The 60,948-nt window shown below is 46.1% G+C and overlaps 3 protein-coding genes across 7 annotated transcripts; 2 read left to right on the top strand and 1 right to left on the bottom strand.

Annotated features, from left to right (window-relative positions):
• Window positions 1–17,387: 17,387 nt before the first annotated feature.
• On the bottom strand, window positions 17,388–31,559 carry MFAP3 (microfibril associated protein 3). The gene is made up of 3 exons (XM_065555126.1): window positions 31,419–31,559; window positions 23,215–23,695; window positions 17,388–21,209 (listed from the first exon to the last, which is right to left on the bottom strand). The coding sequence occupies exons 2-3, from the start codon at window positions 23,504–23,506 to the stop codon at window positions 20,464–20,466; spliced, it is 1,038 nt and encodes a 345-aa protein (XP_065411198.1). The 5' UTR covers window positions 23,507–23,695; window positions 31,419–31,559; the 3' UTR covers window positions 17,388–20,463.
• On the top strand, window positions 31,476–48,311 carry FAM114A2 (family with sequence similarity 114 member A2). 2 transcript variants are annotated; one of them, XM_065555122.1, is made up of 15 exons: window positions 31,476–31,723; window positions 33,515–33,633; window positions 33,780–34,003; window positions 35,112–35,211; window positions 35,988–36,083; window positions 36,435–36,547; window positions 37,454–37,588; window positions 37,788–37,946; window positions 39,494–39,617; window positions 40,781–40,860; window positions 42,520–42,648; window positions 42,868–43,007; window positions 43,744–43,816; window positions 44,691–44,744; window positions 46,460–48,311. In XM_065555122.1, the coding sequence occupies exons 3-15, from the start codon at window positions 33,794–33,796 to the stop codon at window positions 46,559–46,561; spliced, it is 1,515 nt and encodes a 504-aa protein (XP_065411194.1). In that variant the 5' UTR covers window positions 31,476–31,723; window positions 33,515–33,633; window positions 33,780–33,793; the 3' UTR covers window positions 46,562–48,311. The 2 variants fall into 2 exon arrangements, with proteins under 2 accessions (XP_065411194.1, XP_065411193.1); XM_065555121.1 differs by lacking the exon at window positions 33,515–33,633 and having other exon boundaries at window positions 31,573–31,723.
• A 959-nt stretch (window positions 48,312–49,270) lies between these two features.
• LOC112059818 (protein FAM133-like) lies at window positions 49,271–59,713 on the top strand. Of its 4 annotated transcripts, none has more exons than XM_042850986.2 (6): window positions 49,271–49,693; window positions 50,681–50,767; window positions 56,075–56,135; window positions 57,619–57,743; window positions 58,437–58,496; window positions 59,524–59,713. In XM_042850986.2, exons 3-6 carry the CDS (start codon window positions 56,117–56,119, stop codon window positions 59,566–59,568), a joined length of 249 nt encoding a protein of 82 aa, XP_042706920.2. In that variant the 5' UTR covers window positions 49,271–49,693; window positions 50,681–50,767; window positions 56,075–56,116; the 3' UTR covers window positions 59,569–59,713. The 4 variants fall into 4 exon arrangements, with proteins under 4 accessions (XP_042706920.2, XP_042706919.2, XP_042706917.2 ...); XM_042850985.2 differs by lacking the exon at window positions 50,681–50,767 and adding an exon at window positions 51,638–51,756 and having other exon boundaries at window positions 49,275–49,693; XM_042850983.2 differs by lacking the exon at window positions 50,681–50,767 and having other exon boundaries at window positions 49,286–49,693.
• The last annotated feature ends 1,235 nt before the right edge of the window (window positions 59,714–60,948 follow it).

Below are 60,948 nucleotides of genomic sequence, written 5' to 3'. Positions count from 1 at the left end.
ATCTGTTCTGTGTGGGTGGGGAGGAGGGGGGGTTAGTAGAAGACATGTTATCCTTGCAGGATCTTTCTACCCGCTGGGCTTCATTTCACAAGTCAGCCCTATCATTACAAAAATAAAAATTGCCTGCTCTTTCATCTGTGCGGCGCCAGAGTTTACTGGCCGTGATTTTGGGAGGCATCCGTTACTGCTCCTGAGAATGTCTGGTCTTCGGCCACTCTTGCAGATTGATCTTTCACACTCTCGATACAGGAGATCTATAAAAGCATATCTGAGCGTGGTGAAGCCTGGAGGTGTCAGCCATTCCTGGCTGCAGATGAAAACTGTGCTTTGCAGAGAGTTGCTTTTCTGAAGCCTGGACTTAGCCCAGCCAGCTATCGGGCAAGTCAACCCTTGGAAGTACACATTATCTCCACTTTCAAGTGCAAGGACTCTACATGCTGGCTATCGATTCTGTTGTCCTGTGTGGTTTTACAGATGGCATAGGTGGTGGGAGTTTTGGAGGAGCAATTTTCAATTAACTGGAATATGCACTGCACGTGCTTGGAACGAGGAAGGCTGCAGATTGATAGCGGAGCACGGAGAGAGCCCTGATGAGGCAATTTCAGCAGGGAGATAAAGATTCATGTTGATATGCTGTGTTGGAACTTGAATGTCTAAAGCTATAACCACAAAGAACAAAAGCAAACAAATTGATTTGAAACTTCTCCAAATGCCATCAGCTGTAGCTGGCTCATACAGAAAGTATCTTTGATCCCTGACTCATGTTTCGCAAGTGGGAAGGCATAAGAAATCAAATGTTCAGCCTTTATTTGCCTGTGTCAAAATGTCTTCCTAAGCTTGACAAATATGTGTTTGTTTACACTGTATCCTTCCCCCAAGCACAGCCCATGAAGGGTTCTGAAAAGTAGATTAGCTCCCTTATTTCATTGCTGGGCAAGTGCTTAAAACCAGATGAATCACAAGGCAAACTTTTAAAACAAGGCATTGTTAATGCCCAGGGCAGTCAAAGAATTAAACAGATTGGCAGTGGCGCACTCATCATTGCTGGGAAAGGCTGCGTTAAGCATGAGCTCCTTTTGGTTGGCTTAGTTTAGCTGCTACACTTAGCACACAACATTTTCAGGCCACTCTACCAGATTACCCTCCAAAGAGCTCTGCTGCAGTGCCTACCTCCAATTGAGAGCTGTGCAAGCTCTAACTCGGATCGGGGAAGAGCAAGTTTGATGGTGGGTAAGAATGCACAGAGCTGGATGGGGTGGTGTGTCTAGGGGCCAGTGGTTTCATCATTAAGCTATGAGGAGCCTGAAGGGCCAGAGATAAAAGTTCACTATGGGGTGATTGGAAATGTGTATAACATGGGATGCAGCTTGACTAAGGGATTCTGATAGTATAATAGGGTGACCAGATGTCCTGATTTTATAGGGACAGTCCCGATTTTGGGGTCTTTTTCTTATATAGGCTCCTATTACCCCTCCCCACCCTCGTCCCGATTTTTCACACTTGCTCTCTGGTCACCCTGAGAGCAGCAGCTCAGGTTGTTTGCAATTTCTCAGGACTCAGAGATGGAATAGAGTCAGATCTAGAAAACAAACAAACAAACCCACGTCTACATTTTAAAGACAAGCTCGAATTCCAAAAGTAGTTGGAAGTTGAGCATAACGCTGCTCATTGCAGCCAATTAGCAATGCTACAAACACAGCAGGAGCTCCTCGTATTTTGACAGTGATAAAAAGGCGTTGAAACGAAACAGTCTGAATTGAACACTGCAAGCTGTCACTCAGACACACACACCATCCATGTGACGTGGGCGCCTTTGCATTGTGACAGATCACTGGAATGCAGAACAGAGTTTGAATAAGAGCTGGGCAAATGCAAAAATCCAGCATCCCTTCAAATAGGCATCATTCCCCCATGAGCAGCTGTGGTTGTCTTTATCAGCCCGAGGTCAATTCCTTTTTGTAAAGGTCCTTTGTTCCTACTGGAACCCGGTCTGGCAATTTTGTGAGCAGCGTTCTGTCATTTTTTTTAACCTTTGGGCCAATCTTTGTCTCCCTGGAGAGGACGGGCCTGGTGGAACTTAGAGACTAAAGAATGTGTCTGTGAAATTAGGGACCAAGGGCTGAGTTTAAGGCTGAGTTCAAGTTCAGAGACGATGGTGCTGACATCTTGCATGCTGTTTGTGACGGTTGGATCATAGAAATCCCCTTGGGAGCTGCCACTTGACGTACCAAGACTACTCCTGCTTCTGTTTTCCCTGCCAGCTCAGGACTCCAGCACCCTGTCTTGCTGAGCCAGACACTCCCGTCTGCTCCAACACAGACCCAGGGTCTGAATAACTTGCCCCAAAGCTGCAAGTTTACCTGAAAACAGCTCCCAGAAGTGTGCTTGTCTTTAGCACTCAGATGCCCAAATCCCAATGGGGTCCAAACCCAAATAAATCCGTTTTACATTCATAAATTGTTCGCCCTCTATAACACTGATAGAGAGATATGCACAGTTGTTTGCTCCCCCAGGTATTGATACATACTCTGAGTTAATTACTAAGTAGAAAGTGATTTTATTAAATACAGAAAGTAGGATTTAAGTGGTTCCAAGTAGTAACAGACAGAACAAAGTAAGTCACCAAACAAAATAAAATAAAATGCGCAAATCTATGTCTAATCAAACTGAATACAGATAATCTCACCCTCTGAGATGCTTCAGTAAGCTTTTTCTCAGACTGGACACCTTTCCAGGCCTGGGCACAATTCTTTCCCCTGGTACAGCTCTTGTTGCAGCTCAGGTGGTAGCTAGGGGATTCTTCATGATGGCTCCTCCCTCCCTCTGTTCCCTTCCACTCCTTTATATATCTTTTGCATAAGGCGGGAACCCTTTTGTCCCTCTGGATTTCCACCCCCCCTCACTGGAAAAGCACCCAGGTTAAAGATGGATTCCAGGTCAGGTGACATGATCACATGTCACTGCAAGACTTCATTACCCACTTGCCAGCACACACACATACAGGAAGACTAACAGTTAAAACACAGCCATCTGCAGACAATGGTCCTGGTTAATGGGAGTCATCAAGATTCCAAACCACTATTAATGGCCCACACTTTGCATAATTACAATAGGCCCTCAGAGTTATATTTCATATTGCTACTTTCAGATACAAGAGTGGTACATTTATACAAATCGGATGATCACACTCAGTAGATTATAAGCTTTGTAATGATACCTTACAAGAGACCTTTTGCATGAAGCATATTCCAGTTACATTATATTCACTTCTTATTATGCTTTTATAAAACCATATAGACTGCACAATGTCACACTGTTCTCATCTGCTTTTGGCCTCTGTTGGTGGAATGTGCTTGGAGGATTTGGGCTGGACCTAGACTAGAACTGGAAGACAGAACCAAAACCATCGGGGGGAGGGGAGAGGGGCAGGTTAAAATTCGGGGATTTGAATGTGAAAGCCCCTGAAATGCAAAGGGATTCTGAGCTGAGGTTCTGGTTTTGGCCCATCATTGCTGGCATACTCTGCAGCACAAAGCAGCCATTCAACAGCAAGTTAAATTGGGTATAAGATGGTTTGCTTTCCCAGAGGGCAGCAGAATGGTGAATCTGGCCCCAAGTTTCACTTAAAGGCCCTATTCACTTCCAGGTCCAGCTTTTTGCTTCCCATGCTGGTAAGTTGAAGGAGAACCATACTGTTGCTCAGCATCAACAACTCCAGCCAGTGAACAACCAGTCCTAAAGGCAGGCCTGTCTGGCTGCCCTGAGTGGGAGGGCCAAGGTGTGGAATGGTGTAAAGTGGGGTCAAACTGGGAGAGAGCCTTAGAAGACAGCGGAACAAAAGGTACTCCCATTGCCCGCCCTCCAGCCCAGGAGAAAGAATTCCACATTTTCAGCAGAGTTTCCATTTGATAATTTCCCACAGGACACCAACAAATGGACCATTAGAGCCTTGGGATATTCCACCAGAGTCCTCCTCTAGGGAAAGCGGAGGCTCTCCAGCGAAATGGATGTTGTTGTCTCTCCCTTGCTGAGTTGCAAATAAGGACAGACTTGGTGGCTGGCCTGTATTGCTCTCACGCTGGCCTGAGTGATGAAATGGGTCGGGAAACAGTGCTTTCGGGCCAGACGAGTCTCTGAAGATTCCTTCCGAAAGCCAGTTGAATATGCCTTTGATGTGCTGGTGGTGACAGGTACCAGGCTAACCCAGCCAGTAATGGAAACCTGCTCTGTACACCCAGCTCACACCCAGCAGCCCCGGGAGCTGCCATGTGCCAGTATGGAGTGACGGTTTCTAATGGGGAGGTGGCGTGCCGATCCCCATGCATGTGGGTTCTCTGACCTTCCGACAAAGGAGCCTCTCGCCCTGGTGCATTTTCTTATGTGGATTCTGGCCACTACCAACTGCACTGGGGCCACTGACTCAGACCCTGCGTGGCCATCACGTGGCCACAACTTTCAGGGCCAAATGCTCCTCTGGGCCAGGATTGGGGCATGGACTTGGCCCAGCCAGGTGTGTACCCGCGATGGGAGAGTCTTCTGAATGTGCTTGCCTCCCCACGCGGTACCTGTGCCCACACCGATGCTGGCCGTGGTGCCTGCCCTGGCTCCTCCAAAGACCCCTGCTAGGGGAGGGGGTGTGTGTGCGTGTGGGAGCGGGACACTGGACTTGGCTGAAGGGCGAAGGAGGGGGAAGAGAATCTCTCTGGCCAGGCTCCAGGGTGGGGGAAATGCAGATGGGTGGGAGCTGGGAATCGTGGTCGGAGCGAGGAGCAGAAGAGGTGTGTGTGTGGGGAGGCAGAGAGAATACAGACTACAGATCAGAAGGCCATTTGCAGCAGGGCGAGCGGCGAGGCTGGTCACGAGCAGGTTGAACTGACAGAGGGGAGCAGAGCCTTACAGAGCTAGGCTGGGCTGATGGGGAGGGGAAGAGGAGGACCAGGAGGGCTGCCGGACATTGACATGAGGAGGTGCTCCAGCTTTCACATGCGAAAGAGTGCATCGTGTCACGTCCCCGTGCTTTTCCCTAGCCGCAGCCCCCACGTCCCCCGCATGCTCAGCCGCGTGGGAAGCAACTGGACAGTGGTGGTTAATCTGCAGAGGGGGAGCAGAACGCTGTTCTGAGCAAGGCAGGCCCCTTCTTTATAGATACCTGTGCAGGTCTGTGTGTAGTCATGGCTAATGGCTTCAAGACCACAAGTGGAAGATTACAAAAGGAAGACGCTAGCAGAAGAGTGCCTCAGATCATTTCAGTCCCTTGGATCCCATCTCTGAGCCATGCTCTGTGATCAACTTAACGAGGAGAAGCATGCAGACAAAGCCCCTCGGTGCCGCACAAAGAGCGCTCAGACCCGACAAAAGCAGCAAGGGGGAGAAAGCAATAAGCGAGTGAAGCTCCTCAGTGATTCCCTGCCTGCGTCCTCTTCACAAGAGTTGTTCTTTTGGAGGTGGAACACGGCGGGGTGGGGTGGGGGGAGGAACCAACCCCCTGGTGACTTGACTTAGCACATTGTAATGAGCCGGGTCTGAGGAGGAGGTGTACAGTGGGAGGCTGTGCTCAGCAAATTGTTTGGTTTAATTGTTCAAATATTATTATGCATTGTTTATTCTTTAGGCCATGGCCACACTGCCTCTGCTATTGTGGCACCTCACTGGAAAGGGTTTTTCCATTGAGATGGTTTCTCCTCCTCTCTGAGAGGTGGAAGCTCGGTCAACGGAAGGTAGCCGAGTCTACCCCAGGGGTTAGGTTGGCCTACTACAGAGTGCAACATTTTTCATAGCCCTGAGCAATGTAGCCACGTAGGTTGATCTAATTTTTAGGTGTGGACCAGGGCCAGGCCTTAGTTTGTGTCAGCTGCAAAAAAGAAAAGAGCAGTGCTGGAATTCAGCTGGTAAGTCAGGCTAAGTGAAACAACCCTGGCAGTTCAAGAAGCAGCCCCGGAGCCTCTCAGGCAGGGAGGTAAGGACCAAATGAAGGAAGACTTGGGTAGTTGCATCCCAACATTAAATAGAAGGGCAAGAAGTGCAGCTCCTTAACGCTCCCATGGCATTGTAAGGCAGATGTCCAGAGAGTATATTTTGGAGGTACCAGTAGGGAACACATATGTTGCAGGTATGTGTCTGGAGAGCATGTGTGTGCATGCGTGAGCGAGAGGCAGCTGGACTAGATGACGTCCTGAGGTCTCTTCCAGTCCTAATCTTCTATGATGGGTTTGTGTGTGCATTGCTCTCCTCGACAGGTTGCGCTTGTGATGCCTTCTGTTCCCTAAGCCACGTATATGGGGTTAGCTGGCAGCTGTGGTATCTCCGGTTGTAGCCACAAAGGAACAAATAAAAAGCGAACTACAGTCTCTGGTATCTGAGTTAGATAAATAATCACAAGGAAGTGTTTTTCCCTTGTAATTAAGTTACTCTAATCACCAAACTCCTCCGTCAAAGCCACATCTGTTAACCTACAGAAAAAGAAGGGCAAATAGAATCCTCTCTCATCTGCTACCCTCCCCTTGCAGGAACCTGTAGTGTGATTAATAGGCTCTTTGTAATGAGGCTGGCACAGAGATATCTGTGGTTTGGAAAGGGCAGGTTTCGAGCAGGCTGGGGTCGTGGTAGGAACCAGATGGGGTGCGGATGACTGCCATTACATTAACTGTGGCTCCAATTTCAGTAAAATGGCTTAAACACCCCCAGCAGAAAGCCGCCGCAGAGTTGATTTCATGCTCTGGGGCCATCAGTCCCTGTCCACTCAGCAATGAAGCCGGTTCAATCTGAGCGGTACAGTTCATTGCCTTATAGTGGGAGTCAGGAGGAGCTGGAGCTGTTTGGAAAGATCCTTTTGGGGATGGGGAGGGACGTGTGCAATGTGGAGGAAGAAAATAACAGATTGACTGCCGAGCAGCTGTCTGGGTAGGGTCACCTGCATGAGTCACCGGACAGCGCCCCTAGGCGCGACGCAGAGGCAGCGCCAGGGGTACAAGTGGCAGAAGAAGGGTGAACCCAAGTGAAATCGGTGGCGTGCTGGGACAGGGAGAAAGCAGGCTTCACTAGATGAAGGCACTGACCCTGTCCTTTCTCGGTGCATGAGCAAGGATTGCAGCAATTTACTCAGCTTTCACTCAGTCAAACGCCCACTGAGCTCAAGGAACATTTTGCCTGAGAGAAGTGACTGAGTCACATCCTCAGGACCCGGCCGCTATTGCAGAGACAGGCTGCGTGGCCACGTTCGGAGACAGGGTTTCCCTTCGGGCCCACCTGTAATTAATGGAAGAGGCAAACCCAACTGGATCACTCAATGGGTTAGCGCCGCGGGTTCGCGGGTGGCTAGATCTGTGCGTTCCCGCGGTATGTCTTCCTGCAGGGAAGCCGGTATGCCTAGGAGTGTCCACATGCTCGGTCTAGGGCACAGTGCTGATCTCTCTGCTTAGCCTTGTCTACACAAGAACATTGCACCGCTGAAACGTACACTTGTGCGATTGAACTGGTGGAAGTTGCAAGGAGGCAGTGGGTTCACACTAGCCCTCCTGCCTTGGGTCCACACGTCCATTCCCAGCACTGCCTGCAAACCTTTCAGCAGCACCGCGCTGTGAGTACTTAGTATCCCGCGTTCTGCGGAAGCAGATGTACTGCTGGCAGTGCGGTAATGAATCCCTTCAGACACTGCCAAGTGCTGTGATAATATACACGGGTTGGGATCCGATTTTATCCCGGGAACTGTGATGCCCTGCCAGGTGGGAGGAACAGCCGGTGCTGCCTCTCCCATTTCACCACCAGGAGCAGCTGAGGTAGCTCCTGGGAATGCAAGCGCAGAACCTCAGCCAGCTCGGGTATCCAGGAGATGCTTCTCCACCAGCTGCCCAAGTGAGGCCCCAGCAAGGTAAGAACGTTCTTGTTGCAGAGAGAAAGGCTGGTTAAGGCACCGGGCTGGGACTCGGGAGATCTGAGCTCAATTCTCAGCTCTACCACAAACTCCCTATGTGATCTTGGCAACTCATGTTATCGCTCTGTGCCTTAGCTCCCCAGCTGTCAGAGGGGGATAACGAGCCCTCGTCTGCCTCACTTATTTAGATTGTAAAATCTTCCGGGCAGGGACTGTGTCTTCCCACCGTTTGTACAGCGCTTAGCACATTGGGGCCCTGCTAGGAGCTGGGGGCTCTAGGCAGCACAGCAAGAGGGGCGTGACTTCCTGTGCACTAGTGTAAGATTTGCACAGGGACATGGTGTGTTACAAGAGCAGCGGGGGCTTGCAACGCCAACTGCTATTGTGGAGATGAGTCTCCACTGATCCCAGCTTTTCTCCGAGCCAGGGACGCTGGGAAGAGAGGTTTGAATCCTCCCTTGAACCCTCCCCAGTTTGGGGCCTGGAGCAGGAACAATCCCTCCCCTGCATTTTCACTGCTCCAGATTGGGACCTTCCTCCTCTAATTGCTGAGCAAAAAGCATCCCTGGCTGTGCTCTGAAAAGGCTCCTTTGAATGAAAGCAATTCCCCCCTTAGGAATGAGCCCACTCCAGTCAAACGCCCTCCAGGCCCCAGGGATGTTGTGGGGTTTGCTCTTCCTCTCAGCACGCTCCCAGAACAGCGCAGAAGACCTCATCCCTCCCCAAGGCATATACACGGATCAAATAACATTGGCCCAGCAGACACCCAAATCCTGTGTCTCCCCTCCCAAAAACCTGGCTGCTACGGCCCTCCTTCCTTCTGCCTTTTATACAGCTCAGCTGGGCCTGGCAGTTTGATGAGCCCCAGCTGTAGCCACAGCACAGCCATTAACCCCTCCCTGCTCAGCTCCAAGCCCAACAGGGAACCCAGCCCAATTGCTTAGGTGCTTTGCAGGGCTCAGAGGAGCAGTGGGGCCCGTTTTAGAGACAGCTCGCATCCTAATGGGAACTGGGGCTCATCTCGGTGTCGTATTCTTTTCTGTATTTGATGTAAGATCTCATGTAAGATTGGGTGCAGCTGGTTCCTCGTGCCAGGCAAGTTTTGTTTTAGAAAGAGCATGTGCTGCGATCTCCCAGAGGAGCACTTTGGACTTCTCGGCTGGTAACCCTTGCCCATAGAGATTATGATTGCCAGCAGCTCCTTCTCCCTGCCTGGAAACGCTCAGCCTCCAGGAACTCCTCATGCTGAATTGCAATTCCCTTTGTGTCCATTCCATGTTCAACCCAAGAGCTGCCTCTAGCGTCGGCCGGACCTAACGACAGGTTCAAATCTCAGCGCTTGCACTGGGGTGGAGGAAGCTGCTTCCCATGTGCGTTTGTCGGGCCGTGTAACACCACTACAGAAACAGGCTGCAGCTGATCACATCTTTACTACACCTACCTACAGCAGCAGCATCCACTTATGACAGTTACAGAGGCAAATTGGCTTCCATCGGTCCATACAGTTACGTAGGCTGCTATGCTGTATGCACAGGCAGGGAGCTCCCTCTCTCTTCTCCCTCTCACAGGTCTTGGCTGACTGTGGTCCTTGAGGGTAGGGGGATCAGACAGCAAATGTGAAAAATCAGGACAGGGGGTGGGGGGTAATAGGTACCTATATAAGAAAAAGACCCCAAAATCGGGACTGTCTCTATGAAATCGGGACATCCGGTCGCCCTACTTGAGGGAAGCTCAGTGTCTTTTGTAGTTTTACTCACGGTCATGCCTGTGTTAATCGCAGCTTAAGACTGGCTAAAACTCGAACTCCAAACACCTCTGAACCTCTGTGAAGTTTGGAACCAGGTTTTAGCATTTAAACTGTGGCTTGGGCTCATCGTCAGTGACAACACGCTGCTTGTGGTCAGCAGCCCTGTATGATCAGACTAGAAACAGACCCCTGGGCGGCTCCTGGTTTTACCAGTTCAAGGGCATTTGGATTTGAAGCAAAACAATGGCACGCCAATGCGGTAAATCAGGTGAAATCGGCTGGGGCTCACAGGCAATGAGTTGGCTACTCCAGTTGCACTTTGCCTCTCTCTGAGGCTGCACTGTAAGTGCCTGTCTGCTTATATCAGTGTAGGAGATTAAAGACAAGACTACAATGATCCCATGGAGCAGAGTTTCTAAAGGGCCCTCTGAAAGCGGGGAAAGCAACGGTCCACCTCTGATCTGGAGCACAAAATAATCCCTGATGCAGCCACAGAAACCTGCATGCAGTTAGGACCCAAGCGTCACTGAAAATGTGGTGGCATCGTATTCCCTCCTCTTGAGCACAAGGCCCGGTTTGGGGCCCTACTGCTGCAAACAGCTATGCACGTGCTTAACTTTAAGCGAGTGAGTAGATCCATTGACTGCAATGATGTGCTTGAAGTGAAGCAGCTCCACACCTGTCTGAAGGATCGGGCCTAGGTCGTCTCACTTTTAAAGAGACAGAGAGCACAGACTGAAAAGCTTCAGAAAAGGGCAAAAGCCGTGGACGTCTATGACGAGACACCTCGACGACCCAGCTTCGAAATGAGATCTCATTGAAGCGGAGTGGACACATTTACCGCGTCTCTGAGTACAAGCCCACAATGAACTGAAAAGGCAGCGAAAGAACTCGATTTATAGCTTACCTGCCATTTGAGATTACAGCCAGATTGTGGGGGCCTTTTTTCTCGTAAGGAATTGATCTTTTTATGCCCGCTAACGACATTTGCAGTGCCGCACTTTAAGAAGTGATAAGGGTAATCAAGCTGTCATGCTTTAATATAGGCGAGGAGCCTGCAGGAGTCAGCCAGGGATTCCTCTTTGCCTTGTGCTGTATGTTATTAATATTTATTCTCTCTATCACAGCAGCACCTAAGCCCCCCAGTCAAGAAGCAGGGCCTCATAGTGCTCGGTTAGGGTGACCAGATGGCTCGATTTCATAGGAACAGTCCCGATTTTTGGGTCTTTTTCTTATATAGGCTCCTATTACCCCTCACCCCGTCCCGATTTTTCACCCTTGCTGTCTGGTCACCCTGTGCTCGGTGCTGTACAGAGAAGGAACAAAGGAGACAATCCGTGCCCCAGGCAGCTGACACCCAGGTGTACAACTGGCTGGGTGCATCCCACTGACTGGTTTTATTTGCCTGCCTTCCTCGCGAGCATCAGCTTTCGGCTGCTGCAGGAGACAGGGTCCTGGGCAAGGCGGAGCCAGCGTGGCAAACCCTGGGCTGTATCCCACTAAGGCATGTCGCATTTTTAGTCCTGCAGAGACTACAAAATATGAATAGAGATTAAAAAACAAGCCAATCAACCCAAGGGGAGGGACTGTAGCTGGCACTGGGGGGCTTACGGGGAGATTTCTTAATGGGGCGAGCGGGGTGTAAAATCTATCCCTGCCCCTCCTGCCAAGAGCAGAGCCATCAGAGCACTGAGCGGCAGCCTGTACAATCCATCTCAGGCCACGGGGCTGCGGCTCAGCCTTTCTCTGGCTGCCCACGTCCGAGCTGGAATGGGGGGTGCTTGTCTGAACCCTACCAGCGAGGGATCCGGTTCCCTGGGTCCCCGAGCTATGGAGTTTGTGCCTCCGGCCTCCCTCTGGACGCTAACCTGCTGGAGGCAGCGCAGAGTTGCTCTCCTGGCTGCACACAGCCTGCAGGCTGCTTTGCCCTGCCGTGCTCCTTGCCACTGGTGCCGATACTCCCCATGGCAAGGTGAGCGTCGCCCGGGGTGAGTGACTGTATAGAGCAGACTGTGAAATGCAGCCACTGCGAACCTGTTCTTAACGGAGTTAGACAAGCGTTTAGAGGGACTAATGACAGGCTGCAAATGCTGGACAGCTGGGTGGATAGGCCCAGCTGCCCTCCTTCCTTTTCTGAAGGGCAGAAGCAATGCAAGGAGAATGCTTTCGCGTCAAGGAGTCACGCTGTTCTTTCTTTTAAAGGCAGGACAAAAATAATTGACGGGCAGGAGCATGGGAGTTAGGCACCGAAATACCTTTGAGGATCTGGGTCCATCTCTGCAGCTGGTCGGGTGCTTCCCCGCACGGGTAGACAGACACGTGCTACTCGCCTCAAGCGCATGCATGCTAAAAACAGCAGTGTGCTCACGACAGCCTGGTGGTGGCTTGGGCTATCTGCCTGAGAACAAGCCCGCCTGACACACCGGGTACATACTCGGGTGGCTAGCCTGAGCCGCTGCAGCCACACTGCTGTTTTTAGCATGCTAGCTCGTCCCACACTGGGAAGCACCTGACACACTGCTGTGTAGCCTACCCCTTGTGCCTTGCCCTACCTATCCATGCCCTGCCCTACCTATCCATGTTGGGAGAGGCTCAGATAACGTGGTAAGGAGGGGCATACTGGAAGCTTTTAAGAACAGTATATGTGGTCCTGCCTCAGTGCTGGGGATGAACTTGCTAACCTCTCTAGCCCTACATTTCCGTGACACTGTGGTATAGGATCATGAGATGGCTTATGGTAACTCTGTGCATATGATCCATAATCAGGGATTATTTTTCCCAGTGTGCTAGACGCTGTACAAACACAGAACAAAGAAGATAGTCCCTGCCCCAAAGAACTTCCACACAAAGTACACCAGCTCCTCTCCAACCCATTGCTTCATCATGACGCCTGGGTCTCTCTCCCCTTCTCTATTTCGATAGTTTCCTTTCTCCTGCTGTCTGCTCCCCACTTGTGAGGTGCATGGCCCAGCTAACCTGTTGTGTCTGCCCTCAGCCTTGTTTTCTTAGTGATGCAAGGTCACTTCAACCCCACCCTGTGTCTTTGTCCACAACCAAAATCTTTTTTACAACCAGTAGCCCACTGATGCGATTTCTTTAGCTTTGAATAACAATAAAATCCCACCCGTAAAGAAAAGCTCGAAGGGATCTGACCGTTAATTAGGTTTATGATCAAAGAGCCACTGTCCAGCAGCAAAAGAGAATCATGTGCAAATAATGAATTAACTCGGCTAGCCAAGAAATCCAAGCAGCAAAACGACTCCTTTAACCTGTAGGACCATACTTCCACCTTCCCCCAAGCCCCGGTTAAATAAATGGCTTTTGCAGCATGTCTGAAAGGTCATCAAATAATAAAGCAATTCAAATCTAGTAAGGAAACTGCACTGGCCCCATGCTGTGAAAGACTGCTTGTCAAAATCAGCTATCAGTAAAGGGGGAGGTGATGCGTGCACAGTTCCCATAAGAAAGCCATGTTCTAATCTAAGATGGCTGAAGGAAATATTTCCATCTCTTATCAACACCCGCCCCCCATTTATTACCCATGAAAGTTAAGTTGTCAAAAAATGAAAATAGGAAATTTTAGATTGTGTCACAAAGGCACCGATGAACCAAACCCCTTTAAAATGCAGATCATTTATGCAGATGTGGGCACCACTGATGGCAAATATGTGGTGAAAAATATTGAATGGTTCTAGAGACCACAGCAGAACCTTTTTCATTGGACACCCCAGTGGATGTCTTTCACCCCAGTGAGAGGAATTTCAGACAGAGAAGACATCTTTGCACGAGGAATGCTGCGGCCTGAGGAGCTGCGGAACCCATCGTTATTGGAGCTGGGGAGACGTTATTTGCAGAGGGATAGGGACGGACTGAACCTGCTGCCAACCTAACACTGGTGCCAGCAGCGGCTGCAAGCCCCAACATGGCAACTCAGCTGGGGAAGGAGAGAACATCTCTGAATAGGGTGACCAGACAGCAAATGTGAAAAATCAGGACAGGGGGTGGGGGGTAATAGGAGTCTATATAAGAAAAAGACCCAAAAATCAGGACTGTCCCTATAAAATTGGGACATCTGGTCACCCTATCTCCGAACAAGCAGCAGTGAAGCAATTTATAACGCTTATCCAGCGTACCACACGTGCGGGGGGCGGGCAGGGCTGAAAGCTCAGAGGTGCAAACGCACAGAAGCAGGATGAGAGAGACCTAAGCACTATTAAATGACTGAAGGTGTCCCCAGGAAGTGGAATTACGGTGCCCATTAAGCATTAGACTTTATCATTAAATACCAATGGGCTTAAATAGGTTCCCTGGAAGATGTTTTCATTGAGCAGATTTCTCTGGTAAGCTGGGCTAGTTAGCTGAGGCACACTCAACAAAACGAGGCTGAGTTTCAGACAAGTTAGGAGGACAAATGCATGCTTCGTTTGCACATCGAATGACTGCGATCACATTAGTATATACACAAGTGGCCCAATATGGCCATTGGCTTGTGCAGTCACCCTATTTACCAGCATGATCACCAGAGCCGGTGCTAGGCATAAGCAACTAAGCAATTGCTTAGGGCCCAAGCAGCTCAAGGGGCCCCCCTAGTATTAGTTTGTGTTGTGTGTGTGTGTCGGGGAGAAAATATTCCTGCTTAGGGCCTGCAATGGGCTAGCTGCACCTCTGATGATCACAGCTGCTCCAATTTCGTGCTTGGACATAGCCGCCAGTGGCAGATACAGGCAGTCCGTTTCCGCTGTCTTACTCCATTGCCAGTGAAAGTAGCAGGAGGCCTAGTTTGACTTTGCTCACCGCTGTAAAGTCCATAACAGAGCGTACACCAGAGGATCAGGCGTAGCAGAACAAGGAGAGTTCCCCCACTGGCTATTTCTGTTCTCAGGCCAGCTCACGGGTTGCAAAGCGTCCTTAGAGCACCAGAGAGTCCAGCCCGATATATGTGAGGCTAACTTGTTTAAAAATCAGGTTCAAAGCGTGAAAACCATTTTCAAACCTGGGGCTAAATCTCTCCCATCGGATCCCACTTAAATGGCTGTCCGACAGGCTGGATTTCACAGGCATGACTTACGTGTATGTATTATTTAATATTATGGTACCAAGCAGAGGTGCTATTCAGGCTATAGCCTATAAAAACATGTTGGTTGACATAGTCCCTGCTATGAAGAGCAGAAACATTGGCTTTGATGGACACTTCTACCCTTGGAATACTGATTAATGCTGTACTTGATTTTGATTTACTTAGACTGCAAGCTCTTTGGGGCTGGAACATTTCTACGGTACATGTTTGTAAGCTGCCTAGCACAACAGTGTCCTGGCCTCTAAGTGCTACTACAATACACTATCCTGTTTGCAGCGTACTTCTGTGCCAAGGCAAACTGATCTCCAAGCGGAGGTATCCATCCTTCTTTCAGATCCTGTCAGCAGATGTCATGCATACCAGTGTGAGTGAAAAAATAATTCTAACCCCTTGAAATGTAGCCGCCTGCTCGGATCCCGTCTGGAACCTCTGGGCAGATGGATGCACAAATGTATAATCTACATCTCTATCTGCTGAAGTAAGTGTCCCAATGCAAGCATGAGCACTCAAGTACATGGTTTGAATTTGGGACACTGGAGAATTTTTAGTTCCATAAAATAAATAAAATAAATGCTAGTATCTTGAGATAAGCCTAATCCTACGCCTTTTCATTAGGCTAATTAGTTGTTTGCACGGGGTTTTGAAAAGGGAAAGGGCTGCATCATGGCTTGGTATTGTCAGACCAGAATCAGCAAAGCACAGGCATCTCCTAACTTAGAAATAGGAGAGGGTTTTTTTTTTTTTTTTTTGATATTGCATATATCCGGCATAAACCAAATGGTGAGTTATACTGTTTTTGAGCACGAATGAAGACATTGTTCATGTTGTGATGTGTGGGAGATGCCATGTAACAGCAGAAAATCAAGGGCAGATTCTTAGCTGGCATCAATTGTCATAGCTTAATTGAAGCAAATGGACTTCTTTTAGTCCTAACTTCATCTGGAACTCGGCTGAAGATCTAGTTCAGGCGAGAGGTGACCTTGTATGATGCATAACTTTTAAAAAAAGAAAACATTGGGATAATCCACCCTGGAACGATCTTTTGTTTTCAATTCTCTATTGTTACCTTGTTCATCCGGCAAAAACAGACATTTGTTTCCAATAGGTACAAAACCATGACTATGTTAGCCCCACTTAGGATCATACGCTGCATAGACCCAGATTAAAAAAACAAAAGCTTTTGTATTTGACTGTTAGTACAGTGTGTCTTGAACCGGCAACATACATTTAAGCGTAGCCCAAAATACAGGGCTAGACGCCAGTTATTGACTGAACACTGAGCCCAGCCCTGATTAGTGTGGATTTGTTACTCCTCCAGCTGCCACATCCGCACAGTAAAACCCACACTGCAGGTGGAGAAGAATTTGAATTGAATTCCACTGTTCTACATGTGCAGCCACTGACAATGGGAACTGAACTTTTAGAACATTGGGATCAAAACAGAGGGTCAAATTCTGCTTTCGTTGACACTTGTGCAACTGCACTGACTTGAATAAGATTTCCCTGGTGTCCGCGAGAGTGGGATTCACTCTGCAGATTGCATTTAAAACTTCGATGCTAGATCGGACTGCATTGCTCCTCCGTGCTGGATTGTACAGTTCACGCTACATTACCCCGCAGGGAGCACCCAAAACTGCAGGAACTGCGTGCACACTGCTGCACCACTTTATGGATGCAGATAACTTCCCACCCCGCACGGTGGTCCACAAATAGGGAGGGCGGAGTCATGGTCCCGCTTCCTCTCCGTCTCAAGAAATGAAGGGAGGAAGCAGCCCTGCGCTTCTCTCAGTGCAGGAACTGGGAGTCTGCCAGGCCCTATGTGAGCTGAGCAAGTGAGTGGAAGACTTTTTACACACCCCCACTGCTCGCTGGCATGGCGAGGCAGAATCTGTCCCTCGGAGTTTTAATTAGTCCAGCTGTAGATTTGTCTTGTATTAGTTACGTGTCTCCTTCTGTGGAAGGGAAGCTGCGTCAAACCATAGGAAAAATCCTCCCCAAATCTAAGAAGATTAGAATAAAGACAGGAGAACAGAACAATTGTCTCTATAGGTGTGGGCCGGCAAATACAGGTTTGAGGAGGCAAAGACTGCAATTCGTAACCACTGTTTTAGCTTGCTATAAGAAGCAATAAAGAAACCAAAGACCCTATTGAAATCATGTCAGGGCTGCTGTTCTGTAGCCATCTGTTTACACAGCTGGTACGAATCGTTACAGATGGCCATGGGGACTCTAGGACATTATAAAATGACAAATCAAAGATGTTATGGCACAAATTGTCTTGCAGATAATCAGATACACAGGCAACCTTTACTAGTTTGCCTAACAGCTTTGCTGGCATTAGCTGAAGACAGCTGTTTATTAACTCTTTATGGAGAGCCCCTCTTTCCCCCTTTCTGATGCAAGAGAATTGAAATAGATCATAAAACTCACAGGTTTTTTTTTTCTAAATTTATTCTGCCAATCTACCAATTAATTTTATGAAAGTATGAATCATATGTTGTTACATAACACAGTCACGTTACACTCTATAGAATACAAATAACCAAGACAAGGTTACTTTTAGATACAATCTTGGCTAACAAGTAGAGTTTACAGTACAAAAAGTAAAACTGAGGTTAGGAAGAAAAGATAAAACAGCCGAGTGATTGTCAGAGACATTAGTTGAAGCCAAGAAAAAGCGTGCATCTTTTACAAGGAGTTAAACCCCCCCCACGTTGGATGTTTGAGTAATCTTTCCAAAATAAATTTTAGTTAGATGTATCAAAAAAATTCAAGCAGTAACAGATCTCACTAACATGGGAGCAATAGGTCAACCTGTTTGGAAACCACTATGTTAGGGTTCATTACTTGGAAATTATGGGTTCTATACAACATCGTTATCATCATCCTGGCTCCCAGTGTCATAGGAATCTGTTCAATACACTCGCTGATGTCATAGCAGGGTTCCAACCCTGCTCTGAGTAAGTTCGGTGGAAACAAGATTGGGCCCTACACTTCATAAATGTGACTTATGTACTGAAAATCCTACAAAACAGCCTCTCTCCCAGAAGTAAAATGACTTATTACTATGGGAAACCGGCCATTTGATTTTGGAATTTAAAAAAAACACAATAACTATCCAGCACATCATTTCTGTATTTTCTGGCCTAATGGAACAAGTCCTTTCTCTCTGCTACTCAGACTCCAGATGAAACAGATCGATAGGCAAACACAGACTTGGTTTAGTAAGAACGCAGTGTTATCTACATAAACTATACAAATTAAAGAACAGATTCAGTTAAATCGGGAGCTGTTCTCTTACACTGATCTCACATAGCTCCAGTGTCATTTTGTTGCACGCAAGCTGCCATATTTGACGAGACATCTGTCAATCATTATTGCACGTCTGCTGGTTTGGACGTATTTAAAAGGAGCCTTGTTTTTATGGTTCCATCTCCAAATTGCATTTATAACATGGGGACAAAACCATCAAGGATGCTGCCACCATATGTAGTGTGACAGTTTGACAGAGGGGCACATCAGCTTCTCTGAAAGCCAGGCACGGGGACGTGGAAACCCTATGGCCTGGGGACCGTACAAGGTCAGACTATATGACCATCCCTTCTGGCCTTAACATCTTTGAGCTATGACATTCAAACTCAATCAAAGGAAATTCTTTTCCCCAGAATGCGCAGTTAGCCTGCAGAAACACTGCCACCAGGAATCACTGAGGCCAGCGGTTTAGCAGGATGCAAAAAAGGATTGGCCATTTATCTGAATAACAAGAATATCCAGAATTATAACCATGACTATTAAAGAATAAATAAAGAGCTGAGGAAGGAATTTAAACCCTTAAGATGAAGAGGAGCATTAACAATCTCTAGCTATATGAGGGGGAGGAAGAATCTACCACTAAGGGCAAGTTATTCCAGATCTATTCCTCTGAAGCAGCCACCTGTCAGAAACAGGAGACTGGAATAGATGGATTACTGAGCTGATCCAGTCAGCAAGTCCTATGTTCCCGATAAACACAGGCCTCTCAGTCAAGACAAGCTCTGCTAGACCTGCATTGCTTGTGTTTGGTTTCAGAAGCTTCTAAGCAAAGAACTTAAAAATGCTTCACCCTCTAGTTCCCTAATACTGACACATAAATATGATTTAGTCTTGCCTTTTATTACAAGGGTGTATTACTGCAGATGACCCTGCTTTGTAGAATGGCACTCCTGTATCTGTTCGCCATCCACCTCCACTCCTGTAAACGTAACCTTAAAACCTCTGAAGAATCCTGACTGTTCCTTCCGGAAACCACTAGTTCAAGTCACCTTTCAAAAACAGGAAGCAAAGAAAGAGATGTGGGAAGCTAAGCGGTGCGCCTGTTGCCAAGTTGTTAAAATTATATGGCAATATGCTTCCAGTAGTTGTAAGAAATTAATTTGCGGAGTGCTTACAACCCTTACCTATATCTAAATCTCAACTGGAAATAAAATGCAATTTAAGTGACACACTGGTAAATGTTAAATAAAACCAAACCAAAAAAAAAGGAAAAGATCAGCACCAAAAAGCGAAACCAGGGGGTCAGATTCTCTTCTACATTCCTGTTCCCAGGGATTGGATCTCCTCCTCTGAGGACTCTCCTGGCACAGGAGAGTCTCTAACTAGCACAGGGCAATGTATGGTCAGCTCTGGTGCTACATCTCCTTGCAGCTCTTACCAGGGGGCTTGCTAGAAATGGAAGGGGGCATGGCCAGAGGGTTACTGCAGACAGCAGAATCAGGGAGCCATAACTATCCACAGCTAAGAATCTGGCCCTAAGTTCCCCCCACTTTTCTTGTTAATGTTGTTTAGAAACAACTGCCTGAGACATTTTTTTTTTAGGACAACCAACTACCAGCTCGTCATCCCTTGCTCATGGCAATGTCAAATACACCACAATCCTTTGGATTTTCTGCAGTGAGTAAAGTCAATAAGGTTCAGGGACAGATAATACCAGCAGTGCTGTCTTCCTGTCCTGCCATGTAAAAGAGAAACAGGGTAAGGCATCTAGCAATACTGGTCATTTAACCATGGTGCTGATTATGGCAAAAATCAAGATTTAATTTTCCATATACTACAACAGCATTTTGGTAAGTTTCTGCAGAATCATCAAAACCTGACAGCCCTGGTTATTCCATAAACTGCTTTGAAACAATGACAATTTAATCCAGATGCACAGTCTGGCACTATTCCTTATTCTAAGTACAGTACATTGTGATGGCAACACAGAAGCAAAATACACGAAGCAGATTTGCCAAAGCCCATAGTTTTGATGGGCTGCACACATCAAGAGGCAATTCCAAAAGAGCACACCTCTCAAATCGTCATGACAAGAATGCAGGCAGATTTGAATCTGAAAGAATTCAGATTTCTTTGTGCAGATGAAGAAACAGTTCACCAAGGAAAGGATTCTTTGGCAGGAGTTTAGCTCAGTTTAGCCACCTCTGATACAGTAACTGAGGCGACCAAGAAATTGAGTGTGACTCATCCCCTTTGTGAAATGCTTCCAATGGAGTAGGTTTGCTTTGCAAAATTGCTGCGAAGGAGTATTCCAAATGGCCTCATCTAAGCAGGCTTTAAATCTATAGATCAGCACTGAGAAACAGATGAGGAAATGCACAGATTTAGGGAATAGCTTTGGCACCTCAGATGCTGGAAAAAAATTCATTATTTCTTGCGCACATTTGACTCTGGTTCCTTTTCTCTCGACGCCCTACAGAAATCAGATGCACCTTTAATCATCCCATCTTGCTGGATTCAGCAGACCTCTTCTTCGGAAGGTAAAGAATTGCAGCTCTCATGGGAAACAGTGTCAATGCTTTGTATTTCTGACTGAAGGTGGACCGATACCTGGACTGCTATTTCTTGACCCTGCTCATTCATGGAGCCATCATCCGAGTCCCCTGCTGGTGAATTACTGCGCTTGAGCTCTGGGTTGATGGGGTAGATTGCATCTTGGGTAGTAAGGGCCTGGGTCTGTTTGGTTTCCTCGCCAACTTCATCAGGATCTTCAACTCGCACTGCTTCGAAGATCTCCTCCATGAATGCCCTACAGTTCAGGATCAGAGGTGGGAGAGGGATGCTTCTAGCAAGCTCTTCAATGTATCGAGCAAATTCCATGGTCTTAAACTGGGTGACTTTGGCCAGCTCTAAGGTTTTGGCAGATGTGATGATAGGAATGCGCTTGGCGATCTCAAAGGCTTTCTGAAGCTTCTCAGCCCCTTCTGTCCTGAAGAACTCATTGATGGCCTTCTCTGTCTTGCGGAGATGGCTGCTCATCATACACAGACGGGTGATATTTAAAATGAGGATGATTGTGAAGGCAACCAGACACACAATCATGTAGTAGATGCTCATGTCCCCCGATGTGAAGATAACCCTCAGGGTGACTGTGTAGTAGGCGGTGCCATTACGAGTAATGGCTGCACAGGTGTACCGCCCGCGGTCACCAAAAGTTACACTGGTAATGTTAAGGATTCCGTCAATGATCAACCATCTTCCACCTAAAGACCCAAAAGAAACAAGTACAGTAATGAGACAAAGAGAATTAAGAAAATGTAACAAATTATGCTTACTCCTTTATCGAGATACAGGCCTTGGCACTAAGTACTGCATCTCTTACATAATACAAAGATTCCTCAATGATCATACCTAATGTGGTGGAGATTTCGTAGCTTGTTTAGCCAGAATTTACAACTCAGGTGCTACAAGTACTTTTCTACCATAAGATTTTGCTCGAATCCCACTCTTTATTCTATTTCGTATTGTTCCGTACTGTGCAGCTGTGCCTCTAGACTGACAGCTCTTTGCAGCATGGATTCCAGTATTTGTGTAGCACATTTTGCCCACTGTACAGTGCTGCGTTCATTTACTGCTCCATATAATTATAACGTCCAATTTTCCACGTGGGTTGACTAAGGCAAAAGTTAAGTGAGCCATGGAAAAAGTCACATCGTCAGTAGGGGTACGTTTATACACTGCACACTAAGCCCAGGTCTGTGGGACCCGGGCTCGTGGATTCGGTGTTTTCAAGCCCATGCCTGAGCATCCAGCCTAGGTTAACAACTGCTGGCCTGTCTCTCACAGCCGTACTAACGCCTCCATACTGCACTGTGCAGACCTTCTGACTTGGGTCTGTGACTTGACCTGCATCCACACTGCAAAATGACAAGCCTTGGATCCAAGTCCCAGCGGGGCTTGCACTTGGGCTCTGAGGCCCCCCACCCACAGCAAGGTCCTAGCACCTGGGTCTTGAGTGCTGCTGACCAGAGTCAGACTGACTTGTGTGTGGACAGGAGAGGGGCTTGGGCTCAAACCCAAGTCAGAGCCTGTGTTTAGTGTGCAGTGTAGACATACCCTAAGTAGCTCAACTGGTGTTAAAACCCATCCCCGGGGACCCAGTCTTTTGCTTTAACCACTACACAACTGTGCTTTTTCTACTGACTGACAAAACTCTTGGTAAAAACTAAAATAATAATAATGCTGGCTTCACCGGCTATTTCCTACATATTTACTAAACTGGGGAGGACACATTTGTTTTCATAACTCATTCTCTTCATTTACTTTGCTTTCAATTACATTTCCAGATGGCACCTAAAGATTATTTTAGCTGCACATAAGCTGGATAATACTCCAAATTAATATGCACGGCCTTAAGAGGATACTGTCAAGTAGCTCAGGTTCACGATTTGACCTAACTTAAAACTCGTTATCTAATGAAGAATGTTTTCCAGAGTCTATAAACAGTCTTACTTTTTTCTTTTTTTAAATTAAACACTTAATGGCTAAGACAGTGCATCTCCCTCTGTAGCAATGGTTAACCAGCAAAACCGTTCCCTGAGCAGTTAAACGTCCTGTTGATTTCCAGAGAGTTGCTGGCACATAAACCAGGAAGTAAATGTAATCAAATAGTCTCTCTCCTTTAGAAAGGCCAAGAAAACATGAGAATAGTTTGCCAGCTAGAAAAGGTCACAATTTGAGGGAAATTATTTTTTAATGTATGCACCTAAGATGTTATGGTAACCCTAGCCTCTGTCTGTCAGAGGGTGGAGATGGATGGCAGGAGAGAGATCACTTGATCATTACCTGTTAGGTTCACTCCCTCTGGGGCACCTAGCATTGGCCACTGTTGGTAGAAAGGATACTGGGCTGGATGGACCTTTGGTCTGACCCAGTACGGCCATTCTTATGTTCTTATAAAGAGCAGGACAAAATAAAAAATCAGCTATGGAGCTGATACGATGGATCTTTAATTCTGTACCTTTGAAGCAAGACAGTTCAGCTGTACAAGATTAAGCATCACCGCAGAAAGGGTGGGCCAGTGGTAGGGCACAAGCATGGGACTTGGTTCAATTCCCTGCTACGTCACAGGTTTCCCGTGTGACCTTGGGCAAGTCACTTAGTCTCTCTGTGCCTCAGTTCCTCATGTGTAAAATGTGATAAACCTCTCACGAGGGTTGTGAAGACAAATATGTTAAAGATGGTGAGGTGTTCAGATACTGATCTTACCTTCATCTCTTTCATTGAGCAGCTGTGCTTTTGAATTGTACCAAAGGATAAATTCATACTGGCTGATGTTCAGTTTACATTCAATTAAAGCACTGGCCCCCTCCTTTGCTATGATATCATGATGTGCTGCAGAATTTGCCAAGACTCGGAAGACTGGATGAAGTGAAGCAGTCAGAGAAATGGATCTTGACCCAGGTGTAATTGTCCTGTTAGCAGCTACATTTTCCAGTGCAAAAGCAGCAGGCAGACTAGCACTAACAATCAAAGCTAACAGGCAACAACTGAGCTTCATGGAAGATTTGAGAAAATTGTTTTTTCATTTAACTTGGAGTAAGGATGCGTAATATCAAGCTGTCTGCATTAAACCGAGATCAGTGAGGAGGGTCTTGAGTTGTTCATTGACAGAGAGTTTCTTGGAAATATCTGAATCCTAGGGCACTTTCAAGACCATCGATATTAATAGTGGAAACGGGAAATCCAACTGGAAAAAAAAAGGAGAGAGAATTAGGTTTGTTAATAATACCAAGCTTACGTGGTTTTCAAATCTCATTTCCAGTAAACAGATTTCAGACTAAAATAATTTAAATTGTCAGCCGAGAGGTTTGGCATCAGAGATGAGCTCAGGGCATGCCAAAGGGATGAGGGTCAGAAGGTATTAGCATGATCAGTACTCCAGTCACTTCAGATGTACACTTGTCCTCCCATCCAAAATAAGACATGTCAGGGAGGCTAGGCATTAGGGGCAAAAAGAATGTAAGAAAAGGGCCAAAGTGGTTAAGAGATTGGAAATGCGTAGCTCCCATTGGGATCAAAATGTGGATTGTGCGTATGGCAGACAAAGAAAAACAGTTTTCACAACGGGGGAAGATGAAGGATGAAAATGTAATTTAAAAAAAAAAGTGATTTCAAGTCCTGATTTTCCAAAGGGTATCACTCAGCCTCTTGTTCTGTACCTACAGATAACTGGGGATGCATTTTATAGCCCCGAGACAACAAATTACTTGATTTGCAGGTACAATCAGTAGTTAGATGCCTAAGTACTATAAAATGCACCCACAATTTTTTGTGCCTGGAAAACTGTATCTGCAATTATTTGTGGACACAAAATGGAAAGTCATTTCTGAAATCTGGCCCTTAATATCTAAATGTTCTTCCTCATGACAACTTTTCTTGCTGCCACATTATCAGACTCCACATTTTTACCGTAATCTGATGCTGAAAATATTGCACTAATGGCTACAACTATTTAGCACTTCCAGTATGTTTTTCATCTTCAAAGTGCTTTAAAAGCTACGAGTGCCAAATTCTGCTCCGCATCTCCTAGTGATGTCAGGGGATATTTTGACTAAGGACAGGACCCACAATTTTTAAAATGAAGGTGTGCACAAGATAACGGATAAAAGACCAATACCAATGCTTCTGGTATATATCAATTTTTTTCCACCGACAACCAAGAAGCAAAACATTTCAATAAATACACTGAACTCCAAGAATGAGTTGGCGTGAGGAAGGTTTACATTTGTATATAATTTTCATGAAACCTGACCAGAGAATATTTCTGATCTAGTAAATGTTCCTTGGACCCATCATTCCTTCCAGACTGTCCCATGGCAATGAAAACCAATTTATGATGGGAAAAACACAAACTAAAATACCCTGGTATCTTAATGAATATCTGACTTCAATCTTTATCCTCTGTTCTTCTACCAATACCAAATGCCAGCAGGGTTGTATTTCATAACTAGGACAGCACAAAGGATTAAGTGATTCATCGATATGCTTATAAATGAGGCAGCAGGCACTTGATATGTTTTCTCATCATTTTGACATTACTAGTTAACACTGCTTATAGTACTTTAACATACCACAGAGGAATAGGATCACTGCACAAAGGATTACTCTACAAATGAAGGCACCTATTTTTTGCTCTTTAGCTCCTTTATAGGCTAGATGAATCAATCACAACCAGGAATTAGGAAATTCATGTACCATATACTATGCAGGCTCAGAATTTGTTATTAAAGGTTATTTGTCCAAGGACGATCCGGATTTCTAATTTGACAAGATAACTTTGTCCCATTATTGGTTGCTGTTGTCAAAAATCAGTTAATTAGAAAAAACAGTATTGTTGTTTGACTCTCCTTCAAGGTTCAACTGACTGGCACGTCTAAACCTGAGGTGGAATTAGAGTAGGCCCCAACTGTTGTTTCTGTGTAAACCCACTGAATGGCACCGAGCCCGTCTCTCCTCCCCATTTTTTTTTTTCTGCATGTCTCATTTCTTGTTTCTTCCTTTAGGATGAGGCCAGCAGCTGTGGAAGGAACTCGATTAGTGCCACGCTACTGAGCAGAACCCATTTCCCACAGGCAAGCTGACAAGGACTGGAGCTTCCTAGTTAGCTGCATTCCACCAGTGGCATCCCTGGGAAAGCACTTATGCAAAGAACCTGGTGCTGATCCAGTTCTGCTGGAGCTAAAGCAGGCTGTCCAGGGAGATATTCCAGGGGCTTTACTCAGCCCCGAAGGCACATTGTCGCACATATCACATCTCTGAAGCTATTTAATACCTTGGATCCCTCTTTCATCTCCCTTTTCATTTCCCCCTACTCTCTTCCTTGCTCCCAATGCTTTCCCCAATCATTTTTCCTTGCTCTCCTTTGTCTCCTCTCCCCTTTGTGCTTCCTCTCCCCCCCCATTACCCATGGCAAATGTGGGTAGACAGATGTGCCAGGTGCCCTCTCTGTTCCTTCAAATCCTCCTTGATTTTTCCTCTTTGCTCCTAATCAATAACTCCACAAACTTCATTTCCCTTACCATGGTCCTGAGTTTATCTGGTGTTAGTTTGCTGGTAAGCTATGTGGGATAAGGCACATGTCCTATTTATTTATGTCTCTGAAGCACCAAGTAACTTTACCACCCTCTCACTTTTATAATGAAATCAATAAATAGTATTGTCAGCACTAGTTAAAAATCTTGTTTCTCTCTGGTGTATATGTCAGCTGAGAAAACACATTCGGGGCTGAAAGTTGGCATGTAAACCTCTAGTTTAGTAGTAAATTAATGCTTTTAAATTTCAGAGGTTACATAACTGTAAAAATATATAAACCAAAAATGTTAGATGTTGATGAGTTGAAGATTTTTTGTGTGTGTGCTTATATAACTGCAAAATTACTTTGATTTAAAAAAAAATATTTTGGCAAGTACCTATTCCATAATATGAACTAATCACTATTGGCAAAAAGAACAGGAGTACTTGTGGCACCTTAGAGACTAACAAATTTATTAGAGCATAAGCTTTCGTGGGCTACAGCCCACTTCTCGCATCCGAAGCTTATGCTCAAATAAATTTGTTAGTCTCTAAGGTGCCACAAGTACTCCTGTTCTTTTTGCAGATACAGACTAACATGGCTGCTACTCTGAAATTAATCACTATTGGTACAATTAAAAAAAAAAAGTTTAATACGTACAAGACAAATGCAAAGTTTCAGAAGGATATTTTTCACAGACTTAATCAAGTGACATGACGTCTGTTCTCATTTCTTGTATGTACATGAGACACTATTTTATAACACAGAGGTTCTGCTTTTTCTTTAAACTTCCCCCTAACCCACAGGAAATAAAATGCAATAAACAGTTCTGTATAAAAGAAACAACAAAGAGCAAGAAGATTCAAAGTTTATATTGACACACAATCTTTCACTCATTTTTTTTTTTTGATGGGGTAAAGACAGAACAATAATATGAATTAAGGCCAAAGTGTTAACCTACCCTTTCTCTTTCATGTCTTTTGTCTTTCATGTCACAATTTAAATGTTATTTCAACTTAGGGGTTGCAGCCTGCAAACCCTTACTCAGATGAGTAGGATGCTCTCATGAATAAGCATTACTCATGTGATTAAAGTTTTATAGCATCGGTCCTAGTTTTGTCAGATGAGATCAGATTCAATAAAAGTTGTGGAAATCTAGGTCATTTAAAAAAAGGTGTTAAACAGTTTCAGATACTACACGTGTTTCCACATGTCCCCGCTGCCAATTTTTGTGGTCTTATTTTCTTATTTTTAAAAAAAGAATTCCCTCTTTTTCTTATTGTTGTGTGAAAGACCATTCTGACAGGGTAAAAGAACTGCCAATACAGGGGAAACAGAGAAATTGACTATAAACCAAGTGTTGTCAAACGCTCAAAGTAAACATACTGGGGGGGGGAAGAAAATTAACTTTTTCTTTCCTCTCTTTCAGTTACAGTAATCTTAGGAGTGGCTTATAAAAATTATAGCTAGAGCAGTTTCAGATAAAAATGCTCCAGGGGTGAATGTTTTTGGAAAGTATGAGCAAAATCCGGACACTTATTTTTCAGTTAGGAACAAAACATTTCTATTTTAAAAGATTTTAAGATCTGTTTTCTATGCAAGTACAATTCAAAAATATCCGAACACTACAAGTGGTGTATCCTCCTTCCTGAAAAATAGTAACTAGGGCCCTGGTCCTGCACAGACTTACACGTTTATCTTTACACACTGTAGGCCAGATTCTGTATCACTAACATCTGTGAGAGTTTTGACACTGACTTCAATAGGGCCAGGATGGGATCCCGTGAGCAATCCCACTGACTTTAACAGAATTACTCACAGTGCATGAAGTTAAACACGTGCTGCATAAACTTTTGTATGACCGAAGCCCAGAAAGAAAAATAAAGGATAAGAAATGAAAAAACAAACAAGCAAACAAAAGGGGGTGTGTGTTGGAACATGACTAGCACGAATATTCCCATTAAGTTTTCAGTGGATATTATTTATGTGACTATGGAATCACATAATAAATATAAATATCAATTTTAACTCCATATGTGTGGTTTTTCAGCTGCTATTTCTATGTGTAGCTACAAAACTGACTAAGCGCTTGGCTATGAAACTGGAAATACACAGCACAAGCTGTTGAGTGATTCATATTTTACTGTTCAGTGATTGTTAGTTATGCTGTTAAATGTAACTTGAATATACAATGGGCCGAAACCTGCCACAGATATATATACATAGTTCCACTTGACTTCAATGGGAGTTACAAAGGGGTATCTGAGGGCAATTTTGGTTCTGATAGGTGCAAAGGGAGCATGTTGCAATTACTACATGACAATCAAGTTCTACGTTTCCTCAGTTCAGAGTTTTTCAAGTCCCAATCCTACAACTGCATGTGCAGGTGGGCATCCCTATGCCTGAAGGGTCAAAGTCTAAAATGCTAATCTTAATGGAACATTAACATACATTTCTGCAGTCTGTACAATATATTTAGATAGCAGATTTAGGGTATATCTTCATTCCGGAGTTGAGTGATTGAGTTAACTCCTCTTAAATTAGCCCAGCTCCAGTGAGAGCAGTCACACTGCGAAATAACATTGGAGCTGCACAGAGGGGTTGTGTCAGCAGCTGAAGAGTTGTGCTAACTTGAGATGTAGTCTAAACCAGTGGTTCTCAAACTAGGGCCGCTGCTTGTTCAGGGAAAGCCCCTGGTGGGCCGGGCCGGTTTGTTTACCTGTCGCGACCACAGGTTTGGCCGACCGCGGCTCCCACTAGCCGCGGTTCGCTGCTCCAGGCCAATGGGGGCTGCAGGAAGGGTGGCCAGCACATCCCTCGGCCTGCGCTGCTTCCTGCAGCCCCCACTGGCCTGGAGCAGCGAACCGCGACCAGTGGGAGCTGCGATCGGCCAAACCTGTGGACACAGCAGGTAAACAAACTGGCCCGGCCCGCCAGGGGCTTTCCCTGCACAAATGCAGCCCTAGTTTGAGAACCACTGGTCTAAACTCACTCAAGATAAAAGCACCAGCACACTTGGATTAACTATTTTATGTGGTTGGGATCTGAGTTAAGGGCAACATGCAAGTTAACTCTGCAGTGAAAACAAGTCCTTATTGAATCAGACACAGAGTAGCTTATTATATTGAATCACTGTAATCTTCTGACTAATGATGTTTTAGAGTCAGTGGAGATAATTCCAATATCTCCAGTGGTTTTCTTGTGATAATTTTAATAATTCAAAATGAAGAAATTAAGTTATTAGATTTTCAAGTTTTTTTTAACTCTATTTCTAAATTGACATTAGAAACCTAAGTCAATTATTTCAACACCGGAAATATCTAGCAACATTTTCCCTCAGAAGAGTGAGCTAATTATCTTCAGTAATTGCATATGCTAACCCCTATACGTGCAATGCATTTGCATAATGTATAAAACATCACGAGTGATGGGTCATTGAATTTTACCATTACATTCTTCAAGGTCTGATTTATTATAAATTGTTTGTCACATTTCCCTTTTTGCAAACCTATTATTATTAAGCAGACAATGATCATTCATTGTCAACTGCTGGAAGAGAATGTTTTGCTAAATCCATATTACTCAACCATCATCACATTTATGCAAAACAGCTGCTGAAGCTGATAATAGAGTCAAAAAGAGGATAAAACATGAAAAGTGCAAACATCACAAATTCTTCAAGAAAGTATTAAAACCAAGGGAAGAGAAAGCATCCACAGTAGTAATTGGAATTGTTTATGTCTCAACCTGAACTTAAGCTCAACATATTTAACCTTTATTGAGCCATAAGAACAGCCATACTGGGTCAAACCAAAGAGCCATCTAGCCCAGTATCCTGTCTTCCAACAGGTTTCAGAGTAGCAGCCGTGTTAGTCTGTATCCGCAAAAAGAACAGGAGTACTTGTGGCACCTTAGAGACTAACACATTTATTAGAGCATAAGCTTTCGTGGGCTACTGCCCACTTCTTCGGATGCATATAGAGTGGAACATATATTGAGGAGATATATATACACACATACAGAGAGCATGCTCTATATGTTCCACTCTATATGCATCCGAAGAATGCTCTCTGTATGTGTGCATATATCTATATGCATCCGAAGCATGCTCTCTGTATGTGCTTAAAGTTACACACATGCATAAGTCTTTGTAAGATGGGGGCCTGAGAGATAGTAAGTTATATAGTTCTACATCATTGGATGTAACATCATTTCATATACCTAGATAAACTGGAATAAAAAAAAACAAGATACAGTTCCCAATCCTAGACTGTCCAAACTAATTGGTGATTCTGGCAATTGATTGGGGTGTGTATCAGTTTTAAAATATACCAACTCCATAATAACTAGCATTGGGACTATCAGACTGTAGCCTTGAACTCTGAATTTTCCTATCTTTAAAGATCCTTCTATAATCATCTACAACAACAAATATTTAGTTTTCACTTCAATCACAAACCTACATTTTCATGACTAGAAAATATTGTTTTACTGTATATCTCATCTTTGTGTAGCCTGTCAACTAGTTTGTTATAATACACATTTGAAAAAAATAAAGTTGAAATTAGTGTATGACAATAGACATTTTTTCCCACATGATAAAGCTGATTTTCAGTGGCACTCACACTGCCCAGGTCCTGGGCACCGGTCCGGGGGTGGGGGGTGGGAGAGGGCTCTGCGTTTTAATTTAATTTTAAATGAAGCTTCTTAAACATTTTATAAACCTTACTTACTTTACATACAACAATAGTTTAATTCTATATTATAGACTTATAGAAAGAGACCTTCTAACAACGTTCAAATGTATGACTGGCACGCGCAACCTTAAATCAGAGTGAATCAATGAAAACTCGGCCCAGCACTTCTGAAAGGTTGCCGACCCCTGTTTTAAAGTGTAATAAAAAAGAAAACAAAACCCAAACAAATCCTCAAACCAAAACATCCTGGCCAGGGCACCCCAAAGCGTCACGAGGACCATCCCAGAGCAGGGGGCGGGCGGGGGTAGCGCGGGCTCGCGGGGATGCCCGGAGGCCTCGCCAGGCTGACGCGCTGTGATGTCATGACAGAGCCCTGCCTCGAGTCACTGTGATACAGGGCCCAGGTGAGAGGGTGGGTTGGGAATCACCTCGGCCGACCCCCTGCCTGACACCCGCCATAGGCCATCCCTGAACTAACGCCCGCCGGCCCCCAGCAGATCCCCTCTCCTGTCCTGCAGCGTCACTACAGAGCGCACGTCAGGGCAGTGACGTCATGGCCAGGCTGCCCTGGGGCCGCATGACGTCAGGCCGGGGCGCTGCAGCCTCCGCTGGGACTGGACAAGGCCTCGCCGAGATACCCCCTGACGTCACTGCGACGTCACCGCGGTGACACGCTCTGTCGTCACGGCACGGCAACTTACCGATAGGCTGAAGCTGGTGGGAGGTGGGTTTGGCCGGAGCCCCGGGACCGCTCACACCCCTACGCGGTAGAGAAACCAACGGACCTTTCCGCCCCACGGCCAACCCGGAAGTGGCTCTGCGGCAGGGAGAGGCGGCTTCCGGGTCAGCGTGCCCTTCCGGGGTCAGCGGGGGCTCCCGTTTGCCCTGCAGTCTCTATGGTGCTGGTCCTCCAGCGGTGTGTGTCAGTGGAGGGGGCACGGCGGAGACGTGGCGGGGGCTGTCACTGACAGAGGCGGAGGAGGCCGGGCCGGGGCCTGCCCTGCAGGTGAGCGCCGGGGGGGCGGAGGTGCCAGTGGTGATCCTGGGGGGCTGGGGTGGGGCGTGCTGGGGGAGACCCTGGAGGGGGGCACAGGGAGAGGGGTGCTGGGGTGATTCTGGGGGGCAGGGGTGGGGCATGCTAGGGACATCTTGGAGGGGGCGAGGGTGGGGTGATCCTGGGGGGCAGGGGTGGGGTGTGCTGGGGGAGACTTGGAGGAGGGACAGGGAGAGGGGTGCTGGGGTGATCCTGGGGGGGCAGAGGTGGGGCGTGCTGGGGGACGTCTTGGAGGGGGCAAGGGTGGGGTGATCCTGGGGGCAGGGGTGGGGCATGCTGGGAGAGATCTTGGGGGGGGGCAGGGAGAGGGGTGCTGGGGGGGCAGGGGTCGGGCGTGCTAGGGGACAACTTGGAGGGGGTGAGGGTGGGGTGATCCTGGGGGGCAGGGGTGGGGAGTGCTGGGGGAGACCCTGGAGGGGGGACAGGGAGAGGGGTGCTGCAGTGATCCTGGGGGGCTGGAGTGGGGCATGCTAGGGGAGACCCTGGAAGAGGGGGTCAGGGCAGAGATGCTAGGGGGGATCTGGAGGAGGTGGGTTGGGGGCCAGGGTGGGGTGTGTTAGGGAGGGACGCGGGCAAGAGGCCGTGTTTGAGAAGATAGCTAACAGTGAACATGATTTCTCAAACTAGTCCGTCTTCTAGTCACTTTGGGGTCATGCACCTTCATCTGGGCAGGGTGGGTGACTAATTGGGAGCATGAACGTTGAACCTTAGAAGGGAGTTGGAGCCCTATTGCACTTGTCAAGTTTTTTACATCCTGTGTGTGATGGAGAACGTGTGTCTAAATCCCGTGGGCAAGGACTTGAGGCTGCGCATGTGTTTGTAAAATACCAGGAGCGTAGAAATGTCTCTGGGACGTGTAGGTGGGGGATGAAGAGACAAAGGTGGAAATGGGGTACATGCACCTAGGATTTTGGAAATGTCATCTTAAATTGACAGAGTAGTGATCTGTCTCTTCTTTCTTACTAACAGAAAGTGACCAGTGCATTGCAATGTAACAAGCTGATCTGATTGCATCACCAGCAGACTTTCTGGGACTTAAAAATAAATGTAAAATGGAATGTTACTGTATTGATTTACCAGAGATATTTTAGTACATCAAAGTTAGGCTATTTAAAGTCTGATTCCCATAGCAGCCATAAATAAGCTGGCGTCTTTTTGCACATATAACGAGCTTTATTACAATGTCTGGTGTTGCATTAACATCCAACTTTTAATTATTAACTGACTTGGAGTTAATGAAATGAAGACTCTTTGGCACATCAATGAGGGGGGAAAATCTCATTTACAAGTGGTGGTTTATAGGTCCTTATCCAGCAGTTGGATTCTTATGGCAGGTTGTGACTTCAAATGCAAGTTGTCGATTACGATGAATTTCCAAATTGTTTGTACACTTTAAAAAAGCTCTGCCATAAATGCACAACACTCAAATAAATACGCTGCAACTTACTCAACTGCCCGAGTTCTAATAATGCTGTTCTTTCATATTTGGCAAACGCTTTTCAAAAACAGTCCACCGAAGCTGCCTGGGTTAGCGAGACAAGCCATAGATTAAATTATCTGCACACCCTTTGTACTTGTAGTGCAGCACTTACAGATATTGCTCAGTTCCTTTCCTGCTGGGAGGGTATAGCTCTTAGATAGAGTGACCTGTCGTATTTGGAAGTTTAAAGTCCGGCCATACTGTTTCCTGTCAGTCATGCATAGTTCAGACTGACTGAGAAAGAATTCTGCTTCCTTCCCTAGACCTGAAGAAGAGCTCGATGTAGCTTGAAAGCTTGTCCCTTCCACCAACAGAAGCTGGTCCAATAAAAGATATTACCTCACCCACCTTGTTTCTCAAAAAATTCATTGACGTATAGAAGGCGAGTGGGAGCATATATATGGGGAGAGGGAGAGAATAACGGTGTCTCCTCATTTAGCTATTCAGGAGAGCACTGCAGCATTTTAAAGGAATGTCAAAAATATCCTGGTGGGTTGATGTTATTCTTGGAATCACTTTATTTTCTAGGAGATGTTCTAGTCATGGCTGAAAAAGATGGCAGTGAAAGTCTACAAGCAGGTGCCTCCCAGAAGGATGAGACTGGACAGAGAGCGGAGGAAGCTGGGTCCGTGCAGAGCAGCGGTAGGGAAGAGGATGAACCTGAACCTGTGGCTCTGACTCGGAAAAGACCCGAAGCCAAACCCTCCAGCGAGCCTATTGCTGCAGGAGAGCCAGTGGATCAAGCCCTGAAAGTATGTTTCTGTGCTGACTCTTTGACCGTGCAGATTGGTAAATTGCACAAACTTTAAACACAGCAGAATCCTGGTTGTGTTGGAAACAACGATGAAGCCCTTTCCCGCAGAGTTGTGGCAGAACAGAGTTTTGCACTGAGCAATGCTGAAAATGCATTATTTTAAATGTCATTGGTTTGAATGGGTTTTGCATCAAACCTGGCAATTGGGTCTCTGAATGTACCCTGACTTCTCCCCATGAGTGGCAGAAAGTCATGGCGTTCTATTAGAACTGCACAGATAGGATAGCAAAGAACTGGCTTCTTCCCCTGGGGGGTTAGATAAGGGTGGAACAACTGACATTAGAACACTGACTGCACTAGAAAGGTACGGGACGGGGGGAATGAACTATAAATCTTTTTTTTTTTTAAATCAACTTCCTCTTTCTTACCTTCCTTACTGCTTCCATACCCCAACCTTCTCGCATTTTGCAGTCTCGTTTCTTTTTCCTTAAAGTAGAGTGAAGTTACTTTATGGTCAAATACACATCGGATAGCTCAACATTAAACTTTGGTATTGCACATCATTCCTGAGAGAGGGTTGCATGCAGAAGAGGAAGGTTACAGGGTACCAACATTAACACTTCTGCTGTTCATTCCTGCTCTCCCTTTTTCTTCCTCCATTTTTATCTCTAGTACAGTAGTGTCCAAATTCCTTCCCTCCCAACTCTGAAATAATACCCCACCTAAACTCCATTTAGGGTTTAGGAAGAGACCTTCATTGGAAACTGGGGAAGACTACCTCACATTTGCACCTTCCTCCGAAGCATCTGGTGCTGGCCACTGTCTGAGACAGGATGCTGGACAAGATGGACCGCAAGTCTGATACAATGTAGCAATTGCTCTGTTCACTTATTCTGGCCTTGTTGCAGGAGGGTGAACTTAACCCTAACTGAATAATTGAATGATACTGATTGAAGATCAAGGAGGTCACAGATCGATATGCGATATGTGTTCATGTTGGCTGAAATTCAGTGTTGTTACTACTGTTAAAAAGAGGTTCACAAAGATACAGTTCAGAGATCAGTCAGTCACTTTGCAGTATTCCATCTCTATTTATCTAAATAAAGGTATCTGATTCCACTGATGCATCTCAGACGGGATGGGGATACTGGGGGAGCTGGGGAAAGTCACTTCTCTCCACTGCCTCGGCCACAGTAGCTACAGTAGGTAAGGGCTACTGGCATTTTGCTAATTTGATATAATTGGATCAGTTGATGATTACCTGTTCTGTTCATTCCCTCTGGGGCACGTGGCCACTGTCGGAGGACAGGATACTGGGCTAGATGGACCTTTGGTCTGACCCAGTATGGCCGTTCTTATATTAACTCTTTTTGCAGTCTAAAATCAGGCTTCAGTTTTCACAGATGTCTCCAGCTTATGCTGTATTGCTTGTCTGTAAAGTACAAGATTTCAAATTCAGAAGCAAGAGTTGGCAAAAGTCAAGCACTCTGTTCAAAATACAGGGGAAAAAATCAAAAAGCAAAATGAGAGATAGGGAGACATGTACAGCAGAATAACTTTCAGGCTTTTAAGGAGCTGGCACAAACAGCTGAGACTTTCCCATCAGTGGGATACAGCATAAAGGCTTCAATGTAAGATGAATTCTTTATGCTGGTCAGTAAGCAAGCCAGACTGCAATTGCTTTTAGTATTGACTGGGTAACGTGTGTGTGTGTGTGTGTGTGTGTGTGTGTGTGTGTGTGTGTGTGTGTGTGTGTGTGTGTGTGTGTGTGTGTGTGTGTGTGTGTGTGTGTGTGTGTGTGTGTGTGTGTGTGTGTGTGTGTGTGTGTGTGTGTGTGGTTAGTGCTTATATATCTATGTCTGTATCTCCCGTGTACAGCCCCTGGTGGTTAATCTTATTTCTGATTCAATCACTGCTTTTTTGGTGGCTAACGTGAATGCAGTTCTGTCTTAGAGTTGAAGTAATAGCATTGCCTTCTCTAGGACAAGGTATTTCGAATGTCATCGAAAAAGCAGAGACGTCCCTTGGGATCCCCAGCCCTAGTGAAATCTCATCAGAGGCCAAAGTTGTTACAGGAGGTCAGTTTTTATTATTAAAAATAAGAAATGTAATTTTTGAATTTCTCCAAGTGTGGTCTAAAAATAGCACCATCTTACACTCAACAGATCTGCTCTGTGTGTATTGAGATTGACATCTGTTTACTACACTAATGTTCCAGTGCTTATTTCTGTTAGCGCTGCAGAGTCTTAGCGTCATAGCAGAGTGATCTTAACTCTTTCTGTCTCACCTGCTGTGGCCCTCTCTTCTGTCTGAGATTTGTGCATTTGCCTGCCTGAAGCGGACGATATCTGTTTACAATCTTAACTTTGTTGTTGTTGTTTGCGAGTTTTGAAAAATAAAACATCTTCTCTCCTCCCCCCCCGATGCAGGAAGCCAGAGTTCTGAAGCAAGCAGTACAGGTGGAGTTGATGACAGCAGTTCCTCTCCCATCAGTGGAGCTTTCGGAGTTTTATCCACTCTTTCTACAGCTGTTCAAAGCACAGTGAGTGGGCGGGTGGGGAGGCTGGGAAATAGGGTAAAATCACTTATTTTTCCTTGTATTTTGTATTATTCATGGAAAGAAGACATTTCAATGTGTCTTATTTTTCCTTGACTCTGAAGCCTCATATCAACAAACCTTGATTCTACTCTTTATTTTATCTGGCTTTTCTTTATGAAAGTCTGAACAGGTTACCCTGGCCTTCAGATCTGCAGCATAGTGTGTGTCACCCCAATGCTCTGCTGTCTTTTCTGGCCAAATTCAAGGGCAGATTCATTCCTGGAGTAACTCCACTAACTTCAGTGGAGTTTCTAGGAATGACTCCAGCCTTCCTCTTCATAGTCCTCTGTGGGATTGACCCAAAGTACTTGGGGTGGGGGGGCAACTCGTCCTACTGACCATAGCCAGTTCCAATGGGACTCTACCCTCAAGTGTAAAACTCTGGAGTGCAGGATGCAGAGCTTTCCTGGTGACTCTGGAAGAGAAACCTCACTTCCAGCAGAGCAAAATGCAAAGGCTGCTTCTTTTTATTAAGTTTTCAGCAACCGTCTCACGACATACTTTAAAAATGGATAAATGAGCATAGTCAAGTTTCTTCTGACTGAAGAAAAGCGAAAGAAAGATTTTAATTTGTGCATTTTATAAATTCAGGATGGCTGTTACAACTGTGGTGGAGGGCCATCCACTCCAGCTGAGCACTCCCATTAAAACATTGGCTGCTCGTGTTTCTTTCTTGTTTTTCATGTTCTTTACTGTACATGGGGATGGGGGTGTCTTGAAACACGAGCATTTGGCCCACGTCACTTATGATATAAATCATATTTTAATAATAAATTTAAACTAACTGTAGCTAGACAAACAGAAGTATTATTTATATGCATTCTCTCCATTTGCAAATCTGCTTTCTAGGGGAAGAGTGTTATTAGTGGAGGTTTGGATGCCTTGGAATTCATTGGAAAGAAGACAATGGATGTGATAGCTGAAGGAGACCCTGGATTCAAGAAAACAAAGGGCTTAATGAACAGGAATTCTACACTATCCCAGGTATTAGTTTCTCTCAAACCCCGACAGTGAGACTCTCAGCAGTTTCTCTTTTATTTTTTTCTTCCCTATGTTTTCCTTTTAAAGAACCTTCAGTATTAGCATCAAGTGAACGCTTCCCAAAATTGTTCACTGGGGCCTTCGCCTCCCTTATCCAATTTCTCTACGCGCTGGTTTGACGCCTCTGCTTTTCCTTTTTCAGGTCTTGCGAGAGGCAAAGGAGAAAGAAGAGCAGCGGACAGCTACCGAGGTTACCATGGCTACTGAGAAGAAAGCCCATTATGGGTTACTCTTTGATGAGTTTCAGGGTCTTTCACATCTGGAAGCCTTGGAGATGCTTTCCAGAGAGAGTGATTCAAAGGTAATGGCTCTGAGCAGTTTTCTGTCTATTTTATATGTGCAGCTGAGGAGGAAAAAGATACTATTCATGCACAAAAACCTGTTTAAAGAACATTATTATGGTTGCAATGTCAAGCACTCAACATTTTGGAAATGCCAGAATTAAGGTTATCTGTGCAACCTAATTTGGCCCCCTTGTGTGTATGCATTATGATATTGTCTGATTGCACAATCACACGTAATTAACTCCATCTCCTCTCTCTCATCTCCTTTCACTCCCTCCAACTCCCAGTCTCGATGTGCTTGCCCAGCCAGTACCAGTTTTTGCATCCTTCGGACTCCTTGTCTCAAGTTACTCTGTCTCCCCACTTGCCCTGAGAGCACAGGACAGACAGTCTTCCTCCTCTCAGTACACATGCCCAGATCCAGCCCAGCCCAGAGCTGCAATAGCAGGGAAAGTCCTGCTCGGCCTTGCGGCCAGAGCATGCTTTTGTAGACATAATCTTCAGCTAGAATTGAGCTGCTAATACCTAAGAAGTCTCCAGTGAGCATTAGCAAAGTGTAATAAAGGCTTATAATTGTCCAAATGGGGGTGGATTTTCACAGGGGCAGCAGGAGGCACACTCTGGATACAAGGGATACCCCTACCCTCTGCTAAATTTCAAGTCTCTGCTCCAAAGAATTGGGGTGCTAGAGCATTTAAAAAAAAAATCACCAGGAATTAGTGAACATGGGCAGAATGTATTTTTCCCTAGAATGGCTGAACCATTCTAGCTGAAATCTTCCCAGAAAAATACATCTTGGGGCAGACAACTTGGCGGGGAAAACTTCAGCCCTAGTGGCTAAGCAACTGAAAACAGGGTCTTCTTATGGGAAGTGTTAGACAATCTTAATAGTGCCACAAACTTCATCTACATTATATATGTTACATAAAAAATAAGTCTGATGACTGGTTCCTTCAGGCTGAGCAGAACGCATGGACAGGAAATGGAAAATGATAAGCACTAAGCCGAGTGTAGTATGTTGTAGTTTAGCCTGTAACGAAGGAGCCACTCTCTGGTTTTTGTTTTCTTTAAATATGAATTTTCCCCGGCTGTCATTTGCCCTCTGGCCAACAAGCTGATACTTCTTCATTGGCAGCAAACGCCTGTGCTCAAGTAGTTAGCGGCAGGTACAGCTCTCTAGCGTCACCTGATTCCATAAACCTGACGCTTGATTGGCTACTGGGTCACACATTCTCTTCCTGGGACACACAATTCTATTCTTCCTAGCTTTCCTGATGTGTGGGTACTGTGATATTTTTCAACCTTGGTGATCCTACTAGGGTAACAAAAATTGGATCCCAGCTATTCAATTTTTGGCAAATATCAATTGAAACATGAAACATCAGGAAGCCTGGTAAAGAATCAATTACTCCTTAATGGGGCCCGGCAGAGAACTCTGTCCTAAAGGGACAGCTGCATTTGGTGTCAGCATGTCATTAATACTGCTGCACTGTATCATTTCCATCTTGTTTCTCTTTCCTGTTGCATTTATGACTCTCTTTATGGCTGTCTCGCTCTTAACTAGGTGAAGTCGGTTATAAACGCCCTCTCTGGAGAAGAGTTAGACATGTTAAAAGTGGAGTTGGAGCAGCTCAAAGAAGCATTTTCATTAGCTGAATTTTATGATGATGAAGAGGAAGAGAAGAAGGGTAATAAAAGGGATCCGCGTTTACAGGCGGGGAGGCTGGTTTTTAAACTCCAATTTAAAACCAACTAGCCTTCCACAGCAATGTGTGAAAGGCCCAGGGTCGGTTATTATTCAGCTGGTCTCTTGATCCTCAACCTACCAGCAGTTGGGAGCACTGTTGAAAGGCAGTGCCCTTAATCTCTGGGAGGATGGGGAGAACTCCTCCGCTGCAGGGACCCATTCACAGTGCAGGAGTGGAACTGATTAGCTCATCCAGCACACCTTGGGCGGAAGAAAGGAGGTCCCTCTGATGCAGGGTCTTATGAGAGAAGAAAATGAGGGGAGGACTGGGGCGGAAGAGCGTGAAGGGAAAGGCTATGTAGGAAATCCCAAGAAAATAACTTCTTCCCAGCCGCCTCCTTTCCTGGAGCTAAGGGAAACCTATTAGTAGCAGTATCTGACTTCAAAAAAGGCACCTTTTTTTTAAAAGGTAAAAGTTTCTATGAGTGTTGGCCACACAGTTTGGAGGGACATCGGAAAGCTCAGAAACAACCTGCACAGCAGGGAGCGTCCAGTTGTTGACGCTTTCACTAATTTGAACATAAACGGCTTTCTTGTTTCCATTTTACCCCAGGGGCCGAGCAAAGAGGGCTGGCGCGTTCAGTGTTAGGTACTCTAGAGACTTATTTATAATTTTTATCTTTGTACATGATGGATCCAACAGCTTTTATCCTGTTTTGTCAACATCTGGCCCTGCATATATAATAGGAAAACTATTGGCTTTAAATGGCCTTAAAATTCTCTAAGGTGCTGTGCAAGCAGATGTCTTCTGAAATGCAGAATTTATGTTGGTTGTGGTTGGATGTTAGCTGTAAAAATAGAATTACCTTGACCAAAGGCTAGTTAGTCTTAGTGACATATCTATAGGCCCTCAAAACCAAATAATGCCCAATAAATTGCATTCAAAAAGACCAAGTTTGAGGGGTTTGAATCCTTTGTTGAATATGTGATTTAAAGATTAATTATATGCAGCCATTGGTTGTTAGCAGTAGCTGAACCCTGGAGGCATGTGGGCAGAAACAAGCTGCATGGTTATACAATGTCTATTTCCTGATTATCACTTATTTGTGTAGTACAAACTATCTTACTCTACCGAGTCTGGCAAACCTGCTTTGTTTCCTTCAGGAGACGAAGATTTCACAAAGGAAATAACTGCGCTTTTCTTCGAACTGCACATCTCTGCCAAGCCAGACAAACTAGCCGTGGTGAGTTAGCTTTGTGTCCTCTGATGGCTGGTGGGTATATCTCAGGAGACCAGGTCCTTCCTCCCCCCCCCCCTGGGAATTACAGAACGATAAGGAGCATTGAAATGTTGGAGCCCTTGATAAGATGAACTTTCTTGGTCTCATAAGAACGGCCATATTGGGTCAGGACAATGGGCCATCTAGTCCAGTATCTTGTCTTCAGACAGTGGCCAGTGAACTAGAACTTGTAATCATCAAGTGATCCATCCCCTGTTGCCCATTCGCAACATCTGGCTTTAAAATCATCTCCTAGCTTTAAAAGTGTGTCAGAAGATTATATCTGTAACAATGGCCCATTCTGTTGAAGCTACGGAAAAGGAGCAAGGGCTGTCTTTTTATATATATAAAAATGACAAATGTTCCTTATATGTTCTCGAATAGTTCATAAACGTCTCCAGGGTTCTCAGTACTGGAATGATCAAGTCTCTTACGTATAGTTCACACACTGGGTTATTGCTGATCAGTTTCATGATCCCATAACCCAGTGTCTGAACTCCTCTTTAGGCAACTTCCTCTCCGTCAGACCAGTTAATAAATTTAGAGCAGGCCTGCACAACATGCGGCCCGCATGGGCTCACTGTGCGGCCCGCGGGGGGTGAGTAGGCAAGCTGGAGGGGTGGGAGGCTGAGGAGACGAGCGGGTGGGCAGTGGTGGGGGGGCAGGTGAGCCGGCGGTGGGAGAGGGGGGCTGAGGAGGCGAGCAGCGAGTGGGTGGCTGACCTGTTCTACTGATCTGGTCTGGCTCCCATCCCCTCTCCAAGGGTTGCAGCTGTCTGGAGGTGCTGCCTTCCATGCCTTCTTCATTCATACCTCATTCATTCAACAGGGCAATTGATTACAAAGTGGGGGGAAGATCTTATTTTACTTCCAGCAAAAAGACATTTTTCTTTTACCTTGATTATACTACCTTAGGGGCCCGCTATAACATATTACCAAGGTTCAATACTGTTGTTTCAGCAGGGTGACGCTGGGGAAGGAGGGTTTTTTTCCACGGGGCAGGCAGCGCTGGGGGGGCTGGGCGGTGCTAGGGGGGTGTTTCGGCAGCGCTGGGGGGGGGTTGTTTCTGTGGGGCGAGTGGCGCTGGGAGGGGGTGTTGTGTTTCGGGGTGGCTGGGTGGTGCTGGGGGCGGTTCGGTGGTGCTGGAGGGGGGGTTCGGCGGGGCCGGGGGGGTTCGGCCCTCAGCTGTTTTCTTTGGAGTAATATGGCCCTCGCCACTTTACGAGTTGTGCAGGCCTGATTTAGAGGAATGTCTCCTTTTCTTACCCTCTTACAATACCACTGTGGTCCACTGAGTGGCACTAACATCTATTGGAAACCCTAAAAAAACCTCTTCATTTCAGTCGTGCTGTTAAAGCGGCACATGTCATGGGTACATCTGGTAAGAAAGAAAAACAAGTGCCGAAAGTATGTGTGCACAGTAGCCGGTTCCCTTATATTTCACTCGCCCCGCTGCAAAGTTCAGCAGGTAACTGACTTGCTTGTCCCAATTCTTTCCACCAATGCAGGGGTAGTAACCGTTTCTTACAAAGAGATCCAGTCTTCCACCTTCTGCAGAGGGCAGGAGGATCTCCTCCCAATCATTAAGTGCCGTGCTGATGTGTCTGTGCCTCCTATTACACAGGCAAGGAGATCTGCTCATGAATGGATTGAAAGACTCAACATGGAAGCTCCAAAAGAGGGGGAAATGAGCGAAGAAAACCAACAGCTGGATTCAGGGGATGCTGACCAAGATGCTCAGACATCGGTAGAGGTAACTGGGCAAAGGAGAGAGAGAAAATGAAATCTAACCGTGGAGGGGCTGGCACATTATCCTATATTGACAACTGGTTGCTTATGGCTTTCAACCCACAGTTAGAATGTTACATTCACTCCTAGAGATGGGGGAATAGGGGGAGGAGCAGAGTGGAGAGAAGTCTTGTTTTAAAATAATAGCAAACCTATTGGAATGAGCTCTTCGTAATTCCTGCAGGATATTCATGCCTTTGCCATTAGAAGTCTGGCTGAACTGACAGCCTACTCCATTGAAATGTTCCACAAAACTGCAGCATTGGTCCTACATGGTCAGAAGCAAGAGGTGTCAGCCACAGGCCGAGCCAAAGCCCTTTCACAGTAAGTCCTTTGAATTATGCTATCGTACCTGGTTAGGCTGCCATCCTACTGTTGGTGTAGGCATTACTGTGCAGCTTCCCTCCACAGTTCTCAGCCAGCAGTTTACGTCCGATTGCATTTATGTTAGAAATTGCTACGGGCAGTACTGTCTTCACTAAACAGAACTTGACTGTCTTTTGTACATACAGAAATTTCTCGACAAGAACACATGGAGAAAGGAAAATATTATGTGACAGCTTTCATGCAGCTCTGAGACAGGAATTTTGCCCTAAACTTGTGCTAGTTTAGTAGACAGGCATTTAAAAAGAAAAAAATGGAGCCCACAATGGGCAGACTTATCTCACTGATACTGCTTAAGACAAGCAGGGACTTGTTTTATTAAGAGGCAGTTGGTGTCCATGTAAAATAACTATTTCTCTCTTACAAACAAGATGACACTTCTTGCTTGTAACTAAAAAAGCAAGTGAGTAGTGTTCCCTTTGGACCAGGCATTCCTGTTCTCTGAAATCTGCTTCCAATTGTCAGCCTTGTTCTCTTTTCAGATGTTATTTGGAACTTCTCATTCTTCGTATGCTATGTTATTGGACCCTTAAACATTTATATCCATCTTTTTGTTTTTAAAGAAAAATTTACATGTGGAAGTGGGTGATTTTGTTTTACAGATGACAATGGCAAAGTAAAGAGGATTTTTTTTTTAATGTGCTTTACTACATAATTTTCCTTTTTCCTTTCCCAGAATGACTATTGTGCTGTGTAAAGAATTGTCTTCTCTATCTAAAGAGTTCACTACATGCTTAACAACTGCAGGGGTAAGACCTACTTCTTGTTTAACAGGAATGAGATGGGTTGGTCCCATTCAAAACAGACTGTAGTGTCCCTCAAATGCTCTCGTGCCTTTGTTCAACTGCACAGCTTCTCACGCTGTCTCAGCTTCTGTATTTTTAAAATACACAGGTGTGTTATCGATGAGCTTCGCTGCATCCTAATTCATTCCGACCTTCAGATTTTTCACATTATCAGCCTGTAAAGTTAGTATCTTTTCAGCCTGGATCGGAGTTCAAAGTGAACTTTACTGAAGTAAAGCCATCCAGCTCAGACCATTTCTTTCCATGCTTTGAGGAGACTAAGTAGCTAATGTCTGCGATGATGAAGGTGTAATTATTGTAGGGTATTATGTACCCCTCTCACACGTTGGTAGCCGAAATGGTGGGGAAATTCTGTTTTATGTTTCTATGGTTTGTGATGTTCTCCTTCATGGGTTCTCCTCTGCAGAGACGGAGAGCTGTCTCTGAAAGGAACCCGCAGTTTGCATATACGCACAGTGCTCAACTCGTACACAAGACCCTTCCATTGTCCTAGACCTAGTTCATACCAGCCTACAGCTGCTTTTGTTAGAAATATGTCCCATTAGCTTGCTTTAATTCAGGAAGCTTTCCCCAGTTCATCTGGAAGTTCGGTGCACATCACTGTATATAGCACGCTTTTGGTACATGCTGGGACTTGTGCAAGTCTCTATTTTCATACTATGGTCCACATCCTCGGCTGGAGTAAACCAGTGCAGCTTCACTGACGGTGAGCGGGCTACGTCGATTTCTAAAGTCGCTGAGGATCTGGCCCTGTGTTTTGTTTAAAGGAAATGCAATCAGATTGTCAAGCTGGATGATATCTCTCTAATCTTTTCAGGTCAAAGAGAAGGCAGATGTGCTTAACCCATTAATCACTGGAGTGTTTTTGGAGGTCAGTTATGATACACTTACAGCTACTAATGTTGAAATGTGGACAGACTAGTCCATCCCCTCTTCATTATCCCATTTCATGTCCAGTTTTCTAAACCATGGCTTAAGACTGCTTCCCCAACTGGCAATTTACAAGTCTTAATAGAGATCCAAGGGAGCATTGCTACTATCATCTGTGGCAAATGTGCAATGTAGTTGGTAAAGTATAAACATGATCCCTTCAGAACAGTCTAGAGAAGATGCAGCAGAAGGGAATGTCATTTTGTGAAATGTCTGCCTTTCCTGTCAGCTAATTGGCAATTCTCCTTCAAACAACTCCCAAATTTCAGCTGGTAAACATAAGAAATTCTACAAATTCAGACAAAACCCATTAGCTTGTCTTTCTAAATACTGTAATTTAATAAGAGTTTCAGTGGTCGTCTTGCCAGGAAAACTTGATTCTGGTGGATTTTTTTCAACATGCCTCTTTTCTCCAGTTAAATAAACAGTAACCATTTCTCAGATAGAAGCGAGGTAGAATTGGAATATTTGCAAACTACCAATAAACAAACAAAGGCGCTAAAATATTAAAGCCAGTCCTTACATGTTAATCCTGGCCTGCTAATGAGACTGAGCTGAAACTTTTCATCGGGCTCATACTATTCTGTTTAATCTTTCGTGAGAGAACTCATTCTAAATTGATGTGATGAAAAATCCATGTCTGTTGTGTGGATGGGCAAAGGGCTACAGCTTTCAGATAGTCACACGTGGTGTGAAATGTTGCATTAAAAATTTCAAACGTCCCCACTGAAAGTCTGAATAGCCATCCCCATTTGCTTGGAGTACCCGAGTAGGGGTTCTTATGCTTGAAAGCCAAGGATTTATTATTAGCAGAAATTGCTGGTTTCTGTTTTTTGCAGCTCGCTTTTCCCTCAGGATCTGAAGCTGTTCACACGGTTCAGGGGTATCGCCTGAATGCACAGCAGATTTCACAGTCCAGTAGGCTGTGGGGCTCTAGGAATTGCTAGAGCTGGGCAGACCTGCCAATAGGAAACTCATCCTGTTTTCTGTTAGAAACTCAGCCCAAGTCTGTTGAAAGCCTGTAAAGCTTCTAACTGGACCATGGATGACTGGTGTGATTTGGCATGAAACTTTGTTTCAATTGATGATGAATTGCTTTGAGTGTGAGCTTCCAACCTGAAATGTTTTGTGAACCCCTGTGGCTCAAAATGGTAGACTTTGCCACAGCTCTAGCAGTTACAGCCAAGGGCTAGAAACCTAGAAACTGCTGTGTTCATACCTTGGACAAGTCACATCATTCAGTGTGTGACAATCCATACGCTTCCCAACTGATTCCCGAAGTGGGTAACTTCTAATTGAGGGGGTTAGGAAGAAACGTTCCTTGTTGGTGTGTGCTTCCTTTCTACTGCAGGGTTTCTTATGCCTTCCCCTGAACAGCTGGTACTGAGTATTCTCAGAGACAGGATACTGAACTAGATGGATCAGCTCAGAAATGGTATGGCCATTCTCATGAGTCAGTTGGCCACCTTTTGCCCAGTGGGATAAACTGGAGTTTAAAAAGTAGACTTAACTGAAAAGAAGTTGCTGCATCTGAGAGTAATAGCCTGATATTGCTTATGTATATTACTCATCAGTGACCATATAGCATACACACGTCAAGCAGAAATGAAGACTGGTAGCGTGAATGGCTCTAATGTAATTTGTTTTGTTTTGTAGGCTTCAAACAGTGCTTCGTATATCCAAGATGCCTTCCAGCTACTCCTGCCTGTGCTACAGATCTCTCTGATCCAGACTCGAACTGAATTATCACAGCAGTGAATTAATCCTGCTAGTCGAGCAGAAAGCACATCTGCCCACTTGATCGTTCCCTTGCCTGGGAATGGGGTAGGGACAGAAAATAAACGAAGCTTTAATCACTGGTACTACAGTGGTGATGATAAAATGCTGACTGGCCAGGTCTTAGTTGTACAATTTGTCAGGAGACATGAAGGATGCAATTAGCATAGTCTAGGCATCTGGGCAATCTGGCAGGTTAAAAATGCAGGTGGTTTCTTAGGGTCTGGCTACACTTAAACCGCTACAGCAGCGCAGCTGTGCCTATGTTGTACTTGAGTGTAGACACTACCTACACTGACCAAAGGGGTTCTCCCATCAGGGTAGGCAATCCACCTCCCCAAGACGCAGTAGCTAGGTCAATGAAGAATTCTTCCGTCCACCTAGCTGTGTCTCTTAGTGGTGTGGATTTTTCACACCCCCGAGAGACGTAGCAGTGCCGATGTAAATTCCCAGTGTAGACCAGTCCTTAGTTTGGCTGACTGTTTATCACTCTTCGCTCCCATAGCTGAGTATGTTAATGAGCTCTTTCAGGAAAGACTATTTTGAGGACGACTGAAGCTAAATCACTCTAGAGAAAAGACTAGGGTAACCGGTTAATGAGTATTTAACCAAACTCTCCAGCTGAGTTTGAATTTCGAGGCCCATATTTATGTTCCTGCTCAGTTTGTGCTGGATACAAGATCCGGCAAGGTTCAGAGTCTCCGGAATGATTTCAGCTTTGAAAGAACAGAATCTAAGGTCCCTAATGCTCTGTGTATCCAAAAGCAGCAGCTTGCTGAAGGGTGCTGATCTTTTACATACGTACTGAGGTCTGGGATGGGGCTTGAGGATTTTGACGTGTTTCTCTTTCCTGCAAGATGTTTGCTTCAAGAAGACAAGTGTTGCACTAGGGTTACACGTAGGCCCGTTAGTGAGAAGAAAGCTGTAACGGGGCTGATTTGTCCAGCGTAACAGGGTGCGTGGCCCTGTAGTAATAAATGAAGGGCAACCAGAAGGGATGGGTTCCTGGTCAAGTGATTAAGACAACAAAGCAGAGAATTTCTCATTACCTTTCAGTACAACTTGACCCATGAGTCACTGTCTGCGACGTTTGTCACATATCACTGAAGGACTTCCTTAGGCTACTGTCTAAAAGTGACGCACTGCACTACTTCATGTCTCAGTAAGAGGCGATTAGAATACGTCGGAGAGGAAACAGCTTGACGCTGGCACTGGGACCCCTCATCTGCTCCACAAGCTGCCGTTCCACACAGGGCGTCTTTTTCTTTGTGCTTTAAAAACTTCCTTATTTTGTTACTTTGGGCATGCCGTAGCTTTTGAGCTTCTTCGCTGGAAGGGAACAGCCTCTGCTGCACCACCAGGGAAAGAAAAAGGTGGCTTAAACAGAATAAAAAAGGAGTCTAGGCAACTAATGAGAGTAGACTGCTGTCATACCTGCGTTCCTCAGTATTGGCTCATCAGTAATGATGAATCTCTAGTCCCAGTCTTCGACCTCTCCAGATTTTAGCAGGTCTTGCAAATCTCTACTCTTGGGTTTCATGCTTCCCTGCGCTCTGCTCCGCTGATGCAACTTGTTGCCAAGCAGAGGGAGTTTGTGTTTTACTACAGAAACACCTTTTTGCAAATAGCTTCTCCTATTTTGTATAGCTGTAAAAATCCTTGCTTCACTTTTGTTTGAATGATCAAATCTGTGGATGCATTGACTTTTCTAATAATAAAACCATACATGGAATAAGTGTTCAGTCATTGCCCTGAGAATCCTACATCATATTTGGGGAGGAGGGGGGAGGGGTCAAAGGGATGGGGAGGAAAGAACAACCCCCTCCCACACACACACACACTCTCTCTGCTCTCTACTTTCACAAGGCCATTCTATTCTGTATATGTTCTTATACTGCGCTCATCACCAGAGTGGCTGAATAGCCGTGGGTCATTTGTTCTGTGGCCAGGAGCTGAGTTAAATGCCAGTGCTGTTTCACGTATCATGAGCTGGCAATAACTAATCTGGCAGTATTGCTCTGGGGGGCCAATGCACTTGTGGCCTCACTCTATCTCTCCCCCCCCCCTCCCCGCCCTATGGCTGAGCAGAGTTTTTAGATATGTATATAGGAGAGAGGCCAGAGCTCCATTCTCAGCCTGGGGAGACAGTTGCCACAGATGCTATCAAGGAAAGTGCATTGATGCTGAAAGTAGCATTGTTTTCTATTGAGCTCCCTTTCCCAGCCTCTGGCTGTGGATTTGAGCCCCATATTTACCAGGTCTTACATTGGTCCTGGGGTGTTTTATCCCCCACAGTCAGCCAGAGAGAGACAGGCTCTTTGGTGGAGGTTGTAAATTCTCTGAGATGTGCTACTGGTTCAATGATGTAGACTTTATAAGCTCATGATTAAAAGGAAGTTTCTGCACTAACTGACTGAACGTTATTTTTGTTCTGATGCCACTGTTCCAAAACCACCCAACGCTGACCCAGAATCTGGCTTAGTACCATGAAGCTGACCGAGTAGTTCCTACAGCAATAAGAGAAATGCAAGAAGACAGTCAGAATTGGATGTGTCTGTCTTCACTTCCCTCTTCGACTGCTGCCACGGGTCAGGTTTCGCTACTCCTGTTCGCAGGGGATGGGATTTCAGCAAGTAGTCTGCAGGTTTAGTGCTTTTCTCCACAGGCAGTCCGATTGATTCTGCCACCCCTTTGATTTCAATCTCTGTAGAGAAGCAGGATTAGTTGAACTCAGGCTGCTAGTACCAGCGTAATTGTGTGGGATTGTTTAAATCCAGGACGTCAAGTGGGAAATAAGCAGTGATCGCAAACGAGCTATTTAGAAACTATCCCCGAATTTTTGCAAAATGCCAGCCTCACTGATAAAGCCTTGTCATAACATACAGCTAAGGGTAGCATAAAATCCCTCCTTTACCTGTAAAGAGTTAAGAAGCTCAAATAACCTGGTTGGCACCTGACCAAAAGGACCAATGAGGGAAGAAGATACTTTCAAATCTGTGGGGGAAGGTTGTTGTTTTTCTCTCTTTGTTGTTCTCCCCGGTCAGCGAGGAGCCAGGGCAGGGAAAATACATCTTCTAAAGCTATACCTGAATTAAGCATCTAGGATTTCAAATTGTAAGTAATAGAAAGGAAATGCATTAGGTTATCTTTTATTTTAGCTTGTGAATTTTCCCTAGGCTAAGAGGGAGGTTTATTCCTGTTTTTTTTGTAACTTTAAAGTTTTGCCTAGAGGGGAATCCTCTGTGTTTTGAATCTGGTTGCCCTGTAAAATTACCTTCCATCCTGATTTTACAGAGGTGCTTCTTTTACTTTTTCTTTATAATAAAGTTCTGCTTTTAAGAACCGGATTGGTTTTTAGTGCCCTAAAAACCCAAGGGGTCGGTCTGTGCTCACCTTGTTAACCTATTTGGTTGGTATATTATTCTCAAGCCTCCCTGGGAAAGGGGGTGAAGGGGCTTGGGGGGATACTTTGGGGAACAGGAACTCCAAGTGGTTCTTTTCCTTGAATCTTTGTCTAATTCACTTGGGGGTGGCAGCGATACCGTTCCAAGGACAAGGAAGAATTTGTGCCTTGAGGAAGTTTTTAACCTAAGCTGGTAGAGATAAACATAGGGGGTCTTTCATGTGGGTCCCCACATCTGTACCCTGGAGTTCAGAGTGGGGAGGGAACCCTGACAAGGCTACAGGTTGAGAAATAGAGAAAACGATAAACGAGCAGAGTGAATTAAGGAGAATGACAGGTTTCAGGGTAGCAGCCGTGTTAGTCTGTATCCGTAAAAAGAACAGGAGTACTTGTGGCACCTTAGAGACTAACAAATTAAGGAGAATGGGTTTTGATGACGCAGCAGCTTTTCAAACGCATACAGCGTTCTCGTCAGAAACACCCCAAACAGCTCCAGTTCTCTAAGGAATAAGATGGCCGGACTGTCAGGCTAGACATTCAACAGGAATGCAACTACAGTAACAAATAGCCAAGGCTAGAATAGCCTCATTCTTGCTCAGACAAGTAGTCAATCTAATTTACCAAAGAAAACAGCTATAGAGTCAATGCAAGTGCTTACTCAAAGGCGTTGTCTGACTGCACTGTTTTCACATGAATAGAGATCCTATTACTCAGCCTGGCTGGTGCCTGAACTTGATGAGAGCTGGAAGTTAGGTGAGAGCTCCTGGTGCTTGTTCTTTGAGGAGGTGAGAGGCTTTCTAGACTAGATAAGGATCGGATAAGAGGGAGGCAATGAAGCGTGAAGTGGGAAAAATGTAATTATTTTCTTTCATTCAATGAGATTCTGTTACACCTGGACTTAGAAAACAGCCTTCCACCAGCTGCTGTGCTAATGTAAAAAAAAAAATCTATTTTGTACTGGATGGAATTATGGATATTTCTTCCCAGCGCTTGCCCGGCCATATCCCCGCTTGTTAATTTGTTTGATTATTAAGATACAAATGTGGATAATCAGAAAAATGTTTTACGTGCCTGGGGAGCGCAGTCGATTTCCAGCTGGCTTGCAAAGGAAGAAACAAAGCTCTGCTATCAGCAAGCGGTGGCAGCAGGATTGCCAACCAGGCAACCAAAACCTCAAGTGAGTGAGGAGCTGGGCTGGCCTGAGTGGCTCAGATAAACAATGAAATGGCCTGGCTCCGAACTAAAAAGAGAGGATCAACCAGCAGATGTGGGGCATAGTGAAGCTGAAATCTTTCTCAAAGGTGCCCGAGGGCTAAATAAACCAGCTTGTCTACACAACATGGCAGTGTCTTGAGCTTGGCGGTAGTGTTGTCCATGGAAGGATGGACTCAAGAGTGAACAACTGCTCCCTGTTTGTGGATGTGACTCAAAACAGTCTCTCAGCTCTTGTCTACATGGGAAAAGTTTTTGTTTGGAATAAATTTAGGGGTTTTTTGGCGGGGGAAGGGGGAGGAGAGAGAGAAAACTACCTTGAATCCTCACACTGAAAGTTCCTCTTTTGAACTATCTGGCATCTTACTCTGCGTTAATTAATCCCCGTTGGAAATGTTAATAGACTCCTTTAATCAACACATCCATGCTCCATCTCCTGGCAGAGGCTCAGTGCAACAGACTGTAACAAGGGGCACCTGTCATTTGGGAGCTGGCCAGCTGTTTGTACACATCTCCCATGGCACTGCTTCAAGTCAACAATCACAGTCTCCCAGAAGGAAAGGTGGGTAGTTGTGTGCATGTTAATAGCCAAACTAGACATTCCACCTGGCTGAAATGTCTCAAAACTAACGTTATAGGTGATATTTTACTCTCACTAGGGATAAGTACGTTGGCTGCGTGACTACCTTCCCCTCCTGCTTTGCTTGGTCTTCAATGCTCTGTTAAGTTCAGCACAGATGAAAGTAATGAGTGTCACGCTGAGCAGAGTCAAGCATACTTCAACCCGGGGAGCAAACCAACAAGAAAGTGTTTCAGCCAACTGTACAGCAACAGTCTGGCCTAGATAGAGAGGCAGTCTCTGACAGTCAGCTTGCAGGCCTTTTACGGGCTCATGTTGACGGTTTAAACAGCAGTGACTGATATTCTGCACTGGCTGAAGCTTCTGAGTGGACCTCAAGTGTAACCCCAAGTTGAACAGTTTTAGAGTCCAGCCTGGAGCTGGCAAAGGCATGGACCACCATGATGAGGTCACCAGCAGAAAGGAAAAGTCGCGATCTCTACGTCAGAATGCCTGTTAAGCCACTGCTGTCACCTGAGAATTGCAACGAACGGGGATGGATCCCATGGGATGCTGAGATTGCAGACTGAGTGCCCAGGCTCTCTTCTTTCAGCTGAGAAATTTTAGGTGCACCTCTGGAACCTACCAACTCCATGCCATAAATGCTCACAGCAGATCACTTGATTTCTCTATAGCCTTCTTTGCCTCTTCTAGAGACTCAAGTTAGTTGTGCTTAACAACACTCCAAGCTCCCTAGGCCCTGGTCTTGTGCCATAGCAGGATGGGCTTTTTTTATATTTCATCTCTAAACTGTCCGGGTAGTTGTAAGAGATGCTCCAGGTCAATGCAAAGCACAGTTAATTACATGATAGCGATGCATTCTTTATGATGCCTCCGAGAGTGATTCCTGCTGAGCGGTAAGTGTTTGAGGGAGTTTGCCTGAAGGGAGAACAGTTCAATTCCAGAGGCATATTTGGTGTAGCTGGGCTTGATCGTTAGGAGACTAAACTTTGCAAATTAGAGCTGAGCTCTGCAGGGGCAGCCCAGCCAGCCAGCTGGGGGAATCTTCTCAGCATAAAGGCAATGCTCCTGAAGTTAAAGGCCGGCTGAATGCCTCTACTCTGCCCACCCCATGTAGGGACATGCTGGAGATGGATTGGACTAGAATGCAATGTGGTCTGGCTATAGGGGATTCTGCTGCCTGCAGAATCCAGGAGGCACAAGGACATGCCCAAGCTCCCCCGTCTTCGCTGCCTGTCCTCTGAATTGGGGCCCCAACTTGCAATGAATTATTTACTTGCTGAACTGAATCCTGTGTGTGTGAATTCAAGGGCAGCAGTGTGGGGGCAAAGAAAACTAACCTGTTTTAAGACGGAGCTTGATGAATTTATAGAGGGGATGGTATGATGAGATTGACCACAATGGCTCATGGCCCATCCGCGACTGCCATTAGCAAATATCTCCAATGGCTGGAGTTGTGACCTTCGACGGGAGGGCTCCGAGTCACTACAGAGAATTCTTTCCCAGGTGTCTGGCTCTTGGGTCTTGCCCACATGCTCAGGGTCTAACTGATCGCCATATCTGGAGTCAGGAAGGAATTTTCTCCTAGGTCAGATTGGCAGAGTCCCTGGTGTTTTTTGCCTTCCTCTGCAGTGTGGGGCATGGGTCATTTGCTGGTTTGAACTAGATTAAATGGTGGATTCTCTGTAACTTGAAGTCTTTAAATCAAGCTTTGAGGATGTCAGTAACGCAGCCAGAGGTTATGGGCCTATGACAGGAGTTGGTGGGTGAAGTTCTGTGGCCTGCGTTGTGCAGGAGGCCAGACTAGATGATCATGATGGTCCCTTCTGGCCTTAAAGTCTATGAGTCTATGAATTTCCCCCAACCAATTTTACTCATTCAAAATGGCAAAGGTCATTCCCACTTCCCGGGGGGGCTGCAAGGCTGAATTCATTAATTCTTGTAAAGTGCTTTGCAGTTCCACGACCCCTCAGGATCTCAAAATAATGTCACTGTTCTTTCATCGTATCAATATTGTTGGAAATGAGGGCGTTGCTTGGAAGAGGAAAAGCCGGGAGGAGCATATCCAGGCACTGTTTAGAACTAATACTTTAACATTATTGGCTACTACGGTCGTTAGGTATTTAGCTAGTTAGAACTTGGAGTGAAAGATCGCTGCAGGGGCAGACATTAGAGGGTGCCGTATATGAAAGGGAACTAACTGTCCATTCTAAGATATTCATCTGTCTGTTGTAGTGTCCCATGTGTCAAGTACACAGCCTTCCTGGAGTAGCTGTTGGCCTGATGATTGCATATGTGAGAGCAAATATGACATAAGTAGGAGAGAGAGATTCCTGTCTTAATGGCTCTTCAAGCATCCTGGATGACCAGCTGCTGCCAAGCATTCCAAGTAGGTGGGGGGTTGGACTGAGTCTTGGGACCCTGTTCCTGCTTCCTCTGAAGTCAATGGCTCAGTTCCCATTGTGCTCAGCATGGCAGGCCCGAACACTCAATGTCCATATGGTGGGCATTTTCCAACCAACATAGCAGCCGTGTCCTGCCTACCATGGGTCAGAAGTTCTTGAATGAGTCAGTGTTAGGCAGGCAGACAGGTTACTGCGCACCTGGGCTGGGTCCCTTGTGTTTCCTGGGATCCTGGGATGCCAGAGGAGGATGGTGGAACCAGTTTTTCTGCTCTGGCAGTGGAACTGGGGAGGAGACAGTACAAAATGACAAGACAGGAACTGCAGAGCTACTGCTACCAGCTAGAAACTTGGGAGGCCGCTTGCCTTTTCCCCTGCCAGGTAAGGCCACTTTCTTCTCCTCCTTGGTGTCTTTCTGGGGATTTACAGCCTGGCTGTGTTACATGGGGACTCTGAGCAGTGGGGAAATGCGGGGAGTGATCTAGTGACAGGTCTCGCTCTGTTTGATGTCAGGTACTGAGACACAGACAGTTTTGCTTTGAATCCTGTTCTGCAGTACTCCCGGAGGGGGGAAATTGCAGTTCAGAAAGCAGTCCACCTGGACAAGGCTATAGCAGGGGTAGCTGTTATCATTTGTAAATTCTTCGTGCCCACAGGAAATAGCGAAATACAGATTAGCATATTTGCATAGGCTTTATGAATATGCAGCTTTGTTTTATTTGGTCTATAGGGCATTCTGGTTTGACCTTTTACTTTGGTTCATTCAGCCTCAAGGGAAAACTGCAGTTTGCCAATTACATGCTTATTGTCGCTGTCTGCTCACCCACTGTATAACCCAATATTTTGGCGAGGTGACTGCAGTCTTTTAAAAAATGATTTTGCAGAAAGTGGGGTGAGCACGAGAATGAGCTCAGGCTAGAACCGGCCAAACCGGACCTGGCTTTGGAAATGGGTTAGAATGTCTATAGCTTTCATCTCCGCCTCCACCCACACAGTCAAATGCACGGCAATCAAGCATGAAAGCAAACTGGCCTGGAGAAGTGCGTGACACTGAGATCGGATCATGTTCACCAGGGTGAAGGGGGTATGCCCCGCTCCTGGAGATCTAGCAGGACTGACCTTTCCCAAGCGAGTGGAGACTTGTGAGGTGCGATATGGGTGACTCCCAGGTGTACATGCTCAGTGCGGCAACTTTGGGCCTTTCCTGTTTGATCACCAAAAGCGGTTTCCATTCTCTGCGGATACAATATGTGGCTGTACGGGAGGTGTGAGAAAGAGAGGACTCCGTGACTAGCTCAGTCTGATCGCTGCACCCACTTCCCAGGTGACCGATATGACAGTAACTCACTCTGAGTGATGCTGTCATGCTGTACCCCTTGGGGACCTCCAAACAACTAGTCTCACCCTTCACACTCAGAGACTCATTGATTTTAAGGCCAGAGGGGACTGTTGTCTGACATCCTGCATAACACAGACTAGAGAACCTCCCCCGAGTGCTAATTCCTGCATTAAGTCCATGCCTTCTGGCTGGACTGGAGCAGATCTTTTCAAAGGCCATCCAGACGTGATTTAAAGACTTTCAGTGATGGAGAATCGGCCACAGCCCTAGGTGAGTTGTTCCACTAGTTAATTTACCCTCATTGTTGAAACAGGAATGGTCTCATTAAGGCTGTATGCAGAGGGTTTCCATTAGCCCAGGAAAATAACCGTTCTGGAAGGTGTTAAAACATTCAGGGCTCATCCTTAACCTGCAGGTTAAAGGAAAGCAGAAAGGTGAGTGTTGGGGACCCAGAAACAGTCGTTTTAATGCTGCAAAACTCAGATCAATCCTGAAAATCACACAGTACTGTAACTTCTCTCTCTAACCCTATCCTGGTCTGGGGATGTCTCTTTTCTAGGTGTTCTGAATCGACGTGCGAGAGCCAGGTAGCTGCTGCAGAATGTCTTCCATCTTAAAGAGTGAGTGCCTTTGCATCCGGGCAGGGAAACCACCGCAGAATTGAGTCATGAGCACGATGTGGGATAAAGGGGTGTTGTGGAAGCGAACTCTCTCTCTCCAGCCTACCTGCTTCAGGCCCAGAGTCCCATCAGTCCTCACACACACACAGTGCTAGTCATTCGTCACATTGCTAACTGCACGTAACCCTATGCTGTAGTCACCGAAGGGAGCAGCTAGGTGGCTATCTGAAATCTCATTTGGGAAGACCCACTGCCAGTTCCTCTTTTCATCCCCCCCCAAGCTCTTCCCTTGTCCTTCTCCCGGAAATATCCCACACTCCTCCCTGTTGCCCAGGCTTGGAACATTTCACATACATCTCTACTCTCATGTTGGTCTTCCCAACCCTCTTGCCACAGAGGGCGAGCGGAACCGTCTTGCTCCTCTGAGGGCTTGCGTACTGCAGAGGGGATCGTGTTCTGGTGCAAATGGAGGTGTTGCGGAAGGAAGCTCACGTGCTAGGCACTGGCCTCTGCGGTGAATGGCTACAAGACTCAGTTCTCTGCCTGCCCTCTCCCTCCTTTGTGAATACGCTAGAAGGGTGTGCACAGAGAAGGGGCATGTGTGAGGTTGTTGGGATGGTGGCGGGCAGGGCTTACTTGCAGTTTGTCTTATGGTCCTAAAAGATCATGCTTCCCGGTTTCAGACAGCTATCGCAGGGGTCAGGAAGGGATTTCTTTTAACCCCTTAGTGTATTCTGGAAGAGGGTTTTTTTTTTTTTTTTTTTTTTAATCTTCTTCTTCTGAAGCAGCAGGGCCGGGCATGGCTGGAGATGGGACATTGGTGGGGTGGGCCAAGGTTCTAAGGTGGTCCCAGGCATTCTGTCTCTCAGGAGCTTGGCTGGCTGGTTCTTGCTCACATGCCCAGGGTCTAACTGATCGCCATGTGTGGGGTCAGGAAGGAATTTCCCCCCAGGTCAGATTGTCAGTGACCTTGGAGGGTTTTCACCTTCCTCTCCAGCATGCGGGTGCGGGTCACTTGCCAGGGTTATCTGGGTTTATCTCACTTAATCATTTCCTTGCCATTGCAGGGGCCTTGAGCACAGGTGGGCCTCAGACCCTCCTGTTCTCTGCCTGTGGCATGCCATAGCCTCATCTCCTGCTCGCTGCCATTCTATGGCCTCATTCTGGTTGTTGGGTTTAGTGGGAGGGTGCTGGGTCATGTTGGTGGCCTGTGCTGTACTGATCAACTCAATGATGTTCTTAAACACAATCCCGCCTCATGATAATGAGGCCCATGTCCCCTCTTGGCCTTTACTGGGCTGGAGTCACGTGGAAGCCAGGCACCCTGCTGTCAGTGGTGCAGGATTGGGGGTCCCTAGCGCGCCACATCCTTTCATCCCTTTCTACCTCGTGCTTCGATGTGTAACACTTGGCACGCAGGCTGAACTCCCTCTAGAGCCGGTGGGGAGTGCCAACTTAACTGTCCACTCATTCTCCTCCTCAGTGTTCGGAAGAGAAGACAAGAAGGATCAGGGCAAAGAGAAGGAGAAAGACAAGAAGGAAGAGAAGGAGAAAGACAAGAAAGACGGAGACAAGAAAGACAAGAAAAAGAAGAAGAAAGAAAAAAAGGTGAGGAACTAGTGGAGAATTCCCACGTTCCGTGTGTTGTCTGGGCATTTTGGATTCCCCATCGCTGCGGCGTGACTAAAGCTGCCATTTCAGTACCTCAGAGCCATTAAGGAATAACAAATTCCAACCTCTTTGACTCAATTTCGGAAAGTTTTCCTCCCCCAGCGTCCCCTCCCGTGCAAGCTGCGCGTGCCATTGTGGGTTGGGTTCGTGCGTGACGAAGGTTCCGCCAGCCCTGCGCTCAGGCTGCTTGCACGTCCCTGGTGCTCATTGGGCAATCGGATGCGGTGCTAGTCCCGGGTGCAATTCTATGAGCAGACTTTGGGCCTTAGGTGCTCTGAATCTCTGTGCGCGTTTGATTTCCCACCTCCTAGGATGGTGGCACTGTGTGTGTTACAGCTAGTACTGAGCATGAAAACCATTTCTCGGGGAGGGGAGAGTCAGGCAGGCTGTCTGATCATTGCCCCATCTCCTCCCTCACCGGGAACAGAGGAAGTGAGAGTTAACATTGTCCTATGCTGTAAAAGCAACAAAACAAAATGCAAGTGATCTCTCTTCCTCCACCCAATCTGCCAGCAGGAGATGAGCCGGGATGCCTCCGGATAGACATTGACCCTGGCTGGGAAGCTTTGTTCCCAGTGCAGTGGTGCTATCACCATTGTAGTCATGAACCCTTTCTTCTGTGCCCCTTAGGGAGAGGGAGATGAAGATGACAGCAGCAGCAGCAGCAGTTCCGACAGTGATTCTGAAGAGGTAACCGGGAACTGATCAATGCCTAGCAGATCTACTGGGCGGGGTGGTTTTTTCCTTTGCTTTAGATTAGAACATCCTTGTCCAGCCTGGGTCTGGTCACTGCTGTGGCAGTGTAAATTCTTTCCTTTCCTCCTCACTCCTTCTGAGAGATCAGCCTCTGCTGGCCCCTGCCAGTCTGGGGAAGGAGTAACAAAATCACATGGGTGCACCGCAAGGAAGCCCTGCTGCTACCATGTTAGTGCTACAGCCGGAGTTTGCAGGTGGTTCTGGGGACTTTTCTTCTTCCCTTTCCTGGAGGTGGGGTGTGTATGGGGTGGCCACTAAAGGGCATGAGAAGAGTTCAGAGTGGGGTGACTTTGAAAATACCCCCATGGGTAAGTCGGATCTGCTACAGGAGCTGCTGAGAATTAGCTCCAAGCGCAAACCCCATTCTGCGTCTGGTACCCAGTGTGAATGCTCACAACACATCCGCAATCTTGGAATCTTGTGAGCCGCTGGAAAAGAGGCTCCGCCCCTGAGGTTTTCTGACTGGCTGCCAGATCGGAGATCCACTTCCCCCACAATGCACCAGACACTCTTGGGAATTGTGTCATGTTTTTGCTCTTAGAAGCCCTGGGGAACGGCATCCCCTGTTATAAAGGATGCCTGAAGGACAGCTAGCCGTGCCATGTAAACAGCTATCCACTGTCTCAGAAGCCCATCCAACCTCCCAGGAAACCTTGTGGTCTGGGTAACGTAGCCATCAAAAGATGATGTGCCACAATCATTCTTCCCATCATAACTCCAGCGGGCTCACATCTGCCATTGGACTCATCCATGCCACTCCCATCGAAGTTGTGTGTCTGTATCAGGGTAAAATTTGACTAGTGGGTGATGCAAGCCCATTGGTTCTAGCCGAGGATGACTGTAGTTCGGTGTTTATCCATGCAGATCCCGTGAGAGTGAGCAAGAGAGAGGGACGAGGAAATACACATCAGCTGCCTAGGCTCTCACACGCCCTCTTGTTTCTCTTTAACTTATCCCCTAGGGTCATCATGGCGACAAGAAGGAAAAAGAGAAGGATAAAGAATAACTTCTGAGGAGCCAATGGAGGCCACATTTGTGTTTCCTGCCTTCGCCCAGGTGCTGGGTAGTGTGAAGGAGAAGGGGATCAATTGGGAAAAACTGCACTTGGTGCTGAGGATGTTTCATCCAAATAAAGTTGTTTTAGTACTAAAGACAGACTCTGTTTATTGACCACAGTCAAGCTTCCCCCTCCCCACCACCATCTGCACGGAGCTGTCACTTCCCTCCTTTTACTAATAATTAGCTTGTAACATTTTCAAAGCTCTGTACTAATAGTGGAGCAAATTTAATGCGGGCCATTGGAATGGGCACTGGACTGGGAGCCGGGTGATCTGTGTTCTGGCTCTGACTTACTGTGTGACCTTGGTCATGTCACCTCACATCCCTATGCCTCTGGTTCCCCTCCCACTCTTTGTCTGCTTGTTAGCTCTTCAGGGCTGGGATTGTCTATTGCTATGTGCACGTACAGCACCTAGCACAATGTGGCCCTGATCTCAGCCAGGGCCTCTACCATAATACAAATAATAATGGCGTAAGCTCCATCAGAGCCAAGAGAGGTATCACCAATTACACCAAGACTGAATTTAGCCCATGGATTTCTGCAGTGCAGACCTTCCCTGGGTTCCTATGCAGATGGCGTGACTGTGCACTGTCCCTGAAAGGTTATGGGACGGGTGAATATTGTTATCCCCAATTTATATAGCTGGGTGCTCGCCAGAGACCATGGAAGGATCCAGGGATTCACCCGCCACCTGCCGCTCAGTGCTGTGCTTAGACCACGGGATTAGGCTGCCTTTGATTTTTGCATGTGTTCTCTTTCCCCCTGTTCAGTTACTGGTTCCTCCTCCTTCCGGCACTCACACGGCTCGTAAGGAAACAGCCAGCAGGTGCAGCTCTCTGGAAATCCAGACATCATGGTCTGTGATGGATCTGTCAGTCAGAGACGCCCAAGCACAAGCCAGATATTTCAAAAGGGCTCAGAACATTCAAGGCTACCAGGCTGTTAAAACCAAATCTGCTTTGAAATTGGCTCTTTTCTGTTAAAGTGAAAAATGGGTCAATTGTGAATATTTTGCTCTTTGAAAACTTAACTATGGGCTCAGCACCGAGGTGATTATCCAGATTATAGGGCAGTCTTCAGCCCAAGGTGACACACACAGCTGACAGCTAACCCGCCCCGCTCCTGACAGCATTTGATTTATTTATGGCAATCCAGCCATCGTCATATAACCACCACCCAAGGTGAGGGAGCTGCCATTAAAAATGAGGCATCACCTCCATCTACTGGTGAAGTGGGTTTCTTGCAGCTAATCTAAATGTTCCATAACCATTACCCCAGGGCTGTTCCCTGGCAAGCCACATGGTTGCTCCGTCTCTCTGAGAGACC

This window comes from Chrysemys picta, chromosome 8, assembly GCF_011386835.1.
Source record: "Chrysemys picta bellii isolate R12L10 chromosome 8, ASM1138683v2, whole genome shotgun sequence".
NCBI classification, from domain to species: domain Eukaryota; kingdom Metazoa; phylum Chordata; order Testudines; family Emydidae; genus Chrysemys; species Chrysemys picta.
Note: the sequence above shows the minus strand (reverse complement) of the source record. Positions and strands in the feature narration are given on the sequence as shown.

Coding starts and splice junctions, on each gene's coding strand:
- MFAP3 (XM_065555126.1), bottom strand. CDS start 23,506: ATGAAGCTCAGTTGTTGCCTGTTAGCTTTGATTGTTAGTGCTAGTCTG. Junction 21,210..23,214: donor GCTCAATGAAAGAGATGAAG/GTAAGATCAGTA, acceptor TTGGGTCTTTAG/GTGGAAGATGGTTGATCATT.
- FAM114A2 (XM_065555122.1), top strand. CDS start 33,794: ATGGCTGAAAAAGATGGCAGTGAAAGTCTACAAGCAGGTGCCTCCCAG. Junction 37,589..37,787: donor GGAATTCTACACTATCCCAG/GTATTAGTTTCT, acceptor TTCCTTTTTCAG/GTCTTGCGAGAGGCAAAGGA. Junction 37,947..39,493: donor CCAGAGAGAGTGATTCAAAG/GTAATGGCTCTG, acceptor GCTCTTAACTAG/GTGAAGTCGGTTATAAACGC.
- LOC112059818 (XM_042850986.2), top strand. Junction 57,744..58,436: donor AGAAGAAGAAAGAAAAAAAG/GTGAGGAACTAG, acceptor TGTGCCCCTTAG/GGAGAGGGAGATGAAGATGA. Junction 58,497..59,523: donor CCGACAGTGATTCTGAAGAG/GTAACCGGGAAC, acceptor CTTATCCCCTAG/GGTCATCATGGCGACAAGAA.